General features: G+C 47.6%; 2 protein-coding genes and 1 pseudogene across 3 annotated transcripts; 1 reads left to right on the top strand and 2 right to left on the bottom strand.

The window, feature by feature from the left end:
* Positions 1-21,995: 21,995 nt before the first annotated feature.
* Positions 21,996-25,959, bottom strand: LOC119349063 (probable E3 ubiquitin ligase SUD1). Its single transcript, XM_037617073.1, has 7 exons — positions 25,735-25,959; positions 24,929-25,345; positions 24,051-24,557; positions 23,750-23,934; positions 23,513-23,645; positions 22,897-23,034; positions 21,996-22,431 (listed from the first exon to the last, which is right to left on the bottom strand). The coding sequence occupies exons 1-7, from the start codon at positions 25,957-25,959 to the stop codon at positions 22,051-22,053; spliced, it is 1,986 nt and encodes a 661-aa protein (XP_037472970.1). The 3' UTR covers positions 21,996-22,050.
* Positions 25,960-28,054: 2,095 nt separating this feature from the next.
* Positions 28,055-30,807, top strand: LOC119356829 (annotated as a pseudogene).
* A 6,998-nt stretch (positions 30,808-37,805) lies between these two features.
* Positions 37,806-43,401, bottom strand: LOC119294634 (trimethylguanosine synthase-like). 2 transcript variants are annotated; one of them, XM_037572864.1, is made up of 14 exons: positions 43,151-43,401; positions 42,912-43,055; positions 42,765-42,822; positions 41,991-42,042; positions 41,691-41,773; positions 40,755-41,619; positions 40,394-40,499; positions 40,198-40,312; positions 39,915-39,978; positions 39,747-39,804; positions 39,188-39,323; positions 38,559-38,653; positions 38,356-38,479; positions 37,806-38,268 (listed from the first exon to the last, which is right to left on the bottom strand). In XM_037572864.1, the coding sequence occupies exons 1-14, from the start codon at positions 43,210-43,212 to the stop codon at positions 38,167-38,169; spliced, it is 2,064 nt and encodes a 687-aa protein (XP_037428761.1). In that variant the 5' UTR covers positions 43,213-43,401; the 3' UTR covers positions 37,806-38,166. The 2 variants fall into 2 exon arrangements, with proteins under 2 accessions (XP_037428761.1, XP_037428753.1); XM_037572856.1 differs by having other exon boundaries at positions 39,747-39,978; positions 40,179-40,312; positions 43,151-43,400.
* Between the last annotated feature and the right edge of the window lie 12,341 nt (positions 43,402-55,742).

The raw sequence follows: 55,742 nt of genomic DNA, 5'->3' as shown, positions 1-55,742 counted from the left end.
TAATAGAACTAGTTTATTTAGTTGAATTAATAAAACTAGTAACTGTTTAATGTTTCACCTATATATGAACATATGTTAGATATTAATGTCAAATGTTAGATGAATTAGATATAAATAATATGTTAGATATATATTTAATTTAGTTATATGAGATTTCATTATCTAATTAACATTTTATTATATAGAACTAGCTACCTTATTTTTAGTAAGAAAATTAATAGAACTAGTTTAGTTGAATTAATTAGTTGAACTAGTCAGTTGAATTAGTTCAATTAATTAGGTATATTTTTCGTAAGTGCTTAGTTGAATTAGTTCAATTAATTAGTTGAACTAGTTGAATTAATAGAATTAGTTGAATTAATAGAACTAATAAGTGTGTAATGTTTCACCTATGAACATAAGAATGTCGTCTGACGACGAACACGATTTCATTATATGCGAATACTGTGAACACCAGCGCGGCCTGTGTGGCAGAAATTTTCTAGTTGATGATAGACGCTTCAGCATCAAGCTGGATGAGAGCTTCGAAGTGGATACTGTAAGTCACAATGACAAGTCTTTTTTCGTAATTAAGCATGACTTATGCTTCATTTGCTTCAATTTTTAATTTTAATTTTTCACTATTCTACTAGCGTATCCCCTGTTATGCAAGAATTTTTGTCTTGGATAAGATAGGTTTCAGTCCTAACGAAACTATGGAGGTAAAAAGAGTTTACTTGAAGACCGAGCATGGTTATACCTTCAACGTCAAATTATACAATGCAGACGCATACACCTATTTTGAATGCAAAACTTGACAAGCACTATGCAAGGCTTATGCATTTGAGCCTGATATGGTTATCACCTTTGATATTCGTCCGGAAGATGATATTGAAGGTAATAGAGACATCTGGGTCGATATGCAGACGCCTCCAGTTCTACCATTATGTGAGTTTTGAAGGAAATATGCCCTAGAGGCAATAATAAAGTTATTATTTATTTCCTTATATCATGATAAATGTTTATTATTCATGCTAGAATTGTATTAACCGGAAACATAATACATGTGTGAATACATAGACAAACAGAGTGTCACTAGTATGCCTCTACTTGACTAGCTCATTAATCAAAGATGGTTATGTTTCCTAACCATAGACAAAATAGTTGTTATTTGATTAATGGGATCACATCATTAGTTGAATGATCTCATTGACATGACCCATTCCATTAGCTTAGCACCCGATCGTTTAGTATGTTGCTATTGCTTTCTTCATGACTTATACATGTTTCTATGACTATGAGATTATGCAACTCCCGTTTACCGGAGGAACACTTTGGGTGCTACCAAACGTCACAACGTAACTGGGTGATTATAAAGGAGTACTACAGGTGTCTCCAAAGGTAGATGTTGGGTTGGCGTATTTCGAGATTAGGATTTGTCACTCCGATTGTCGGAGAGGTATCTCTGAGCCCTCTCGGTAATGCACATCACATAAGCCTTGCAAGCATTACAACTAATATGTTAGTTGTGAGATGATGTATTACGGAACGAGTAAAGAGACTTTCTGGTAACGAGATTGAACTAGGTATTGGATACCGACGATCGAATCTCGGGCAAGTAACATACCGATGACAAAGGGAACAACGTATGTTGTTATGCGGTCTGACCGATAAAGATCTTCGTAGAATATGTAGGAGCCAATATGGGCATCCAGGTCCCGCTATTGGTTATTGACCGGAGATGTGTCTCGGTCATGTCTACATTGTTCTCGAACCGTAGGGTCCGCACGCTTAAAGTTACGATGACAGTTATTATGAGTTTATGCATTTTTGATGTACCGAAGTCTGTTCGGAGTCCCGGATGTGATCACGGACATGACGAGGAGTCTCGAAATGGTCGAGACGTAAAGATTGATATATTGGAAGCCTATATTTGGACATCGGAATCGTTCCGGGTGAAATCGGCATTTTTCCGGAGTACCGGGGGGTTACCGGAACCCCCCGGGGGTTTATTGGGCCTACATGGGCCTTGAGGGAGAAGAAAGAAGGAGGCAAGAGGTGGCCGCGCCCCCCTCCCCTTCCTAGTCCGAATAGGACAAGGGAAGGGGGCGGCGCCCCCCCCCTTTCCTTCCTCTCTTCCACCTCTTTCCCCTCTCTCCTTGTCCAACTAGGAGTCCTACTCCCGGTGGGAGTAGGACTCCCCCTTGGCGCGCTCACCTTGGCCGACCGCCCCCTCTCCCTGGCTCCTTTATATACTGGGGCAAGGGGCACCCTAGTACACACAAGTTGATCCTCGTGATCGTTCCTTAGCCGTGTGCGGTGCCCCCTGCCACCATATTCCACCTCGGTCATATCATTGTAGTGCTTAGGCGAAGCCCTGCGTCGGTAGAACATCATCATCGTCACCACGCCGTTGTGCTGATGGAACTCACCCCCGAAGCTTTGCTGGATCGGAGCTCGGGGAGCGTCATCGAGTTGTACGTGTGCTAAGAACTCGGAGGTGCCAGAGTAACGGTGCTTGGATCGGTCGGATCGGGAAGAAGACGTACGACTACTTCCTCTACGTTGTGTCAACGCTTCCTTTGCGATCTACAAGGGTACGTAGATCATACTCTCCCCTCTCGTTGCTATGCATCACCATGATCTTGCGTGTGCGTAGGAAAATTTTGAAATTACTACGTTCCCCAACAGTGGCATCCGAGCCTAGGTTTAAGGTTTGATGTTATATGCACGAGTAGAACACAAGTGAGTTGTGGGCGATATAAGTCATACTGCCTACCAGCATGTCATACTTTGGTTCGGCGGTATTGTTGGACGAGACGACCTGGACCGACATTACGCGAGACCGGTTCTCCCGACGTGCTTTGCACATAGGTGGCTTGCGGGCGACAGTCTCTCCAACTTTAGTTGAACCGAGTGTGGCTACGCCCGGTCCTTGCGAAGGTTAAAACGAAGTCAAATTGACAAACTATCGTTGTGGTTTTGATGCGTAGGTGAGATTGGTTCTTACTTAAGCCCGTAGCAGCCACGTAAAACTTGCAACAACAAAGTAGAGGACGTCTAACTTGTTTTTGCAGGGCATGTTGTGATGTGATATGGTCAAGGCATGATGCTAAATTTTATTGTATGAGATGATCATGTTTTGTAACCGAGTTATCAGCAACTAGCAGGAGCCATATGGTTGTCGCTTTATTGTATGCAATGCAATCGCGATGTAATGCTTTACTTTATCACTAAGCGGTAGCGATAGTCGTGGAAGCATAAGATTGGCGAGACGACAACGATGCTACGATGGAGATCAAGGTGTCACGCCGGTGACGATGGTGATCATGACGGTGCTTCGGAGATGGAGATCACAGGCACAAGATGATGATGGCCATATCATATCACTTATGTTGATTGCATGTGATGTTTATCTTTTATGCATCTTATCTTGCTTTGATTGACGGTAGCATTATAAGATGATCTCTCATTAAATTATCAAGAAGTGTTCTCCCTGAGTATGCACCGTTGCCAAAGTTCGTCGTGCCCAGACACCACGTGATGATCGGGTGTGATAAGCTCTACGTCCATCTACAACGGGTGCAAGCCAGTTTTGCACACGCAGAATACTCGGGTTGTCGGGGAAACTGATCCACGAACACCTATGGGGATCAGCAGACCGAGCCCCTTTCGATTCGGTGAGGGCGGAGGTCGAGCAAAGAGCGGATCGAGGCGGTACACACGAGCAGTTTACCCAGGTTCGGGCCGCACGGATGCGTAAAACCCTACTCCTGCTTGCTAGATTGTATTGAATCCTTGCTCAGGAGCGATGGACGCTATCAGACTGAGCGTGGGAGTGTTTCTGATGTTTCGAATGAGCCGAACCCCCTCTACGTTGCGCTTGGGCCTCCTTTTATACTTTCAAGGGGTCACCGACAGGTGGCAACGTAGACTAGAAGGGTAAAAATGGAAAAAGATGCGGTAGGTGCAGCTACCGCTACTGTGGACACAGTGCACCCTACCTAACTCTGACGGCAGGGGACAAGGTCATTGAATGCCCGTCTGAGTTGCCTAAACAGTGCAAAAAGTGACCGTTAGGAGCGCCACCGTTCGCCACGATGGCCTCCTCTTCATCTCCGCTTGCCACCGCGTACCCCTGGCTGCACAGGTTCCCGCCACGCGCCCCTGAGAAAGCCTCATGGCGACACGCGGGCGGGTGCGCTGGAGCGCGGGTATGGAGTGGCAGCTGGCCCCCGGCAAGTACCTTGCCGGGGTCGTCGTCTTGTCGCGTCCGGAAGCTTGTCGCTCGCTGGATCTTGCCGGGACGTGTGGTGCGTCGCGGTAAGTTTCTTGTGGTGCCTTGGTTGGCCTTCCCGGCAAGCTCCTCTTGCCGGGGTCTTGTCTCTTCATCTTAAATACTTTGTTCTTGAAGGGGCTCCAAGGGAACCCACGGAGGACCCTGGCGGTCGTCCGGCAAGCCTTGCCGCGGGGCGCTGCAACTGCCCGTGCACGAGTTCGGGATACTAGGGTACCCCTACTCTAGTACACCGACAGGAGCCCCCGGGCCTGGGCCATACACGGTGCCGAGCGCTGTTGGGCCAGGCCCAAAACAGGGCACGGGCACGCGCGGGCCTGGGGCATGCCGAATCTAACTCCGTATCCACCGCACCCCCCGCAACGGCACGCGTCAATCACGGCGTCGTGGGGGAGATCGTGGGTGGTTCTTTATTCGGAAAGAGCGCAACATCCGCCCCCTCCTCCTTATAAGCAGGGGAAACAGGGGTATTTCCCCTATCTTCGTCATTCGCTGCTGCAATCTCAGAAACCTCCGCCGCCCTCCTCCGCTTCCAAAGTCGAAAGAGAGCAGCGCTCCGCTCCCGTCGCCGCCGCCACTACCAGCGCCGTCAATCTCCCCCACCGCCTCCGCCATGGCTCCGAAGCCCGGAAAGGGGAAGGCCGCGAAAGCTGTGAAGTCGACCGAAGCGCAGCGGCTTGAGGCGCTGCGGAAAGAGCGGGCCACCTTCCTCCCCGAGCTCTCCGCAAAGGATCTGAGGGAGTGGTACTATCTCTTCTGGTCGACGGAGACACGGGCGCATCCGCGCACAAAGGTACTCTCCGCCATTACCTCGCAAGAACTCCAGTTGGCGGGTACCCTTTCTTTGCCGTGTTCTTCTACTGTGGGCTCTGCCCGCCATTCTCTGATTTCTTCTGTGATATCATGAACACCTACGGGCTCCACCTCCTTGATTTTACCCCCAACGCCGATCTGACGCTGAAGCTGGCCACCTTGACGGAGACGTTGGACAGCGCCAGGAAACGGGAGGCAGACTTGAAGAAAGACATCAAGGCCAACGATGCGCTGCTGGTGAGGGCCGCCGAAACCCAGAATCTCCTCAGAGATACTGTGGCGCTCTGGACGGAGGGCCTCGTGAACATTGCTGCAGTCATCGAAGAGGAGCTGGTGCAATTGGGGGTGGAAGGCTTCGGGTACTCCTCCGACGAGAACCTCCAACCCAACGCCAAGCTCACTCTATTCTTCAAAGGCGTGGCGGCGGCGCTTCAGCAGCTCCGGGAATGGATCCCAAAGCAGTTGGCCGACGAGTCACGCTCGATTTGTGCCGGAGTTCTGGAGAAGGTGTTGGTGAAGGTGGCCTTCCGCAATCCGGGCCTCAACCTCACCAACGTCCTCAAGAGGCTGCCGGCGGACGCTGATCTTGACGCACTTAAGGCCCTCGTGGCACCCATTGTGGACAGGGTGAACGAGGTCAAAAGGGTTGACGGCGGTCGTGTAGATTAGGCCGTTCGTTTTCTTCTTTTCTTGTTGCTGCCAGTCATGTCATGGGAAAACTTTATAAGAGGCGCGACAAGTTATTTTTGTAATATGACTCTATCTTAAGCAAAAAATTGCTGTGTTACTTCCTTTACTCGACTCTTGGCTTTGTATGGTTCTGCCCTACGCTTTCTAGGAAAACTTGCCGGTGCAGGCGCCCTTGCCGCGAGCGCCGAGTGCGGAACTTCAGCAGCCTGCTGGCGGGGTCGCTACCGACAAGCAACCTTGTCGCAACTAGCTGCAGCTCACTTAAGTTGTTGAGCGGACTCGAAACAAAGTAAGGGCGCAGCTAGCTACGAGTTGGTTCCTCCGCGCACAGGTTTTCCATACAAAGCACGGTCGTTCAAGGAAAATAACTCAAAAACTTAAAAAACTGATTGCTCAAACTTTAGCAACTTAGCTTTTCTGTCGTCTGCTTCCCGGCAAGGAGAAACTTTCTTGAACGGCCTGGTCCACACCATTATCTTCTCCTCCCCCCCCGGTAAACCTTGTGGGCGAGGGAACCTTCCTTCTTTTGAGAAAGAAACAGAGAAATAAAGTAATGATATGGAGCCTTGGGCTCGTTACTGCTTACCGGATGTAAGTGCTGCACAAAGTGTCAGATAATCACATGCAAGAAAAGAACTAATGCATAAAATGGACAAGCTGTGCGGAGCACATGAAATTTTACTTATGCACGGGATTTGCGCCCGGCTTTGTACAAAGGATTACATGCAACAGCGGCAAGACTTGTACAAAAGGTGGTTGCCGGAACGGGGTTCCGGCAACCGCGCCTTACGGGAAAAACTTACGAAGATGTTCTATGTTCCAGGAGTTGCTCACCGGAACGCCATCTTCGGTCTCAAGGCGGACAGCGCCAGGCCTCGTGACTCGTCTTACCCGATAAGGGCCTTCCCACTTCGGCGTCAACTTGTTGGAATTCTTGGCGGATTGAACGCGCCGAAGAACAAGGTCGCCTTCCTCGAAGCTTCTGGCTTTAACTTTGCGGCTATGATAGCGGCGCAAAGCTTGCTGGTATCGAGCAGCTCGTACAACAGCCTGAAGACGATCTTCCTCAAGGAGCAGCGCGTCGTCTTGCCGCAGCTGCTCTTGCTCAAGCTCATCATAAGCGAGCACTCGAGGTGACCCGTATACGAGTTCCATGGGGAGAACTGCCTCTGCTCCATAGACTAGAGCGAAAGGTGTCTGGCCAGTGGCTCAATTTGGTGTCGTTCTGATCGACCAAAGAACCAGCGGCAGCTCCTCGATCCAGTTCTTTTCGCACTTGTGCAGCCTGTCGAAAGTTCTGGTCTTGAGCCCGCGCAGCACTTCAGCATTTGCCCTCTCTGCTTGACCATTGCTTCTCGGATGAGCAACAGAAGCGAAGCAGACCTTGGCGCCAAGGTCTTGGACGTACTGCATGAAGGTGCGGCTCGTGAATTGCGTGCCGTTGTCGGTGATGATCCTGTTAGGGATCCCGAAACGGCAAACAATCGACCTGAAGACTTGACTGCTGACTGTGCTGTCACCTTCCTCACTGGCTGCACTTCCGGCCACTTTGTGAACTTGTCGATTGCGACGTACAAGTACTCAAAGCCCCCGACAGCTCGGGGGAAGGGTCCGAGGATATCGATCCCCCAGACCGAAAATGGCTAGGATAAAGGGATCGTCTGGAGAGCTTGAGTTGGCTGGTGTATCTGTTTGGAGTGGAACTGGCACGCTTCACACTTGGTTACTTGTGCAGTTGCATCCTGGAGGGCTGTCGGTCAAAAGAAGCCTTGCCGAAAAGCCTTGCCGGCAAGTGCCCTTGCGCCTATGTGGTGGCCACATATGCCTCCATGTATCTCTGCCAACAGCTTTTGTCCCTCTTCCCGGCGAATACACTTCAATTTCACACCATTGAGTCTTCTTCTGTACAGTATGCTATCGACAAACTGGTACATACTTGACTGCCGGGCTACTCTTTCCGCTTCTTCTCGCTCTTCGGGAAGCTCTCCTGTCTGAAGGAAATGGACAATCTGCTGTGCCCATGCTGGAGCTTGTGGCTCGACAACAAGGACTAAAGGCGTATCTGCTGCTGCGGGAACATCCGCTTCTACGACAAGGACTTGCAGCCCTGCCGGAGCTTGATGTTCCCCGGCAAGCTCGCCGGAGCAAAACTTGTCGGGAGCGTCTGCTTCGACGGAACAAACCATAAGGTTTGCCGGAGCAGACTGCCCCTCAGCATCCTTGGCGGCTTCGGGGAGCTCTGCCGGAAAGTAGTCACCGGAAACCAACTTCCTCTTCTTGCTTTGTTCAGTTGATGGTGTTATGGATGGTTGAGTCAACTTGAGCACAAAGATCCCTGGTTCCACAGGTACTTTTAGTGCGGCGCACTTTGACAGGCCATCAGCAATGTCATTCTGAGCTCTTGGGATATGCTCCATTTGTAGGCCGTCAAAGTGCTCTTCTAGCTTCCTCACTTCATCAACATATGCTTCCATCAACGGACTCTGGTAATTCTTGTTCACTTGGCGGACGACAAGCTGTGAGTCACCCTTGACAATGAGCTTCTTGATCCCAAGGTCTGCTGCGATTCTGAGACCGGCAAGCAATCCTTCATACTCTGCAGTATTGTTGGTTGCTTGCTCTTTGGGAAAGTGCATCTGGACTACGTACTTGAGGTGCTCTCCGGTGGGTGCGACAAGCAGCACGCCTGCACCGGCGCCTTGCAGCGAGAAGGCACCATCAAAGTACATCAGCCACTGCTTGCTTGTCTCTTTGACGAGGATGCTTGTCTCTGGAATTTCTTCGTCTGGGGTTGGCGTCCACTCTGCTATGAACTCTGCCAATGCTCTGCTTTGGATAGTTGAAGTGCTCTCAAACTTGAGGCCAAAGCTTGACAGTTCCAGCGCCCACTCGACAATCCTGCCTGTTGCTTCTGGATTTTGCAGTATCCTTTTCAGCGGAAAGCGAGTGACGACTGTGATCTCATGTGCTTGGAAGTAATGGCGCAGCTTTCTCGAGGCCATGAGGAGGCCGAAAAGCAACTTCTGCACTCCAGAGTACCTTGATCTGGCTCCCTGCAGAAGGGAACTGACAAAGTAAACTGGGCGCTGCACCATTTTCTTCTGCATCTTGTTGTGTGTCTGCGCAGATCCATCTTTGTCGGGACAAGAGCTTGCCGGACCAGAGCTTGTCGGCGAAGCCCCCTGCTTGTCGCTGGATGGAACTGCCGTGGTTGCTGGCTCATCATCTGCCTCCCTCTCCGCCACTAACGCAGCACTAACCACTTGGTTGGTTGCCGCTATATACAACAGCAACTTCTCTTGCGGCTTAGGTGCGACAAGCGTTGGAGTGGAGGACAGGTATCTTTTCAAGTCCTGCAGCGCAGCCTCCGCTTCCGGAGTCCATTTCATTGGACCTGCCTTTTTCAAAATTTTGAAAAATGGCAGGGCACGCTCAGCAGATCTGGAGATAAACCTGCTGAGAGCAGCCACGCAACCGGCAAGCCTTCGTACATCCTTGACGCGCTTTGATGCTTCGATTTGCTCAATGGCCTTGATCTTGTCGGGATTGACTTCAATTCCCCGCTGAGACACGAAGAACCCGAGAAGCTTGCCGGAAGGGACTCCAAACACGCACTTCTCGGGGTTAAGCTTGAGGTTGATCTTGCGCAGATTTGCAAATGTCTCGTCTAAATCTTGAATCAGGGTCGCCCTGTTCTTGCTCTTGACCACTATGTCATCCATGTAGGCTTCCACATTTCTGTGCATTTGCGGCTCAAAAGCTTGGTGGACTACCCTTGCGAATGTTGAACCGGCATTCTTCAAACCGAAAGGCATCCGTACAAAGTAGTACGTGCCACACGGGGTGATGAATGCGGTTTTTTCTTCATCCTCTTCTGCCATGAAGATCTGATGGTATCCTGAGTATGCATCAAGAAATGAAAGCAAATCACATCCTGCTGTGGAGTCAACAATCTGGTCAATACGCGGCAAGGGAAATGGGTCTTTGGGACAAGCTTTATTTACATCGGTGAAGTCAATACAAAGCCTCCATTTCCCGTTAGCCTTGCGCACAACAACAGGATTGGCCAACCACGTGGGATGGAGCACTCCTCTGACAAGGCCTGCTGCTTCCAACTTCTTGATTTCTTCTGCTATGAATTCTTGGCGCTCCACTGCCTGCTTTCTGACTCTCTGCTTGACGGGCCGCGCATGAGGACAAACGGCAAGGTGGTGCTCGATTACTTTCCTGGGAACACCGGGGATATCAGACGGTTGCCATGCAAACACGTCGACATTCGCCCGCAGGAAAGCAACGAGCGCGCTTTCCCATTTGGGGTCAAGAGTGGCGCTGATGGTGAAGGTACCACCAGTGCCATCCTCCTTGGCGGACACCTTCTTAGTCTCAGGTGGAGCTTCCATTGCCTTCTTACACTTGCCGGTGGAGCTCGATGGTGCGTCCTCGACGGTAGTGCAGCACTCCGAAGAGGTGCGCTTGCCGGAGTGGGCATCAGAGCTCTTGCCGGACTTGGTCTTCTTCTTCCCCCCGGGAGCTTCAGCGGCAAGTGTCTTGCGTTCTGTTGCGGCTGCTGCTTCCCGGTAGATCTTGTCGGCACAGATAAGAGCATCCTTCTTGTCGCCATGGACAGAGATGACACTTATTGGGCCTGGCATCTTCAGTACGTTGTACGCATAGTGAGATGCTGCCATGAACTTGGCGAGTGCTGGACGGCCAAGGATTCCATTATAAGGTAATGGAAAGTCGGCAACGTCAAACGTGACCCTCTCAGTCCTGAAGTTCAGCTCACTGCCAAATGTTACCGGCAACGTGATTTTTCCCTTCGGCTTGCTCCTTCCCGGGTTGATTCCTTGAAAAGTACCGGTCTCTTCGAGTTCGCTGTCGGGGATCTGGAGTTTCTGGAGCACCGCGGAGGAGATCAGATTCAAGCCGGCCCCGCCGTCAACTAGCATCTTAGTGACCTTGAGGTTGCGGATTGTTGGTGAAACCAACATCGACAAACACCCGACCGCAGTTACGCGATCAGGGTGGTCCTCAATATCAAAGATGATAGGCGTGCTGGACCATTTCAGAGGCCTACGCGACTCGACGGGTGGTTCTGCTGCGTTAACTTCCCGCACCCACTGCTTGAGCTGACGGTGCGAGGTATGCAGAGAAGCACCACCGTCAACGCACAACACCTCTGTGGCTTTCTGGAACTCCTGCTCATCAGCCTCCTCATCATCCATGTCTTCTTCGTTGTCGTCATCTTCATCCTTGTCGCGGCCGCGGGGAGGTCTTTCTCCTTGCCGCTGCTTGGCCTTGCCGCGGCGTCCTCCTCGGCCGGGACGTTTCTTGCCGGATCCACCAGTTCCTTCCTGGGCCTTCTCCTTGTCGCGCCGCTCGTACTCAGCTTTCTGTTGCTCAACAAGCTGTTCGACTTTCTTGCAGTTCTGGAGATCGTGACCCTTGGTGCGGTGAATCTTACAATACTACTTGCCGGAGCTGTCCTGCTTGTCGGCGGCCGCCACAGGCTGGGCCTCCTTGTCGGAGCCACCAGCTTTAGCTTCCTTGGCGCCACCTCCGTTGCCGGTCTGCTCGACAGCTAGCACTTCCTTGCCCTTTTTCCTTCTGTTGTTCCGCCGCCGGCCTTTCCTTGTCGGGGCGGCATCCTCACTGTCGGATCCTCCTGCTCCTGTACTCTCTCCGAGGAGCCTCCTCCCCTCTTCAGCACGTGCACACTTGTCGGCCAGGGCGTAAAGCTCGCTGACGTCTCTGATCTTACACATCGCCATCTCCTCCCTCATCCTTCGGTTTCGCACGTTCTGATGGAACGCGCTGATGATCGCGGCGGGGTGGACGTCTGGGATGTTGTGCTGTACACGGCTGAATCTCTGAATGTACTTGCGCAGTGGCTCTCCTTCCTTCTGGGCGAGCAGATGAAGATCGCTCTCTTGGCCATGTGGCTTGTGGCCGCCTGTAAAGGCACCGACAAACTGATGGCATAAATCTGCCCAAGAGGAGATGGAATTATCCGGCAAGTGCATGAGCTAGGACCTGACGTTGGGCTTGAGTACCAGCGGGAAGTAGTTGGCAAGGATCTTGTCGTCCCGTCACCCGGCAGCCTGCACCGCGATGGTGTAGATGTTGAGAAACTCCGACGGATGCATCTTGCCGTCGTACTTCTCTGGTACGTCTGGTTTGAAATTCTTTGTGCTGGGCCACTGGACTTGCCGTAGCTCACGGGTGAACGCAGGACAACCTACCGCGTACGGCAGATCGCCTGGTTCCCCTGGCGCATGCATGTCAACAGAGGGCCAGGCGCGCTTGTCGGATTGACGTCGCGCTTCTCTTCGGCGCTCGATACGGGTTCGAGCGTCTTCTTGTTGTCGTTCATGGAGAACTTGACGCTGGTCGCGACGAGCTCGTGGGTCCGACGACGCGGTGGAGCCGCTGTCGGGGTGGACCCGGCGAGTCGGCGATTTTGGCCTTCGTAGTGGAGAGTGCATGGAAGTCGCACCTCCCCCGGTCTTGTTGCCATCGGCTCACGTCCGGCTGTCCTGCCGCGGCAGCGAGGTGCTTGGTTGCCGCGCAGTGTCGCCATTGGCGAAGCTGATGAGGCTCTGGATAGTGGCCCTCCATTCGTCGGTCTTGTCCGCCGTCGGAGGATAGTCTAGGAGCAGTTGAGCTCGCGCCAAGGCTTCTGCTGGAGTGGTGGGCGGCGGAGGTGAACGGTGCGAGGAGTGGGGCGTGCTCGGACTCCTAACCACGTTAGAAGGAGCAGTGCCCCGTCCAGGCGACCGTACTTCGCTCGAGCTAGCATGTTGACGTGCATGTTGGTCTTGAGCGCCACGAGAACCACCAGCTTGATCTTGGCCCAGCGGACGTATGGCGCTGCGAACGCCATGACGCTGCTGGTCCCGCGCCTCCTGAGAGGGGCACGGTGCGCGCATGGACGCCGAGGTCTGTGCCGCCTTGTCCTTGGACTTGGCCGCACTGAGGGCTCCTTCATCGACGCCCATTCTTCCGCCGGCGTCCACTCCACCACCCGTTTGCTCCGGAGGCGGTGAAAGCGACGCAGATGGAACAACTGCCTCCGAGTCCTTCTTCTTCGGTGGCATGTCGATGAAGACGATGAAGATTTAGCTCGCGTGCACGCCGGATCGGGTTCGCACAATCTCGACGCCCCCTACCTGGCGCGCCAAAGATGTCGGGGAAACTGATCCACGAACACCTATGGGGATCGGCGGACCGAGCCCCTTTCGATTCGGTGAGGGCGGAGGCCGCGCAAAGAGCGGATCGAGGCGGTACACGCGAGCAGTTTACCCAGGTTCGGGCCGCACGGATGCGTAAAACCCTACTCCTGCTTGCTAGATTGTATTGAATCCTTGCTCAGGAGCGATGGACGCTATCAGACTGAGCGTGGGAGTGTTTCTGATGTTTCGAATGAGCCGAACCCCCTCTACGTTGCACTTGGGCCTCCTTTTATACTTTCAAGGGGTCACCAATAGGTGGCAACGTAGACTAGAAGGGTAAAAATGGAAAAAGATGCGGTAGGTGCAGCTACCGCTACTGTGGACACAGTGCACCCTACCTAACTCTGACGGCAGGAGACAAGGTCATTGAATGCCGTCTGAGTTGCCTAAACAGTGCAAAAAGTGACCGTTAGGAGCGCCACCGTTCGCCACGATGGCCTCCTCTTCATCTCCGCTTGCCACCGCGTACCCCTGGCTGCACAGGTTCCCGCCACGCGCCCCTGAGAAAGCCTCATGGCGACACGCGGGCGGGTGCGCTGGAGCGCGGGTATGGAGTGGCAGCTGGCCCCCGGCAAGTACCTTGCCGGGGTCGTCGTCTTGTCGCGTCCGAAAGCTTGTCGCTCGCCGGATCTTGCCGGGACGTGTGGTGCGTCGCGGTAAGTTTCTTGTGGTGCCTTGGTTGGCCTTCCCAGCAAGCTCCTCTTGCCGGGGTCTTGTCTCTTCATCTTAAATACTTTGTTCTTGAAGGGGCTCCAAGGGAACCCACGGAGGACCCTGGCGGTCGTCCGGCAAGCCTTGCCGCGGGGCGCTGCAACTGCCCGTGCACGAGTTCGGGATACTAGGGTACCCCTACTCTAGTACACCGACACGGGTTATACTTGACGAGCCTAGCATATGCAGATATGGCCTCGGAACACGGAGACCGAAAGGTCGAGCGTGAATCATATAATAGATATGATCAACATAGCGATGTTCACCAATGAAACTACTCCATCTCACATGATGATCGGACATGGTTTAGTTGATTTGGATCACGTTATCACTCAGAGGATTAGAGGGATGTCTATCTAAGTGGGAGTTGTTAAGTAATATGATTAATTGAACTTAAATTTATCATGAACTTAGTCCCTGATAGTATCTTGCTTGTTTATGTTGATTGTAGATAGATGGCTCATGCTGTTGTTCCGTTGAATTTTAATGCGTTCCTTGAGAAAGCAAAGTTGAAAGATGATGGTAGCAATTACACGGACTGGGTCCGTAACTTGAGGATTATCCTCATTGCTGCACAGAAGAATTACGTCCTGGAAGCACCGCTGGGTGCCAGGCCTGCTGCTGGAGCAACACCAGATGTTATGAACGTCTGGCAGAGCAAAGCTGATGACTACTCGATAGTTCAGTGTGCCATGCTTTACGGCTTAGAATCGGGACTTCAACGACGTTTTGAACGTCATGGAGCATATGAGATGTTCCAGGAGTTGAAGTTAATATTTCAAGCAAATGCCCGGATTGAGAGATATGAAGTCTCCAATAAGTTCTACAGCTACAAGATGGAGGAGAACAGTTCTGTTAGTGAGCATATACTCAAAATGTCTGGGTATAATAATCACTTGATTCAATTGGGAGTTAATCTTCCAGATGATTGCGTCATTGACAGAATTCTCCAATCACTGCCACCAAGCTACAAGAGCTTCGTGATGAACTATAATATGCAAGGGATGAATAAGACTATTCCCGAGCTCTTCGCAATGCTGAAAGCTGCGGAGGTACAAATCAAAAAGGAGCATCAAGTGTTGATGGTCAACAAAACCACTAGTTTCAAGAAAAAGGGCAAAGGGAAGAAGAAGGGGAACTTAAAGAAGAACGGCAAACAAGTTGCTGCTCAAGAGAAGAAACCCAAGTCTGGACCTAAGCCTGAAACTGAGTGCTTCTACTGCAAGCAGACTGGTCACTGGAAGCGGAACTGCCCCAAGTATTTGGCGGATAAGAAGGATGGCAAGGTGAACATAGGTACATGTGATATACATGTTATTGATGTGTACCTTACTAGAGCTCGCAGTAGTACCTGTGTATTTGATACTGGTTCTGTTGCTAATATTTGCAACTCGAAACAGGGACTACGGATTAAGCGAAGATTGGCTAAGGACGAGGTGACGATGCGCGTGGGAAATGGTTCCAAAGTCGATGTGATCGCAGTCGGCACGCTACCTCTACATCTACCTTCGGGATTAGTATTAGACCTAAATAATTGTTATTTGGTGCCTGCGTTGAGCATGAACATTATATCTGAATCTTGTTTGATGCGAGACGGTTATTCATTTAAATCAGAGAATAATGGTTGTTCTATTTATATGAGTAATATCTTTTATGGTCATGCACCTTTGAAGAATGGTCTATTTTTGATGAATCTCGATAGTAGTGATACACATATTCATAATTTTGAAGCCAAAAGATGCAGAGTTGATAATGATAGTGCAACTTATTTGTGGCACTGCCGTTTAGGTCATATCGGTGTAAAATGCATGAAGAAACTCCATACTGATGGGCTTTTGGAACCACTTGATTATGAATCACTTGGTACTTGTGAACCGTGCCTCATGGGCAAGATGACTAAAACACCGTTCTCCGGTACTATGGAGAGAGCAACGAATTTGTTGAAAATCATACATACAGATGTATGTGGTCCGATGAATATTGAGGCTCGTGGCGGATATCGTTATTTTCTCACCTTCACAGATGATTTAAGCAGATATGGGTATATCTACTTAATGAAACATAAGTCTGAAACATTTGAAAAGTTCAAATAATTTTAGAGTGAAGTTGGAAATCATCATAACAAGAAAATAAAGTTTCTACGATCTGATCGTGGAGGAGAATATTTGAGTTACGAGTTTGGTGTACATTTGAAAAATTGTGGAATAGTTTCGCAACTCACGCCACCCGGAACACCACAGCGTAATGGTGTGTCCGAATGTCATAATCGTACTTTATTAGATATGGTACGATCTATGATGTCTCTTACAGATTTACCGCTATCGTTTTGGGGTTATGCCCTAGAGACGGCCACATTCACGTTAAATAGGGCACCATCAAAATCCATTGAGACGACGCCTTATGAACTATGGTTTGGCAAGAAACCAAAGTTGTCGTTTCTTAAAGTTTGGGGCTGCGATGCTTATGTGAAAAAGCTTCAACCTGATAAGCTCGAACCCAAATCGGAGAAATGTGTCTTCATAGGATACCCAAAGGAGACTGTTGGGTACACCTTCTATCACAGATCCGAAGGCAAGACATTCGTTGCTAAGAATGGATCCTTTCTAGAGAAGGAGTTTCTCTCGAAAGAAGTGAGTGGGAGGAAAGTAGAACTTGACGAGGTAACTGTACCTGCTCCCTTATTGGAAAGTAGTACATCACAGAAAACTGTTTCAGTGACACCTACACCAGTTAGTGAGGAAGCTAATGATGATGATCATGAAACTTTAGATCAAGATACTACTGAACCTCGTAGATCAACCAGAGTGAGATCCGCACCAGAGTGGTACGGTAATCCTGTTCTGGAAGTCATGCTACTAGATCATGATGAACCTACGAACTATGAAGAAGCGATGGTGAGCCCAGATTCCGCAAAATGGCTTGAAGCCATGAAATCTGAGATGGGATCCATGTATGAGAACAAAGTATGGACTTTGGTTGACTTGCCCGATGATCGGCAAGAAATTGAGAATAAATGGATCTTCAAGAAGAAGACTGACGCTGACGGTAATATTACTGTCTATAAAGCTCGACTTGTCGCAAAAGGTTTTCGACAAGTTCAAGGGATTGACTACGATGAGACCTTCTCACCCGTAGCGATGCTTAAGTCTGTCCGAATCATGGTAGCAATTGCCGCATTTTATGATTATGAAATTTGGCAGATGGATGTCAAAACTGCATTCCTGAATGGATTTCTGGAAGAAGAGTTGTATATGATGCAACCAGAAGGTTTTGTCGATCCGAAGGGAGCTAACAAAGTATGCAAGCTCCAGCGATCCATTTATGGACTGGTGCAAGCCTCTCGGAGTTGGAATAAACGCTTTGATAGTGTGATCAAAGCATTTGGTTTTATACAGACTTTTGGAGAAGCCTGTATTTACAAGAAAGTGAGTGGGAGCTCTGTAGCATTTCTGATATTATATGTAGATGACATATTACTAATTGGAAATGATATAAAATTTCTGGATAGCATAAAGGGATACTTGAATAAGAGTTTTTCAATGAAAGATCTCGGTGAAGCTGCTTATATATTAGGCATTAAGATCTATAGAGATAGATCAAGACGCCTAACTGGACTTTCACAAAGCACATACCTTGACAAAGTTTTGAAAAAGTTCAAAATGGATCAAGCAAAGAAAGGGTTCTTGCCTTTGTTACAAGGTGTGAAATTGAGTAAGACTCAAAGCCCGACCACTGCAGAAGATAGAGAGAAAATGAAAGATGTTCCCTATGCTTCAGCCATAGGTTCTATCATGTATGCAATGTTGTGTACCAGACCTGATGTGTGCCTTGCTATAAGTTTAGTAGGGAGGTACCAAAGTAATCCAGGAATGGATCACTAGACAGTGGTCAAGAACATCCTGAAATACCTGAAAAGGACTAAGGATATGTTTCTCATATATGGAGGTGACAAAGAGCTCATCGTAAAAGGTTACGTTGATGCAAGCTTTGACACTGATCCGGACGATTCTAAATCGCAAACCGGATACGTGTTTACATTAAACGGTGGAGCTGTCAGTTGGTGCAGTTCTAAACAAAGCGTCATAGCGGGATCTACATGTGAAGCGGAATACATAGCTGCTTCGAAAGCAGCAAATGAAGGAGTCTGGATGAAGGAGTTCATATCCGATCTAGGTGTCATACCTAGTGCATCGGGTCCAATGAAAATCTTTTGTGACAATACTGGTGCAATTGCCTTGGCAAAGGAATCCAGATTTCACAAGAGAACCAAGCACATCAAGAGACGCTTCAATTCCATCCGGGATCTAGTCCAGGTGGGAGACATAGAGATTTGCAAGATACATACGGATCTGAATATTGCAGACCCGTTGACTAAGCCTCTTCCACGAGAAAAACATGATCAGCACCAAGGCTCCATGGGTGTTAGAATCATTACTATGTAATCTAGATTATTGACTCTAGTGCAAGTGGGAGACTGAAGGAAATATGCCCTAGAGGCAATAATAAAGTTATTATTTATTTCCTTATATCATGATAAATGTTTATTATTCATGCTAGAATTGTATTAACCGGAAATATAATACATGTGTGAATACATAGACAAACAGAGTGTCACTAGTATGCCTCTACTTGACTAGCTCATTAATCAAAGATGGTTATGTTTCCTAACCATAGACAAAATAGTTGTTATTTGATTAATGGGATCACATCATTAGTTGAATGATCTGATTGACATGACCCATTCCATTAGCTTAGCACCCGATCGTTTAGTATGTTGCTATTGCTTTCTTCATGACTTATACATGTTCCTATGACTATGAGATTATGCAACTCCCGTTTATCGGAGGAACACTTTGGGTGCTACCAAACGTCAGAACATAACTGGGTGATTATAAAGGAGTACTACAGGTGTCTCCAAAGGTAGATGTTGGGTTGGCGTATTTCGAGATTAGGATTTGTCACTCCGATTGTCGGAGAGGTATCTCTGGGCCCTCTCGGTAATGCACATCACATAAGCCTTGCAAGCATTACAACTAATATGTTAGTTGTGATATGATGTATTACGGAACGAGTAAAGAGACTTCCGGTAACGAGATTGAACTAGGTATTGGATACCGACGATCGAATCTCGGGCAAGTAACATACCGATGACAAAGGGAACAACGTATGTTGTTATGCGGTCTGACCGATAAAGATCTTCGTAGAATATGTAGGAGCCAATATGGGCATCCAGGTCCCGCTATTGGTTATTGACCGGAGATGTGTCTCGGTCATGTCTACATTGTTCTCGAACCGTAGGGTCCGCACGCTTAAAGTTACGATGACAGTTATTATGAGTTTATGCATTTTTGATGTACCGAAGTCTGTTCGGAGTCTCGGATGTGATCACGGACATGACGAGGAGTCTCGAAATGGTCGAGACGTAAATATTGATATATTAGAAGCCTATATTTGGACATCGGAATCGTTCCGGGTGAAATCGGCATTTTTCCGGAGTACCGGGGGGTTACCGGAACCCCCCGGGGGTTTATTGGGCCTACATGGGCCTTGAGGGAGAAGAGAGAAGGAGGCAAGAGGTGGCCGCGCCCCCCTCCCCTTCCTAGTCCGAATAGGACAAGGGAAGGGGGGCGGCGCCCCCCCTTTCCTTCCTCTCTTCCACCTCTTTCCCCTCTCTCCTTGTCCAACTAGGAGTCCTACTCCCGATGGGAGTAGGACTCCCCCTTGGCGCGCCCACCTTGGCTGGCCGCCCCCTCTCCCTGGCTCCTTTATATACTGAGGCAAGGGGCACCCTAGGACACACAAGTTGATCCTCGTGATCGTTCCTTAGCCGTGTGCGGTGCCCCCTGCCACCATATTCCACCTCGGTCATATCGTTGTAGTGCTTAGGCGAAGCCCTGCGTCGGTAGAACATCATCATCGTCACCACGCCGTTGTGCTGACGGAACTCATCACCGAAGCTTTACTGGATCGGAGCCCGGGGAGCGTCATCGAGCTGTACGTGTGCTAAGAACTCGGAGGTGCCGGAGTAACGGTGCTTGGATCGGTCGGATCGGGAGGAAGACGTACGACTACTTCCTCTACGTTGTGTCAATGCTTCCGTTGCGATCTACAAGGATACATAGATCATACTCTCCCCTCTCGTTGCTATGCATCACCATGATCTTGCGTGTGCGTAGGAAAATTTTGAAATTACTACGTTCCCCAACAAGTTTCTCAACCATATTTATGTCTTCAATATGAGATTATTTGAACCAGTTGAATAATTAATAGATCTCAATTTATATTGACAGCTTACTTCCAATCAAGCAAACATGTCCGGCGCTTGGTAGACAGGACCGTCCACTGTCCCGGGGCTGAACTAAACTGCGAGGAGACAAGTCATTATGTTTCATGGCTTGAGGATCTTGATGCTGTCAAGACAAATTTCTTTCCTGCACTTAGAAATGTTACTACTCAAAACATGCGACCAATAGTGTTCGTACTGAACTACGGTCACATATATTTAGGAAACATGGTAAGATTTCTACTATTTCTCCTCAGTGCATCTTTTGCATACATTATTTTTTTAAGCTAAACTTCATTGCTAAGTATGTTACTATACGATGTTCTTTAACAGGGACTCCCGATGAATGTTGTGCCTGATTGGATCGAGACTAAATGTACCATGAATATTGTTAGCTTACGGCCAAGATATCCTACAATGCACTTTAGTGCATTCAGGATTTCTAATAGCGAGGAATGCTTAATAGTAAAAGACTGGAGCAAAATTATGAACGATCATAGAGAAGTACTAGGGGGCAGCAACCAGAAGCGCAACCCACAATTAGGAGACAGGTTCATCTGCATGCTCCAATATGATGAATCAGTAAGGCTATACATGTTCTATGCTATTTTACCTGAGAGAGAGCAGCAGGAGTGATTAATTAGCTAGTTCATGCTCTTAGTACTTGTCCTCTCATGTCCGTGTTCTTCGTCCTGAACTTAATCTCAAAGAGTGATTTGCTTTTGTGGTGTTATGAACGCTTATAATATCATTACCATGTTGAACTTGATGATATCTTTGCTATGAAAACCGTTGGTGGTGATATATATGATGCAAGAGTTTTTATATTAATTAATACGATGATGATGAGTTATTATATCATTTATGAAAGAAATTGCATATTAGTTTGAACTGGATGGATTCTAACTAAGTGATCAAGTATATGCCATATTCATATTACCTCGATCACTTAAGTAGGTGATCAAGTATATATAATATGGATATGACATATACTTGATGACTTAGCTAGGATCCACGCATCCAGTCAAACTAATCACCTAATGATTTAACAACTCATTATAATGTAAAACAATCACTAAATTAAATTAAAAACACAAAATTAAAGTAAAAATAAAAAATAAAACCAAAACACACCCAAACATTTAGTACCGGTTGGTGTTACCAACCGGTACTAATGTCCTACGCGCCCACGGAGCTAGCTCGTGCCACGTGGTTGCCCTTTAGCATCGGTTCGTGCTGAACCGATACTAAAGGGGGGGGCTTTAGTGCCTACAATTTAGTGCCGGTTACCGAACCGGCACTAAAGGGCCTTACGAGCCGGTGCTATTGCCCGGTTCTGCACTAGTGATACATACATACATACATACATACATACATACATACATACATACATGCATGTTTGTTTCGGCAGACTGGCCTAGTGCTTCAGCCAATCAGCCTAGAATTTCTCTGAGTTTAGGCAAGTTTATCTTGGAGCAAGGCATCGAGTTTGCCCATTCCAGGGCAAAACTTTTGTGCCAAGATTCACAAATTCTAGCAAGGAAATTTCTTTTGTGTGTGTGTGTGTGTGTTTTGTCGTCACTCTGGTATGTTTGGACTGTGACCAAAGTGTACCTTACATGATTTTTGGCAATAACCGAAAACTTGGTATTTGTTCGATAATTGACAACATTTTGTCATGTAACTCTTTTGTCAACTCTAGTTTGTTTTCTTTGCTAATGTTGGACAACTCATGCAACCAAAAATTCAACCAAATCATTTGCTAGTTAATGTTTTGTTAGGAAAACCTTCCCCGCTTTTTCTATAATGATAGCTGCACTTTCTAAAAATAATATGAATAGATAGATGCTTCCCTATGGTGCAGTTTGTATGGAGACATTCGGACAGACATGGTGCAAATTCATTATCATCCGTCCAAGCCAAATGCACCTCTAATTAGTAAATTCATTATTTCATTTATTATGTCTAAATTAATTATTAATATCACCATATCCATGTCCGTACAAAACTATTGGAAATAGAATTCTCCGGGAAGAGTCCGGCCTTCACCTATCATCGGGGACATCTTCCAACCTCTTCCCGATGACGTAGCGCTCATCCCTGATCGAATCATGGAGTTTGACACACAACACCTTGAAGAGATAGCAGAGCTCACAGGAGCCGAGGCTGCCCAGCCATGCGAAGCGATATACTGCTGAGTTCACAGCAGCGGAGTAGCCAAATCTTGGGAAGACAACCTTGGCGAGCACATAAGGAACGCCTAGAGCAGCGAGTAGCCTCGTGGCAATAGGCATGAAGATTTCTTGCAAGAACCAGCACATTGATATCTCCCAAGAAAGACAATCGGCCTTCCACCGAACAATCATCGGAACCCACCTTTCATCAATGCTATAGGCAAGGACAGGTCTGGCCCTTATCTGCTGAACCTTCAAGACAAAAATCCGGTGAGTCAAATATGTTTGCTATTGTTGACCTAAGTATAAGCTAATGAGAATAGTTTGGGAATTGGCTGCATGCTACCCAAAAACTGTGGCAAACAGAAACAGTGATAATTATGGAAATGCTTGGCGTCCCATAGGAGACAAGGAAATAGACGGATTATATGAGTTATTAATAATGGGAATAAAGAAGGAAACTGAACTTTGTCAGTGAGACCTGACTAACCTAAAATACGAAATGAGACACGACTTTGAGTGCCATGTAGCAAATCATTCCCGATTTAGATATGTTAAATTTGGTACATAAATGAGCAACATACACCCTCTGTCCCATAATATAAGATGTTTTTGCAAGTTAATGTTAGCTTGCAAAAACGTCTTATATTATGGGATGGAGGGTGGAGGGAGTACAATTTAAGAGAACAGAAAGCAATAAGAGAAGTTGCCACTCACCAGCTTTAGCCAGATTCTCATAAATAGAAACCCAAGGGCCCAAATGTAGGATAATGAAACGTCGTCAGCAGGCCCAACGATAGGTGATATTAGAAATAAATCAACCAGCAAGCCATTCAGGAAGGGAATGGCGATAGACTGAGAGAAAACAGCTTTTATGTTATTTAACTTCAGCACAGAATAGAGAAAATAGAAAGAAAACCACCGCAAGTTAAGTAGCTCACCCATAAGAACACAATCGTTGAGTACTTCAAAGCTAGATGGCATGGTCTCCCACAAGTCATGCAGGCAATTGAATCTCTAGTGGCAGCAATAATGGTTAATATGATGCCAATCCCAAAAACCAAAGCAAGCAGATCTAGGAGGGAATATCGACAAGTAATTAAGCCAAAACTTGATAAAAATATATTCGCTTTGCTTACGAAGGAAGTTCAGCAACCATCTAGTATGAATAATCATTACCATTGGATTCAAATCCACTTGCTACTGGCAGCTGGGTGATGGCAAGCAACAAGGGACGCCCAATTGAGATTGGAAAAATGAGCACAGCCGAACTGTATATCGCAACAGTCGACCATGCAAGCACCACATTAGTGCCATACGAATACCGAGTTACCTTCTTCACTAGCGACTCAAGGTATGTGACTGTAGAAGTGCCCTTAATGAGAAACCACACAATGAAAACACGAGAAATTGAATTGGCATAGTTTCGTGGCGCTTGCCATAACGATAAGCCTTCAGCAGCACAACTGAAATTAATAGCCACGAATCACAGACATTAAAACTAAAGTGTTCTAAAAAACCCGGACAGTACACATCAGATGAAACAAAAAAAGGAATTAATACAACTTACGTGATATCTAATGGGAACAGCTCCGGTGCCAATTGGCCAGCAATTTGAACAGGAGCAAAAATTACTACGGCCATAAAGATAACGTCATACAGAAGAGCACGCTTAAAATAAAATTTGTGGAATGGTTCCTGAATATGGTTACGGTGGATGTGGCAACAGGGACAGGCAACTCCCAGCCTCAATATCTAGCCACAAGATAAACAAATTACAACACTTATTATACCCATGAACTAGTATATACTGCATATACTATAATACTAGTAACATCACGAGGTCATATAGATAAAAATATGATAAATACCTTGTGAAGAGTTACGGATAACCAGAGACGTAGATTCAAAAAGATGTGTCCAATAAAACAATGATGAGAAGCTGAAGCAAAAGATGGAGCAAACAGAAGTTCCAACCTTTGAGACATTGTTGCACCAAACATTTTTGAAGTGAAGATATCAAGCAACCAGCCAAAGAACAACGGGTACATTATAAATGCGCTCAGGAGAATACTTGCAAGAGTGGTAAAACCTGCGGTCTCTCTGAGGAATCTAGCATGGAGCCGTCTAATGAAAATTGCAATCATAAGGCGCTCCCCCCTAAAGTATTGCCAGAGAGTGTTCAGCCCAGGAAAAGTGACACCGACAGAAATGATAAGTCCATATCCAATTAGAAGGGCAGAGCCTGTTGAAGTGTAGGAGTTGACTTCACCCACACTGGAAAAACTGGAACACGATATGCACCAGTGGATTATCCTTCCCAGCGAGAATGGGATAAAAATCAAAATACAAGCAAGAGCCATGTCAAATATTACCACCTGATTAGAAAAGCATGTTGTTATAATTTTCTGGAAATATATGAGTACAAAAGGTAAGCATAAGAAATGTGAGGTGGTCATTCATATCATATATTGTACTCCCTCCGTCCCATAATATAAGAACGTTTTTACACTAGTGTAGTGTTAAAAACGTTCTTATATTATGGGACAGAGGGAGTATATAACAACGAATATCAAATTAGAAGGATATTAATTAGTTCTTTACTGCAAATATAAGAACCTAATGATCTTATTAGAAGAAGCACACACAGAGAACATTGGTTGAGAAGCAGAGCATGTTGAGGACTGATCAACTTAGATAGAAACTAACTCATTAACCTGAACAAGATTATATTGCTAACAGAGCATACCATCAAGAATGCTTCAACGGCAAGTAGCGCAAGGACTTGCAAGCCATCAAATCCACGAAACCCCTGACGCCGAGTTTCTAGGCGCGCAACCCATTGTGCAAATGGAGCTACAGCAAATGGAGCAAACCGGCACGCGAATGCAATGCAGAGCGCAAATAAAGCGAGGGCGGAGGCGGTAGAAAGACGGAGGGAGAGCAAACAGCACGCTTGAGCAAAGGATCTGGCAAGCGCGAGGCGCCAAGCCCAGAGCGCGGCGAGGTGAACGGAAAACTCCGGCACGACGCATACGGCGAAGACGAGCAGCAGCAGCAGACCCGTGAGCTTGTCGGACGCCCCCACCATGAACTCGGAAACGGGCAGCCTCGCGGGGGCGTCCGCGGCGTAGAGAAGCCGGGTGGTGATGCCGCGGTTGCATACCTGAAATGGTTCAAAATGACCGAGTGCGTCAATGTTGGCATCACATCAGATCACACTAAATGAAATATGAAAAGGAATTGAACGCAACCACATCACCACTGTGACAAGAACATACTACATTGCAACAATATTGACAAGAACGTGTTAATTGATTATACTCCACAAGGGGACATTTTTCACCGATCTCCTTTTTCAGTAAGTCTGACATTGCAAACAGCATGACAAGAATGCATTGATATTTGAGTATTTGATCACATTACAAAATGGTAAATTTTGCACTTCACTAGGGAATTAATCACACGATCCAGCCAGCTTGACATGACACCTACAGCGGCATGGAAGGATCATGGAGGGGAAACCCTAGGTCGGAGGGATCGAGAGACAAATACCTCGCATAGGGGTTTTCCGCGGGCGGCGATCCACCGGAGCTGGCACTCGTCGTGGACGAACCTGATGCTGCCGCGGCAGGCGCATGGACTCCGCAGGGGGCGCTCCGCCTCGGCGGGGAGACGGCAGATGCGGCACAGCTGCTCCTCCGCCTCCTCCTCTCCTTGGCCTCCCTTCGGGGAGATCCTCGCCCCATCTTCTCCTCCTGTGGCGTCGGCGACCACCATTGATCGGCCTTCCCGTCGTCTCTAGCGCGGCGACAGTGAGTTTTTTTTTTAGATCAGCGCGGCGAGAGCGAGTGAGAGATCGTGTAGGAGAAGCGGCAGCACGGGAGATGTTGGGCCGCTCTTGCTCTCTTCTCGTCTAGCTAGGGTCGCCGGCCCAAGGAGAATCCGTGCCATTATTTTTGTTCTTCCGTTTTTCTTCTGCTAATCCCCTTACCTTTTCGCTTTTGCTTTTTTGTACCCCTTTTCAGTTCTATTTATTTTGTTGAATTATTTACCTTTATTTCAACTATTTTTTCTGCTTTCTTTCATATTTTTTTGGCTGTTAGTGTGTACCATCAGTCATCGGCGAATATTTTTAAATTATTACATGTTGCTACAAATATTTATATGTTCAAGGCCAGACAATTTTTGCTTTGACATTTAGGTCCTATTGTTTCATAAAAATATTAGCATTGATGAACCCATCGTTTTAATCAAAGTTCTATGATTTTTTTAATTAACACGCCAATTTTTTAAAATTGGTGATTTCTTAAAATACATGAATGCTTACATGCATAACAGCATAAAATTATTATCCGTGTTTAAGAAGCCAAGTCAAAAATTACCTGACTACCTTCTCAAAAATACACCCTCCGTCCCATAATATAAAAGAACGTTTTTGACACTACATTAGTGTCAAAAACATTCTTATATTATGGGACGGAGGGAGTACATATTACCTGACTAGAAAGAATAGTTAATATAGGTGATGGTGATCTACATCTGCAGGTATCATGTGATGTTTTGAGACCAAGAGTTACTTATTGGTGTAGACCCGAATCTCAAACTTGTAAATCGTGCTTTCATCGTGTAAAATCTTGTGCTTTCTATCTATATCGATGGTTGCAGGCCTAGTGGAGGTGTCGGAGTCCTACGTGACAGAGGCCTAGGCGCCCAAAAATGTCCCTCCAGTTTGCGTTCGGTTTGGGAAAATTCAGACAAGCAAATGCGACAACGAACAAATACGGTCTATGTTGGATGGATAGCTACGTCTGGACAACTCGATCCGCACGTATACTAGTGTTTTAAGAGTCGGAGTTGGAGATCCCTAAGATATTATTTTCACCTCACCGAACGACTTTACCACATGCGAATGACGTTCTTTCTCCTCATTAACAAAGTGTGGTAATCTGTCGCCGACTCCAAGAACCATCTCAAGGCATGGAACCCCTCTCCACTTCAACGTCACACTCAATCCTTGTGGCGCTGGCGCACTTGGTTGAACTTTTTGTAGCCAACAGTCAACAATGTTGTCCTCATGCTCACCAAGAGAGGCGCTCCGCTTGAACACCAAAAAATAGTGTCGACAATTTTGCCCATGGGTATACAATCTTGCCAAGTATCACCCATGCCTGTATTCATAAGAAAAACCACCGTTTAAAGAAAGTTGGGTAAAAAAAAAGCTCTCCAACAGCCTCGTAAACGCGAAAAAAAAATCACGAAATCCCATAAATCCTTCAAAATTACCCCTCCATCTATTGGAAGATGGCCTTTTCGTAAAAGTGCCACATCAGCTAACCGCCATTGGAGTCCGCCGCGCCATCACTGTTGACCACTGCACACCGCAACCAACCGTTGTTGCGCCGCTCGCCTGCCCGCCACCGCCTCCGCTTGCAGCCGCCGTCGCCATTGCGCCAGTGCCAAAAACCACTTTTAGAGAAAAAAATTACGGGAACTAAGAAAAGACCTAACCTGAGAACTTCTAAATTATATGGACACCCCCGTTAAACTACTATGATGTTTTTTTTTACATAAATTCTAGGATATGCTCTAAGAACAAACATGAAAACGGAAGTAGCATCATTATTATTTGATAAATAGATAAATAAAACTATAAAATAAATAAAAGAGAAAAGGGAAAGGGAAAGAAAAAGAAAAACGAAGAGAAGAGGTAAAAAATAACCCGGAGTCTTCCTGGGCCGGCCTTAGCTGTCAAAGGATAGTCCAGGTGTGACCGTGTGAGTGAAGAAGAAAGCCACACCTGGTGAATCGCAAGGACGGCCCAGTATCACTCTTCCTCACTCACTCTCGCCGTCGAGACGAGACACCAACGGCAATGGCGGCCACCGGAGGCGAGGACGAGGCGATGTTCTCCGCGGAAGAAGACTTCCGAGACGAGGAAGAGGAGTTGGTGGATCAGTGCCGCATCTGCCGCCTCCCCGCCGGGCCGGGCCGCCCCCTGCGCCGCCCCTGCGCCTGCCGCGGCAGCATCAGGTTCGTCCACGACGACTGCCAGCTCCGGTGGATCGCCACCCGCGGAAAACCCCGCTGCGAGGTACCGCCTCACGCCTCCTCCTCCGCCTAGGGTTTCCCCCGTCTCTCTGCATCCATGGTCCTCCCATGTTGCTGCTAATTTCAGTCCCATTTATCAGATCACTACATGTCTATGCCCATGTCTATGTGATGTGATTCCTTAGGGAAGTGAAAAGTGTACCCCTTTTGCAGTGTGATTAACAGTACATTCCTGCCATATTGTTGCATTGTAACGAGTTATCGGCATCATATCCGCCGCGAATGATCGATCCCCTTCACCCTGTCGCGGTGCTTGGAGCGCGCTTACTTTCCTTTCTTTCAGTTTTGTTTAGACACATCTTGTTTACAACTAATTTTAACCCCTCATACTGCGTGCCGAGCGTCGCACATTACTACGACCATGATTCCTCACTGACAATCAGCCCCCCCTCCCCCATTGTGATGTGATTAGTATGTTCTTGTCATATTGTTGGTGTGTTTTGTGCTTAATCCTTTTTGTGTTCCATTTTGATGTTGCTAAAGTTGATGCACTCCATCGTTTCGAACCATTTCAGGTGTGCAACCACGGCATCTCCGCCCGACTTCTGTACGCCACGGACGCACCTGCGAGGCTGCCCATTTCTGAGTTCATAGTGGGCTTTCCGGACAGGCTCACTGGTCTGCTGCTCCCACTCATGTTCGCTGTCTGTGTCGTGCCGGAATTCACCATTCACATCGGGACCCTCTGGTCATGGCGCCTCGCGCTTGCTAGGTCCTTTGATGAAGCACACTATCTGCTCTCACTCCGCCTCTCTACCGCCTCCGTCCTCGGTTTGTTCGCGCTCTGGGTTGCATTTGCATATGAGTATGTGCCGTTTGCTGTAGCTCCATTTTTCCACTGGGTTGCACGCCTGGAAGCTCGGGTCAGGGGTTTGGAGGATTTGATGGCTCGCAAATCCTTGCGCTATTTGCCGTTGAAGCGTTCTTGGTGGTATGCTCGGTGCTTCTCAACCAATGTCCTCTATCGATCTGCTGCCTTTTTTATGCTATGGCGAATGATAAGATCATTATAGGTTCTTATATTGTAGTAAAGCACCAATTAATGCCCTTCTGTTTTGGGGATTGGAGCAGCATTTAGCACACATTGTCATGGTTTCTTGTTTGTTCAGAGTTGGTTACGGTTCAATATGGCTCCAATTCAAAGTTTATCATCCTAGAGGTGTCCAGATAATTAGATGAAATAGTAGCAAAACTAAAATTAAGGTCACATGAGAAAACTACTGTGCCATGTTATATGAAATAATACGAACGAACACATCAAATTTCGTATGATTGGTTTTCTACTTGTTTGCAAAAGTTGTAACAGTATTCTTGTCTAACCAGGTGGTGATGTTCGACCTGGCCCTTGCTTGTGTTTTGGTGTTTCTTCCGTTCTCTTTGGGAAGGATCGTCTTATGGTGCATATTGTGTTCCAATTCTTGCAATGTGGGTGAAGTCAACTCCTACACTTCGACAGCTTCTGTCCTTCTAATTGGATACGGGTTTATCATTTCTGTGGGTGTAATTTATGCTGGGCTGTACATTTTTGGCCAATACTTGAGGGGGAAGCGCCTTGCGATCGCAGCTTTCATTAGAAGTCTGTCTGGTATATTCCTCACAGGGATCACATGTTTTACCAGTGTTGCCAGTTTTTGTCTTAATACCCTGCACGGACTTATAATATACCCGCTCTTCTTTGGCTGGTCGCTTGATATCTGCACTTCAAAAATGTTCGGTGCAACAATGTCTCAAAGGTTGGAACTTATGTTTGCTGCATCTTTTGCTTCAACTGCTCTTCATTGTCTTATTGGATTCGAATTTTTGTATCTACACGGCTTATGGTCCACACTTCTTCACAAGGTATTTGTCATACTATATATGTGGCCTCATCATGTCAATAGTATATGGAGTATATGATTCAGGGGGTATAATGGGTGTTGTATTTTGTTATGAGTAGATATTCAGGCCAGGAGTTGCCGTTCCCACTTTCGACTATGATATTAACATTGACGAACCATTCTACAAATTTTATTTCAACAAGCCTCATCATCTTCTGCATGGCATTCTCTATATGGCTGCGGTTATTTTTGTTCCTGTTCAAATTGCTGATCGTCTGGCACCGGAGTTGTTCCCATTAAATATCACGTAAGCATTCAATTTAGTTTCATCTGATGTATTGGCCAGTCAACACCTTATTTTAATGTGTGTGATCGTTGCTACTCCAGTTGGCCTGCTGAGAGCTTATCGTTTTGGCAAGCACCTCGAAAAGTTGGCGATTCACTTTCTCGTGTTCTTCTTCTGAGGCTTCTCATTGACGAAACTTATATGCCAAATTATACTGTGTTGCTAGTGAAGAAGATAACTCGGTATTCGGTTGCCACTAATGTGGTGCTTGCATGGTTGACTGCTGTGATATTCTATTCGGCTGTGCTTATTTTTCCAATATCAATTGGGCGTGCCTTGTTTGCCATCACCCGGCTGCCAGTAGCAGGTGGATTGAAATCCAATGGTAATGATTGTTCAGAGATGGTTATTTGACTGTTAGGCCTGGCTGTAAACAAAGCAAATATTTTCTTTTTATCATGTTTGGCTTACTTGTTGATGATGTTTTCTCTTAGATCTGCTTGCTTTGGTTGTTGGATTCGGCGTCGTAGTAACTACTATTGGTGCCTCTAGAGATGCATTTGCCTACATGACTAAAGGGAGAACGCACCTTCGAAATTTGAGCCAAGCTCTGATTGTGTTCTTATCGGTGAGCAACTTTAATTGCGGTGGTTTCCTTTGTATTTTTCTTTAATCTATTTCATGCTATGGCCAAAGAACTTTGTGTTTTCTGCTCTCAGTCGGCCATCGTTCCTTTCTTGATCGGGTCGCTGGTTGATTTATTGCTAATACCATCACCCACTGGGCCTGATGATGAAGTTTCGGTTTTCTACACTTGGTTCCTGGGATTTCGATCTTTGAGAATCTGGGTGAAGCTGGTGAGTTGCAACTTCTCTTGTTGCTTTCCGTCCTCTCATAGTTTATCCATGTATGTATGTAAGACAATAGGCTTTGGGGGGAACCGGCACAACCCTCTAGGGGTGGCCTATCACATATATATATAATGAGGTGGTATACAACGTTACAATATACACATGTAAATACAGTCTAACACCCTCCCTCAATCTTAGCCACTTTCTAATGAATCTAGAAGGGTAAGATTGCGCCTGCAAGTCTCAAACTGTGGCAAAGGCAATGGCTTGGTGAAGATGTCAGCAAGTTGATCCTTGGAAGGAAGAAACTTGATCTGTAGTTGCTTCTGAGAGACACGTTCACGCACAAAATGATAGTCAACTTCAATGTGTTTCGTTCGGGCATGGAATACCGGATTTGCAGAAAGGTATGTAGCACCGATGTTATCACACCAAAGAACAGGAGGCTGTGATTGGGGTATACTTAACTCCTGAAGCAAGGACTGTACCCAGATGATCTCTGATGTGGCATTGGCCACAGCCTTATACTCAGCCTCAGTACTGCTACGTGAGACAGTAGCCTGTTTCCGAGCACTCCAGGCAATCAGGTTAGAGCCAAAGAAGACAGCATAACCCCCCGTGGATCGCCTGTCATCCGGATTGCCAGCCCAGTCTGCATCAGAATATGCTGAAAGACAACCAGAGTCAGACGGCCGAATATGCAAACCATGAGCTACCGTGAAACGAATATAGCGCAAAATCCGCTTAACAGCAGACCAATGAGTGTCACGGGGTGACTGCAGATACTGGCAGACTCGGTTAACAGCATAGGAAATGTCTGGTCGCGTGATCGTCAAGTACTGGAGCCCACCAACAATACTCTTGTACTCTGTCGCATCAGAAGAAGAAAGAAGCACACCATCAACAGCATTGAGCTTATCAGTGGTAGACATGGGTGTAGTCGTCGGTTTGCACTTAAGCATCCCAGCTCGCTGCAACAAATCCAGAGAGTACTTCTTCTGCGTCATAACAAGGCCAGCAGCACGAGAAGTAACCTCCACACCAAGAAAGTAATGAAGCTTCCCAAGGTCCTTGACCGCAAAATCAGCACCAAGTGAGCGAACAAGCGCAGTAGCAGCCGACTGAGAGGAGCTGACCAAAATGATATCATCTACATAGACCAACAAGTACATAGTAACCTCAGGCCTTTGAAGAAGAAACAATGAGGAGTCAGCAGTTGATGATGCAAAACCATGAGCACGAAGAGCCATGGCAAGACGAGCATGCCAAGCACGAGGAGCCTGCTTCAGACCATAAATTGCCTTGGACAGACGACAGAGATGATCAGGGCGATCCGGATCAGAGAAACCCGGAGGCTGGCGCATGTAAACCTCCTCCGCCAAGACACCATGAAGAAAAGCATTTTGAACATCAAGCTGACGAAGAAACCAACCTCGAGTAACAGCCAGAGAGAGAAGAAGTCTGATGGTAGTAGGCTTGACCACTGGACTGAAGGTGTCTTCATAGTCAAGTCCAAAACGCTGTCGAAAACCACGAGCAACCAGACGAGCCTTATAGCGCTCAATGGACCCATCAGAATGCCTCTTCACTTTGAAAACCCATTTGGAATCAATGACATTTACCCGTGATTGTGGAGGAACAAGAGTCCATGTCTGATTGCGAAGAAGCGCTTGATACTCCTGCTCCATGGCCTCTCTCCAATGAGGAATGCGCATAGCAGCTTGATACGTGCGTGGCTCAGAGGATGGATCTGCGAGAGCAGCAGACATGCACGCCGCTAACCAAGCAACTGTGCCATCGTGACGTTGCTTAGGCTGAAAAATGCCACTCCGACTGCGCGTATGTGGACGTAGAGCAACAGCAGGAGCCGGCGGAGGCGAAGGTGACGGAGACGTGACAGTCGCCGGAGATGCAGGAATCACCTCAGGCGAGCTCGGGACAGACGACTCCGGGCTGCATGGCGAAGACTGGCCCGACGACAGGGGCTCAGAGGCCATGGGCGAACCGAGAGTGGGCGAGGCCAGCTCTGGTGACACCGGCCCAGACGGCCTTGGCGAGGCGAGAGCAGGCGAGGCCGGCCCTGGTGAGAAGGGCCCAGACACCCTGGGCGAGGCAGGGGCGGGCGAGGCCAGGCCTGGTGATGACTGCCCCGACGCCCTGGGCGAGACGGGGACCGAGGAGGCCGGCCCAGTCGGCGGGGTTGCAGGGCGCGACGATGGCGAAGGCAGCCCAGAAGCCAGAGGCGACCGGGCCAGGACGTCGATCGGCCGTGCATGAGCACGGAAACCGAGGCCATGCAGGGGCGCCATGTGCTCCTCATGCACAACAGAAGGTGCCGAGGATGAAGGCGATGTCGACGAAGAGGAAGATGGCACTTCCAGAATCTCCAAACGAGCCCCACGACCAGTGTCTGCACCATGGTTAGGCAACAATAGAGGAGAATATGCAACATCATCAAATTGGTCAGAAGCAACAGAGGATGAATGCATGACAGGTGGCTCGGTAGTGGACACAGGGAGTTTGGCAAAGGGAAAAACATGCTCATCAAACACAACACCCCGAGAGATGTAGACACGATTAGTGGGCACATGAAGACATTTGTATCCTTTATGAAGAGAGCTATAACCAAGAAAAACACACTTCTTGGAACGAAACTCGAGCTTACGCTTGTTATATGGACGGAGATGGGGCCAGCAAGCACACCCAAACACCTTGAGAAAGGTGTAGTCCGGTTGTTCATTAAGGAGAACTTCAATGGGAGTCTTCATATTCAAAACACGAGTGGGAGTACGATTGATGAGAAAACATGCAGTGGTGAAAGCATCACTCCAAAAACGAAACGGAACAGATGCATGGGCCAAAAGAGTCAGACCAGCTTCAACAATGTGACGATGCTTACGTTCTACTGAACCATTCTGCTGATGTGTATGTGGACATGCTAAACGGTGAGTGATCCCAAGAGACTGAAAGAAGGAGTTGAGGTTGCGATACTCGCCACCCCAGTCCGACTGAACATGAACAATTTTGTGCTTGAGAAGGCGTTCAACATGTTTTTGAAACTGAACAAAAATGTCAAACACATCAGATTTATGTTTGATAAGATAAAGCCAGGTAAAGCGGCTGTAAGCATCAACAAAACTGATATAGTAATTATGACCACTAACAGAAGTCTGAGCAGGACCCCATACATCTGAAAACACAAGTTCTAAAGGATGTTTCACCTCACGACTGGACTCCGAAAAAGGAAGTTGATGACTCTTCCCCTACTGACAAGCATCACACACTGCTACATCTTTATTACTAGACACACTAGGAAGCTCATGACGACGCAAAACATGCCGGACAATAGGTGTGGCCGGGTGACCAAGACGAGCATGCCACTATGACGGAGATACCCGAACTCCACTGAAGACGCGAGCGACGCCAGGATGCTCCAGACGATAGAGACCTTGGCAGAGCCGCCCACTAAGAAGAATGTCCCTCGTGCCCCGATCCTTAATAAAAAGATCAAAATGATGAAATTCACAAAGCACATTATTATCACGAGTGAGTTTAGGAACTGAAAGAAGATTACGTGTCACAGATGGAACTCGAAGAACATTGCGAAGTTGAAGACTCCTATTGGCATGTCTAGTGAGAAGTGATGCTTGACCAATATGAGAGATGTGCATACCTGCTCCATTGGCGGTGTGGATCTTGTCGGAGCCATGGTAGGGTTCACGAGTGTGAAGCTTCCCCATCTCACTGGTCAGGTGCTCTGTCGCCCCAGAGTCCATGTACCAGTGGGGATCAATGGAGTAGGACTGAGTGTGTCCCTGTGGCTTCTGCGGCGGCGGACGATCAGCCATGGCGACCTGACAAGCAAAGTTGCGTGTATCCTTCCCGTCATTGCCGAGACCAAGAAAACCCCGCTGGAAGCGCTTGTGACACTTCGAGGCCCAGTGCCCATCGCGACCACAAAGCTGGCACACACGTGGACCGCCAGCCCCTGGTAGCGTCGCAGTAGGAGGAGGGGCCGAGGCGGGTGGTGGTGACTGCCCCGAAGGAGCCCTGGATGAAGCAGAGGAGTGACCACCCTTGGTGGCGGCGTTTGCCGAGAGGGCGCCGTTGCCCCTGGATCGGCGCGTCTCGACTCGTTGCTCAGTAAGCAGGAGGCGTGAAAAGACCTCGTGTGCTGGCATGGGCGTGGAGTTGCCCCTCTCATTGATGATCTCGACTAGGGCGTCATACTCCTCATCAAGACCATTGACAATAAACGAGTTGAACTCGGAGTCGTTGAGGGGCTGTCCAATGGAGGCCAGCGTGTCGGCGAGACTCTTGACTTTGTTGTAGAACTCAGTGGCGGTGGAGTCAAGCTTCTGACACTCCCCAAGTTGGCGACGGAGCCCAGATACACGAGCCTGCGACTGTGCCGCAAACGAGCGCTCAAGAATAGTCCATGCCTCGTGGGACGTCTTGGCGAAGACAACAAGCCCAGCAACGGCCGGAGAGAGCGACCCCTGGATGGAGGAGAGGTTCGCCTGATCCTGCCCTGTCCAGACACGGTGAGTCGGATTATAGACCGGACCGTGCACGCTGTCAACCAGCGCAGGAGGGCAAGGGAGAGAGCCGTCGACATAGCCAAGCAGATAGTGACTCCCAAGAAGCGGAAGAACCTGCGCGCGCCTGAAGATGTAATTGTCCGACGACAACTTGATGGTGATGAGATGACCGAAGTGAAACGGCGGCGGCGGCTGCGATCCCATCGAGGAGACTGGCTGAGGTGAGACCACCGTGGAGACAGTCAGAGGGGCAGCCGGCGCGGTGACAGAGGGCGCGATGGCCGCGGTTGACGCCGCGAAGTCTGCCAGCGCGACGTCCTCCGCCACCAGCGGCGCAGTGGCCGAGGGCGCGACAGCCGCGGTTGACGGGGCGGCGGCGGTGTGGGCCACAAGCGCCTGCCCGGGCGAAGTAGCAGCCGGCGGGAGCGCGAAGAGGGAGCCGACGCTCCGTGTCCCGATCGGCGCCTGAAGGGAGGCGGCATCCAGCGGCCTCGAGAGAAGTGCCGCGAGGGAGGCCGGCAGAAAACCGGTGGCGGTGGAGCCGGACGCAGCGGCGGACGTCATAGCAGTCGGGCGACGGCGACGGCGGCGGCGGTGGCGGCGGTTTAGGGTTTTTAGGCGGAAGCGGACGTAACCTAGCGTGATACCATGTAAAACAATAGGCTTTGGGAGGAACCGGCACAACCCTCTAGGGGTGGCCTATCACATATATATATAATGAGGTGGTATACAATGTTACAATATACACATGTAAATACAGTCTAACAATGTACCATTATACCAAACTTAACATAAAAAGAAATTGAGATTTTATAATATAATCAGATAGGGACTAATTTGGTACATTGCACTCAAATTGCACTGGTTGTGAAAACCACACTGCTAAAGCGAGTACCAAAAAGAACACTTCCAAATTTTTATGTTAAAAAAGTCACATCTCATCCCCAAGTCCAGTTTTTATACATTATATGCCCATTATTAAACTCATGCACTCGCACAATTAATTATCGCTATTTCTATTTGGCACACTTTTGGGTAGCATGCAGCTAATTCCCAAACTATTGTCAGTAGCTTATAGTTAGGTCGAAAATGGCAAACTTTTTCAAGTGGCCTGGTTTTTATCTTGCAGGCCCATGAGACAAGGGACACACCTTTCCTTGCCTATTTCATCGATGAAAGGTGGAGTCCAAAGATCGTTCGGTTCGCTGCGGGTTCTCGTTCAGGGAAGGTACGGCTGTGCGCTCTGCTATATCTCCAAGCTGCTGTGCACGAAACTCCATGATTCGATCAGGGATGAGCGCTACGTCATCGGGCAGAGGCTGGAAGACGTCGCCGAAGGTAGCTGAAGACCCCTATATTCCCTGAGAACAAGGATCCGGCGATATTAACGGTTAGCGCGCAAACATGAAGGAATTGTTGATGAAGTTTCCCGTGGAGAACCGTGTCGTTTTGATGGTGTTGCTCCCGACGAACGGCTCTTGTGTATGGCTGCCCCTTTTTTGTGAATGTCTGCCCCTTTTCTGGACAGCATTCTCATGGAGGAGTATGTATATATATGTGAATAAGAATACTGGTACTGTCGAAACCTGGTGGAGTTTGTTGCCTGTATTAGGCTTCAATTGCAGTACCTATTCATGTCTGGCTGATTTGATACTTCTCTTTTTAATCAAATAGGAATACTGGTACTGTCGAAAGACGAATAATAGCAGGATGTGTTTCCAAATTATTAATGTAAATACAATGTTTTCAGCTGCTTTTCGTAAACTATGTCAATGAATTCCAACGAGCCGAGAATTGCCCGTTCGGAGGCGCGGCTATGAAGGGTAGGGAACAAGAGCGAGATCATGGAGAGCAAGCCTTGAAATGCCTTTGTGAAATAATGAAGTCACTAATTAGTGGCACATTTGTTTGGATGATCTCAAAATTTATGTTCTAAAGGAATTTTTCTTTTTTACCCAGCTTGTTCCGTAAAAAAAATACAATCCCAGCCTTCCTCTGTCATCTAACTACCATAAAAAAATCAAAAAAAAAATTAGCAGTTGATGGTGAAACCATGTAGATATAAGCGGTGGAAAATACTGCCCATGATTCAGGGCTACCCAATGTTGCACCGGTACAAACTAAACCACATACACACGATCCAGATGTACACGCACTCAGCGCAAATGGGCCACATCAACAGAGACTTCTTCAGCATGACAGTATCGTCGTCATCCAAAGCTCCGCACAGCAGAGGCATTAAGATCCAAGATACCAAGTTTCTTGGCGAATCGACCACCCATCCATTGACCCTAGTGGCACGCTCTGCTGCCCAAGGGTACCCAACACTGGCACAGGATCTTCCATCCAGCAGAATACTTGGATTTCGGATGCATGGAGTATCATCGGTGTTCACGAAGAGTGCAGTTTTCGTCTGCGCTGCCCTGTTCCTCAAAGTATGCCGTTATGGCTTTCAGCTTCCCATTGAGGTAATTCTTCTCCACCTGCCAGAACAAAAGGGCTCACTATGACATCGGTCTAGAGGCATCGCCATCGCTACACTGCGGTGATGTCAAGCCAACATGACATACCTCAACCGCCCATGGAGGATCGATCGACAAGCACATGTCCGCCAGCTGGTCTAGGTCACTGTTGCGAGGAAGGAACATGACTACTCTCGAAGCGATCGCCGTGGCAACTTTGAAGAGATGGTACCTGAAGCGTTCGACTAGGGCATGTGAACATATGCGAGCACAGCAAGGAAACAAACAATATTCTGAACCAAGGAGCTCACCCATCACAAGGCTTAAGCATGGTTTTGATGTCATACACATCTACTTTTGCATAGTCCGGTCCACCCCATGGAGGTGACATGAAGACAGTTTCCCCCTGCACACAACAACTTCTCACGAAAGCATACAGACCAACTTGTAGACCGATTAGAGTGGCATAGCAATAAGAAGGTAACTTTTTTAGCTTAGCGGTAGTGCAAAGCTTCCTGATCTTAGCCCCTTCTGTCCCATCTCTTCGCACTGCTGCTAGCTAATTTCTCTCACCTTAACGTCTGGTTAACAACTAGGCATGTAGATGTTAAAACTTGTTTACATTAAGAAGGAAGTTATCATTATGGCAGTCATCTATGATTACGTTCTGGGACTGAACTTGAATGCTTACAATTGGTGCATTTTCTAATAAACTGAAACTGAGGCTATGCCCTATGATTCCAAAAACGGTTAGAACAAAAACTTCCTCTTGTTGGACTTCCAATGGCAAAAGATCGGTACCCTACCTAATAGTTACAGTGAACGAAAATGGTCAAATAAATGTGTTCTCACTGGCAGCTATGAAAGATATGCAGCTGTACGGAATGACATGTGCAGAAACCTAAAGGCGTGATAATTTCAAGGTATAAGGCATACATACCTTCAGATGAGGTGCTATACGGATAAAATCTCCTATAATGAAGTCTATATGATCATTGACTCCATAAACAGTTGCATTATGCTGTGCACAATCAATCTTCTGTGGGTCAATGTCAACAGAAACAACATGCTTACACCTGAAAAAGAAAAGATGATGTCAGAGACGTGGAAATCTACAGTTTGGGTACTGTAGAAGAAACTTGAAAGTTCACCTCATATCATCTTCAACCATTATGCATGCTAATTAAGAAAGTCAGCTATAGCTCTAAATACTGATAAAGCAACTTAGAAGCCATTCTTTTCATATGATGTGTCATTTTACAAGACACAAATACCTCGGTATAAACTAGATGAGTGCACAAACGCGTTTTCTACTGTCATTCATTCTCGACCAAGTATGCCCTTGACGCACACAAGACACATTATACTGAAGGTTGTTAGTGACCACTATTATCAAGCAAAGCAAGAAAAAAGGTACCTATGGAAAAGTAAGGTTTCATGCTAACATATCGTTCATCATCATTAACAGAAGATATAATAACACAATAGCAGTGACTTACTTTGTGGCAAACTGGATGGTATTTCCACCTACTCCCGTGAAACAGTCAATCAATATGCCTGCACCAACACGAGATGCATGATGCTTTGCAATGGGCTCTGGCGTTACTGAAAACCACCCCTCTTCATCCATCTTTATACCACTATCAAAAAGGGAGAAAAGCGAGTACCGCTGATTCCAATACTTGGCGATGTCATTGGAAATGTTTTCTGCCAAGTCCTGACATGAATGAGCTGTAGAATTAGAATGAAATAAAAAGTTAGTTACCTTATATACATAAATAGAAAAAGTACAAAAGATGTAGGTCCAGCAACAAGCTGCATATTGACACCACCCTCACACAAAAAGAAGAAATCTGCCAGTCAACGATATCATGTGAAAAAAATAACACAAACAACTCCTAGGAAGCTCTAACTGAGTAATATGGTCTTACACGATTGAGATCTCCTTACTCTCTTTTTCTTTTTGGTGGTGGTAGCTTCCTGGCTCACTTCTAACACTTCAGCCACTGAACTATCATTCTGCATATTTTCACCATCTTGTACTTCATCGATGGTAGCTATCACACTACATAGAGATGAGATGTTAATGAAAACCATACATATGTCAAGGAAGCAAGGAAACAACATTTAGTATAATCAGGCACACCTTGGATATATCGACTCTTTATCAGGAATGTCTGATAAACTTTGTGCTTCATTGTAATAAAGATCATGCCTCTGCTCATCTAGATGGCTGTTGTCACCAGCCTGATCTGCCAGATAAGAATGCTTGATATCACTAAACAAACTATTAATTATTGGTAAGGATAGAATATAACAGCTATGAGAAAGAAATCTCTAGATAAAAATAATTAATGCCACGGATAAGGATATTAATAACTGAGTTGATTTTGTGAAGTGTCAGCATCAAGACTTGTACTGTATCAACACAGTAAGCAATGTCCTCTGGGATCAATGCAAAATAACAAATCTCTTGCGGATCACATAAAATGGAATTCACATCTTACCAAATGTTGTTTCTCCATTGTCACATGGGCTCGCGTTAGCTCCATATTGTACAACATCTTCATCAGGTTGTGAGATATAATGCTTGACACAGGATAAAACTCCAGATGATTTGTCAAGCTTTGCATTGATTTGATTGTGTTCTTCCACGAGTGTGCTTGTCAGTTGTGATACTTGTTCATCCAACCCTTGAGATGAATATGTGCTACAATATGATACAAAATCCTCCAATCCTTGAGGGGGATCCCATGTAGATTCCTGTGTCAGGATGTTGTAATAGTAATACCGACTATAGAACTGATCCCAAAGAACCTGCCAATCTCCGCATTCATAGTAAAAATCAGAGCCAGAGTTTTCAACATGATTATTAACAGGAGATGGTTCTGCTGGACATGGATCATCATTATCATGGGACGTGGGTGGAGTCTCCCCAGATATTGTATCTTCTCTTTCAGACGATTTTTCTTCATGACAAAGTTCAGCACAGGACATTATAGATTCATTATCAACAGAATTTCGCCCCAGCATCACTTTGTTCAACTGCATAAAACTGTCCGCAGCTTCATTTTGTTGAACAGGAGAGCCTGATTTTACTGGACTGCTCATGTTACCATTTGGTTCACACTGATTAACACTGACTTCACCAAGCGTCTTTTCAACATCACCATGGTAGGCTTCACTGTAACCCGCAGTAGTCCTAGATGAAACGCATGAGTTTGTTTGCTCCATGCAATCCATCGACTCCTGAACGTGTTCCAGTTCTTCAGAATCTGTGCATGTCCTTACATTATCATCCATTGGAGTACTTGCCGCTTCATATGGTGCTTGTCGTCCCTGATGCTTACCCTTGGCAGGTGTCTTCTTTTTCTGTAACAGGTAAGGGCTTAGGGTACAGATTAACCAGCAGCAGAACTCTACATGCTGTTTTGGGCACTTACCTCTTTCCTTGTGCTGAATGAAACAGGAAGCCCCAAAGAACCCATGAGACTAGCCAATTCCATATCTTCAACAAATGAATGGTCTGTTGATAACAAGAAACAACAGACAGTATATCAGAAGAAATTGGTGGATACTTGCAGCAAAAGAAGAATAACAATCTGTAATGATTTGTTCGTATTATTTTTTATGTGCTGTCTGTGCGGGGACAGTGAGTTATGATATGAGCCAATGCTGCAAGTAGGGTGTTTACGAACGTCAGAAGAAATAAACTCATTGGATTACAGGAAAGCAAATCGCACCTTCATCTGTCTGCTTGGCTGCTTTGTTGCGGGTTTTGGCTGTTTGAGATCCCTGCAAAGTTGAAGGTTTTCAAATTGCTGGTACGGAAGGCTGAAACACAGAATGGAGAATGAAGACCATGAAATAAAAAACAACATCAACTAAACATACTCTCCAAGTAAAACAAATATTTAACTTGCCGCATTTACCCCCTCCCCCCTAGCCCTAAAACCCCCCAAAAAGGAGACAAAACGTTAGCGACATTTCGAGTCAATGTATCGTGTAACGTGTATTCACCATTCAATTTTTGAAGTGATCTCAATAAAATGATGTTGGCATATGTAGTATACTGATTTGATGGTCTTGCTCAGGAAGTAAAATCGTAAACCATGACGTAGCTAGTTCAACCGCACGAGCTATTCTTTTGAAACATGATGCTAGTGCAATAAAACATGCTGGTAGAAGGAAATGATTGTTCCTTGGCTGTTCTGTTCTTTCACAACAGAACTCTGAATGAAGATCATGCCACCAAGAACAATTCGCATGCCTACCGGGCAAAATTGGGACTATTATCTCTAAAAAGAAGTTAAGGTATAAATCACATTTTCTTTTGTGAATTAGTCTTTGGAAAACTAATCGGCTGGTCTGCTGCTCGTCCTGCTCAACGGGCTACAGAAGAAGCAACATTTTCCATCTTGATATAACGAAATTGTCAATTGAACTGACGACCAAGCACAAGACTCAGAATCATTCATGAGCTAAATCATAGATGAAAGAGGCTGGAGTCTTCTTACCGTGCAACCAACCGTCTCAGTGGCACGCCAATCGTGAGGCTTCACATAAAAATCATCCCTGCAGCGAAGAAACGAGCTGTGTAAGGGGAAAAACACTGAGCTGAACGAGGAGGTTCGGAGAGGGACGAGGACGAGGGGATCGAATACCAGAGGTGCACTTCGGTGAGCCTGAAGAGCCGCCCAAGCTTTCTCATCGACGAGGACTCCGCCTCCGCCGCCGCCGGCATCTCCGTGGGCACCGGTTCGCGGGCGGGCGCCGCTTCACACGACCCGGGGCCGGGGTCGAGTCCGCTGGGTGGGGAACGAGGCGGAGAGTGAGAACTAGAGATATGGAAGTAGGGAGGGAGGGGCATATGGGGGGAGGGGGGGAAGCAGGGAACACCCACCTCAGCTCGCCGTCGACGCCCCGTCGGGGCTCCTGCGGCTCCTCGGCCGCCGTGGCCGCCATGTGACTCCTTTCCTCGTTGTCCGCACTGCGCTGGATTCGCTTTAGGATTAGGATAGGATGAGAGGAGGATTCGCCGTGGCCATGGGAGAGCTCGCGGCAGAGTACAGAAGTGGCGGCTCCGGCGTGGAGCAGCAATGGAGTCGACGGAATAGCGGCGGCGGCGTGGGGAGATAAGGGCTAATGGGCTTCCGAAAGAAAGGCTGGCCGATTATTCCCGAGCGATGATAAGCCTTAAGCCTGGCATCAAGTACTGCGGCCCATAAAAATAGGTATACTGGTTTTTGTTCTTAAAAAAAGCATTTTATTTTATTAAATAAATAAATAAGTCAAATATATATACTCAGGTATCTAAGGGACATCCAGGGAAGGACGCCGGAGGCGCGTGTCGCCACCATGGCTACCATGGAAGAACGCAACATACCATATATAGGAGATTGAAAAGATGGGACGCAGGGACACGGAGGGTAGAGGACACGGACGTCAATGCACATCTGCAGTAGCAGTTCGCAACTGGGAGGTAGGATGACGGCCGCGACTGGGCTCGCTAATTAGGGATGGAATTTTTCGGGGGGAGACGGAAGAGGCGTTTTTAGGAAAGGAATTAGAGATATGGAAGACGCTGAGTTTGTGCACTTTTGAGTGGGCCTCTGTGGACCATCGACTGGAAAGGCCCGATTAATGACAGCAAGTCCAACACGTTCTGCGGAGCAGCTGCCCAATCATTATGGGCCAAGTGGGCTGCGCCTGGGAGAAGGAAATAATTTCCACAGATTACAGTTGGATGGCTGAGCTAATCCAGGACGTTAGTGAAGAAGATCCCACGGCTCAGGGGTTCAAATCGCTGTAGAGGGGTGTAGGTGGCTGAGTTATACTGTTTTTAGTAATACGGGATGGAATCCAAGTTTCTTTTTGTGCGGAGAAACTCGCTTCACCAATGAGAGGCTACCTTGTCTTTTTTGCAGAAAAAAACTGGCTGGATGGGTTGGTTCTTGCATCAGGCTATTACCTCGCCATCACAGTTCAAGCCCGCTCGCTGTTTTTCTTTTTCTTTTTGAGACTATATACTACTGAGGGGTAGAACTAAACTTTACTCATCAAACTCCACAACATGTGGGATACGGTTAAGATCATGGGATTGGCCAAATCAGAAGTGGCGTCCCGGATCCAAAGACAAATAAAATTTAGCTAAGCTATGTGCTTCTACATTCACTTCCCTACGTTCAAAAGTAAAAAACATTGAAAAAGTTCTGCTTGACTACGGATCTCACTAATAATAGCACCGTATCTTCCCCGAGCGTCCTTGTTGATGTCTGAGATAACTTGTTTCGAGTCCGAGGCCACGATAAAGCTTTGCAGATGCATATCCTCGGCGAGTGCAAGGGCCTCGCGGCATGCGATCACTTCAAGGGTGGCTGGATCGTCGAGACCTGGGATCACCAAAGATGAACTTGCTATGAAGTTCCCTTGTCTATCCCTACACACTGCTGCAGCTGACCCTCTTCTGCCCGGACGAACTCCCGCGTCCACATGAATCTTTGCGAAACCCGGTGGTGGGATCTTTGGTAGTCGTCTAGGTTCTCTCGGGGGCGCAACAGAATCTGATGGGCGGCTTTCCTTGCACATGTCAAGCTCAGATATGAATCTTCTGATATATAAATGAGTCGCTTGAGGGGAATGAAAAATGCCCTCGTGTATCGCTTGGCGCCTAGATGACCATATTGCCCATAAGGTTACCGCGATGAGAACGAACTGATGATGCTGCAGGGATTCCATAAGAGTAAAAAGCCATTGCTTTGCATTCGGTTCCGTCGTGCTGACCAGCTGCTGCGCTAGCTCCTCATCCACCAATGCCCAGGTACATCTCGCGACGGTGCAGTTGATGAGAGAGTGTCTCCACGAGTCCTCCGCCCCGCAAAGACGGCAGCAAGAAGAGTCCGTCATTTTTCTGTGAGAACGCACATCCTCCGTTGGGAGGGAATGCTTCGACAGGCGCCAGAGAAACATACTTATCTTGGAAGGAACAGGTGTCTTCCATAAAGTTTTCCAAGAACTTTCTTCAGCCGACGTACTTGAGGATCCAGGACGTTCTTCAAGCTATGCTTCCCTGCGCTGGATTGTTGAGACTAACATCCGGTAGGCTGATCGGACCGAAAAGTTTCCTTTGTTTTCAAAATGCCACGACCAGAAATCGCCGATATTTTGGGTGCAAATAGGGATCTGAATAATTGCCTGGATGTCCATCGGCATGAAAACCTGCTGCAGCTTTTGCATGTCCCATGATGCATTTGTGGAGTTGATCAGCTCCGAGACATGCACCGGAGGATTAGGAATCAGACTTACATGAAACGGCGACGTCGATGGACACGTGCGAAGGCCCAACTACATTGGCTTTTGTATTATACAAACCCAGTGAGCGACGGACGCGGCGATGCATGCCCAGGCTAAGGCCCAGTCAAGCTACAAGCACAATAGACGACCCAAATGAAAGACTATGGGTTGATTCCTAAATCGTCAGGGGCTTTTTCACAAGATCTCATGATGGGCCAAGAATATTACCTTCCTTTTGTAGGGTAACGTAGTAATTTCAAAAAATTCCCTACGCACACGCAAGATCATGGTGATGCATAGCAACGAGAGGGAAGAGTGTTGTCTACGTACCCTTGTAGACCGAAGCGGAAGCGTTGACGCAACGTAGAGGAAGTAGTCGTACGTCTTCCCGGTCCGACCGATCCAAGCACCGTTACTCCGGCACCTCCGAGTTCTTAGCACACGTACAGCTCGATGACGCTCCCCGGGCTTCGATCTAGCAAAGCTTCGGGGATGAGTTCCGTCAGCACGACGGCGTGGTGACGATGATGATGTTCTACCGACGCAGGGCTTCGCCTAAGCACTGCAACGATATGATCGAGGTGGAATATGGTGGAGGGGGGCACCGCACACGGCTAAGGAACGATCACGAAGATCAACTTGTGTGTTCTAGGGTGCCCCCTGCCCCCGTATATAAAGGAGGGAGGGGGAGGTGCGGCCGGCCCCCAAGGGGTGCGCCTGGAGGAGTCCTACTCCCACCGGCAGTAGGACTCCCCTCCCCTTGCCTTGTTGGAGAAGGAAAGGGGGAAGGGGAAGAGGAAAGGCCCCCCTTCCTTGTCCTATTCGGACTAGGAGGGGAGGGGGGCGCGGCCTGCCCTGGCCGGCCCTCCTCTTCTCCCTTATGGCCCATGTAGGCCCAATAACCCCCCCCCCGGGGGGGGGGGGAGGTTCCGGTAACCCCCCGGTACTCCGGTAAAGTCCCGATTTCACCCGGAATGATTCCGATGTCCAAATATAGGCTTCCAATATATCGATCTTTATGTCTCAATCATTTCGAGACTCCTCGTCATGTCCGTGATCACATCCGGGACTCCGAACAACCTTCGGTACATCAAAATGCATAAACTCATAATAACTGTCATCGTAACGTTAAGCGTGCGGACCCTACGGTTCGAGAACAATGTAGACATGACTGAGACAAATCTCCGGTCAATAACCAATAGCGGGACCTGGATGCCCATATTGGCTCCTACATATTCTACGAAGATCTTTATCGGTCAGACCGCATAACAACATACGTTGTTCCCTTTGTCATCGGTATGTTACTTGCCTGAGATTCGATCGTCGGTATCCAACACCTAGTTCAATCTCGTCACTGACAAGTCTCTTTACTCGTTCCGTAATACATCATCTCACAACTAACACATTAGTCGCAATGCTTGCAAGGCTTATGTGATGTGCGTCACCGAGAGGGCCCAGAGATACCTCTCCGACAATCGGAGTGACAAATCCTAGTCTCGAAATATGCCAACCCAACATGTACCTTTGGAGACACCTGTAGAGCTCCTTTATAATCACCCAGTTACGTTGTGACGTTTGGTAGCACACAAAGTGTTCCTCCGGTAAACGGGAGTTGCATAATCTCATAGTCAAAGGAACATGTATAAGTCATGAAGAAAGCAATAGCAACATACTAAACGATCGGGTGCTAAGCTAATGGAATGGGTCATGTCAATCAGATCATTCAACTAATGATGTGATCCCGTTAATCAAATAACAACTCTTTGTCTATGGTTAGGAAACATAACCATCTTTGATTAACGAGCTAGTCAAGTAGAGGCATACTAGTGACACTCTGTTTGTCTATGTATTCACACATGTATTATGTTTCCGGTTAATACAATTCTAGCATGAATAATAAACATTTATCATGATATAAGGAAATAAATAATAACTTTATTATTGCCTCTAGGGCATATTTCCTTCAGTCTCCCACTTGCACTAGAGTCAATAATCTAGATTACACAGTAATGATTCTAACACCCATGGAGCCTTGGTGTTGATCATGTTTTGCTCGTGGAAGAGGCTTAGTCAACGGGTCTGCAACATTCAGATCCGTATGTATCTTGCAAATCTCTATGTCTCCCACCTGGACTAGATCCCGGATGGAATTGAAGCATCTCTTGATGTGCTTGGTTCTCTTGTGAAATCTGGATTCCTTTGCCAAGGCAATTGCACCAGTATTGTCACAAAAGATTTTCATTGGACCCGATGCACTAGGTATGACACCTAGATCGGATATGAACTCCTTCATTTGCTGCTTCCGAAGCAGCTATGTACTCCGCTTCACATGTAGATCCTGCTACGACGCTTTGTTCAGAACTGCACCAACTGACAGCTCCACCGTTTAATGTAAACACGTATCCGGTTTGCGATTTAGAATCGTCCGGATCAGTGTCAAAGCTTGCATCAACGTAACCTTTTATGATGAGCTCTTCGTTACCTCCATATACGAGAAACATATCCTTAATCCTTTTCAGGTATTTCAGGATGTTCTTGACTGCTGTCCAGTGATCCACTCCTGGATTACTTTGGTACCTCCCTGCTAGACTTATGGCAAGGCACACATCAGGTCTGGTACACAGCATTGCATACATGATAGAGCCTATGGCTGAAGCATAGGGAACATCTTTCATTTTCTCTCTATCTTCTGCAGTGGTCGGGCATTGAGTCTTACTCAATTTCACACCTTGTAACAAAGGCAAGAACCCTTTCTTTGCTTGATCCATTTTGAACTTCTTCAAAACTTTGTCAAGGTATGTGCTTTGTGAAAGTCCAATTAAGCGTCTTGATCTATCTCTATAGATCTTAATGCCTAATATGTAATCAGCTTCACCGAGGTCTTTCATTGAAAAACTCTTATTCAACTATCCCTTTATGCTATCCAGAAATTCTATATCATTTCCAATTAGTAATATGTCATCTACATATAATATCAGAAATGCTACAGAGCTCCCACTCACTTTCTTGTAAATACAGGCTTCTCCAAAAGTCTGTATAAAACCAAATGCTTTGATCACACTATCAAAGCATTTATTCCAACTCCGAGAGGCTTGCACCAGTCCATAAATGGATCGCTGGAGCTTGCACACTTTGTTAGCTCCCTTTGGATTGACAAAACCTTCTGGTTGCATCATATACAACTCTTCTTCTAGAAATCCATTCAGGAATGCAGTTTTTACATCCATCTGCCAAATTTCATAATCATAAAATGCGGCAATTGCTAACATGATTCGGACAGACTTAAGCATCGCTACGGGTGAGAAGGTCTCATCGTAGTCAATCCCTTGAACTTGCCAAAAACCTTTTGCGACAAGTCGAGCTTTGTAGACAGTAATATTACCATCAGTGTCAGTCTTCTTCTTGAAGATCCATTTATTCTCAATTGCTTGCCGATCATCGGGCAAGTCAACCAAAGTCCATACTTTGTTCTCATACATGGATCCCATCTCAGATTTCATGGCTTCAAGCCACTTTGCGGAATCTGGGCTCACCATCGCTTCTTCATAGTTCGTAGGTTCATCATGATCTAGTAGCATGACTTCCAGAACAGGATTACCGTACCACTCTGGCGCGGATCTTACTCTGGTTGATCTACGAGGTTCAGTAGTATCTTGTTCTGAAGTTTCATGATCATCATCATTAGCTTCCTCACTAACTGGTGTAGGTGTCACTGAAACAGTTTTCTGTGATGCACTACTTTCCAATAAGGGAGCAGGTACAGTTACCTCATCAAGTTCTACTTTCCTCCCACTCACTTCTTTCGAGAGAAACTCCTTCTCCAGAAAGTTTCCGAATTTAGCAACAAAAGTCTTGCCTTCGGATCTGTGATAGAAGGTGTATCCAATAGTTTCCTTTGGATATCCTATGAAGACACATTTCTCCGATTTGGGTTCAAGCTTATCAGGTTGAAGCTTTTTCACATAAGCATCGCAGCCCCAAACTTTCAGAAACGAAAACTTTGGTTTCTTGCCAAACCACAGTTCATAAGGCGTCGTCTCAACGGATTTTGATGGTGCCCTATTTAACGTGAATGCGGCTGTCTCTAGAGCATATCCCCAAAACGATAGCGGTAAATCAGTAAGAGACATCATAGATCGCACCATATCTAGTAAAGTACGATTACGACGTTCAAACACACCATTACGCTGTGGTGTTCCGGGTGGCATGAGTTGCGAAACTATTCCACAATTTTTCAAATGTACACCAAACTCGTAACTCAAATATTCTCCTCCACGATCAGATCGTAGGAATTTTATTTTCTTGTTACGATGATTTTCTACTTCACTCTGAAATTCTTTTAACTTTTCAAATGTTTCAGACTTGTGTTTCATTAAGTAGATATACCCATATCTGCTTAAGTCATCTGTGAAGGTGAGAAAATAACGATATCCGCCACGAGCCTCAATATTCATCGGACCACATACATCTGTATGTATGATTTCCAACAAATCTGTTGCTCTCTCCATAGTACTGGAGAACGGTGTTTTAGTCATCTTGCCCATGAGGCACGGTTCGCAAGTACCAAGTGATTCATAATCAAGTGGTTTCAAAAGTCCATCAGTGTGGAGTTTCTTCATGCGCTTTACACCGATATGACCTAAACGGCAGTGCCACAAATAAGTTGCACTATCATTATTAACTCTGCATCTTTTGGCTTCAGCACTATGAATATGTGTGTCACTACTATCGAGATTCATAAAAAATAGACCACTCTTCAAGGGTGCATGACCATAAAAGATATTACTCATATAAATAGAACAACCATTATTCTCAGATTTAAATGAATAACCGTCTCGCATCAAACAAGATCCAGATATAATGTTCATGCTTAACGCTGGCACCAAATAACAATTATTTAGGTCTAATATTAATTCTGAAGGTAGATGTAGAGGTAGCGTGCCGACCGCGATCACATCGACTTTGGAACCGTTTCCCACGCGCATCGTCTGTTGTGGATCTAAGTCTGACAGTAGAGTGGGGGGTAGGTATGGAGAGGCAAGGTCCTAGCTATGGAGAGGTTGTAAACACAAGAGATGTACGAGTTCAGGCCCTTCTCGGAGGAAGTAAAAGCCCTACGTCTCGGAGCCCGGAGGCGGTCGAGTGGATTATGTGTATATGGATTACAGGGTGCCGAACCCTTCTGCCTGTGGAGGGGGGTGGCTTATATAGAGTGCGCCAGGACCCCAGCCAACCCACGTAATGAAGGGTTTAAGGTACATTAAGTCTGGGGCGTTACTGGTAACACCCCACATAAAGTGTCTTTACTATCATAAAGTCTACTTAATTACAGACCGTTGCAGTGCAGAGTGCCTCTTGACCTTCTGGTGGTCGAGTGAGTCTTCGTGGTCGAGTCCTTCAAGTTAGTCGAGTGAGTCCCTCGTAGGTCGACTGGAAGGTGATCTCTTCTAAGGGTGTCCTTGGGCAGGGTACTTAGATCAGGTCTGTGACCCTACCCTAGGTACATGACTCCATCATTAGCCCCCGAATGGATTGAGGCTTGAGTGATGAAGGAGTTGATGCTATTTCCGGTTAGCCTTCGCATACTGGTCGTGCGTTGTTTTTGAACCAAAAAATCTCTTTGTTGATAGTGAACAACTTTTCTTCGGTCGACTCGATCCATTCTTTTCCTTCGTCAAGTGATCTTTTGGACTTCGCCGATTTCCGAGCAACGGATCGCAGGAAATCCCGCGTCTGGCAGACCGATCTGCCGTTCGCGGATTCCGCGGGATACGAAATTTGGGGAAGCGCGCGAAGCGGAGTGGACCGCGGCGCTCGGATGGGACAGGGCATAGACGCCTCGATCCCCGCGCCGCTTTTTTCGCCATGTATCACGCCCGCGCAACTGTTCCAGGATATGATTAGATCAACCGGGCCCACCTGTCATCCACTCGGAAGGGATCTTATAAATGCGCCCGGCGAGGGTTTTTTGAGCAGTGCCTCAGCATTCTCTCTCTGCTCCCTTCGTCTCCGCCCAACGCGCTCGCTCTCGCCTCCGCACAACTTCTCCTCGCGCGTCTCGCCGGCAGCCATGGTCAAGGAGAAGACGGCGACGCTGGAACGCGCGAAGAAGGCGTCGGCGACGGAGAAGGCGAAGGGGAGATCCACCAGTCGTGGCGGGTCTTCGTCTAGATCTCGCCTGCCGAAAGGCTGGGTCCAGGGAGATTGGATCCAATCGACCATCACGGAGACGGATCTCCTCGACATGGCCAACGAGGGCCTGATCCCTCATGGAGCTGCAAGGCTTCCGGGGAAAGAGTGGCAGCCCCAGCCGGAAGAGGGTGAGTGCGTGCTTCTGGCTACCCATGTCGACCGCGGATTTTCTTTGCCGCCGAGCATTTTCTTCCGTGGTTTCTTGAACTTCTTTGGAGCGCAACTCCACCACTTTACCCCGAATTCTATCGCCTATCTTGCCGCGTTTGTGTCCATGTGCGAGAGTTTCCTGGGTTGTCGACCGCATTGGGGTTTGTTCAAGCACATATTCACGTGTCGCTCTCAGACCGTGAAGAAGGCGAGCCCAGGCGACGAAAAAACCCGAGTTGTCCAAATGTGTGGGGGTCTGGGGATCCAGGTGAGGAACAAGAGTACCTTCCCAGCCATGACATTTCCCGAGTCAGTCAGAGGCTGGCAGTCGACCTGGTTCTACTGCCAGGATCAGTCGACGCCGGGGCAGTCGAGTGGACTCCCTCAGTTCACCATGGGCCGAGTGAGCAAGCCCTCCTCTCTGAAGGTGATTCCGGAGGAGAAAGCTGACGTGAAGATGCTGATGGAGCGTGTAGTTCAGTTGGTTCGGGAGGGAGTGACGGGTATGGATCTCCTGGAGGTTTTTCTTAGGCGTCGTATCCAGCCTCTTCAGTTCCGGAGCCATTGCATGTGGTTGTACTGCGGGACTGAGGATGTGACTCGGGTCAATCCAGAAGCAGTCGACGATGCCACTCTGGAAAGGTGGATGGCCGCTGTTACTGGGAACAAGGATAACCCTCGCGGAGCCAGAAGGATTCCTCCGCTTGACCACCACAGTGATCCAAACAAGGTATGTCTGCTCCACTTCCCATTGTATTCTTGTCACATTTATTTCTGTTTTCTCTGCCGATCGGTCGACTGATCTTTGTCTTGATGTCTATCAGGCCCTCACTGAGCTGTACTCGATGCCCAATGGAGCACAGGCTCCGACTGAGGAGGGAGAAGCGAGCGGGGGCGAGAGCCAGGAGGAGGAGTGGGACTCGGACGCTGCTGAGGATGATGATGATGACGATGACGATGACGATGATGATGATGATGATGATGATGATGATGAGGACGAAGAAGAGTAGGAGGAGGAGGTCGCACCACCGCGCTCGGAAAGGCGGTCGAAACTTGTCCATGACCCTGCGACTGAACGTGGCAAGGGGGTTGCGACTGTTACACAGTCGACCAAGCGCCCTCGGACCACCTCTCCGGCGCCGACTAAAAAGGCGTCGAAGCAGCCCAGGGCGGCCCCGTCAAAGCCGACCAAGCTCCTGCCGAAGATGAAGGTGTCCATCCCCACCATATCAGGGTAATCATGCTGCTTGAGTCTTCTTGTTTTGTGCGAACATTATCTCTGGTTGGCGCTGGAGTTAGTCGACTGATTCTTTGGAGTTGCAGTGCTGCTACTTCTGAGACCTCAGCCCGGGCTGACGACCATGAGATGGAGGACGCAGCAACCTCAAAACCTGGTACTATACTCTTAACACCGTTTCTAGTCGACTGACTCATGATCTCTAATTCTGATTCTTTTCTGTAGCTCCATCCAATGTTGTTATCACTCTCCCTGATGATGATGAAGATGAGGAACCGCTGAAGCATAGAAGGAGTAGGAAAGCGTCTGCCAGCAGGGTGCCCCAGGATGTGACGGTGCCTGAGACTCTGGTCGTGGAGGAAGAGAACACCACTCGACACACTGTGTCCTTCGCAGATCCACTGACGAGTGCTCTGCAGCCCTCCCTCTTCACGACGCACCACGTCCCAGAGGACCAAGCTGGCGCCATGAAGGAGGCGATACGCCAGGCAGGGATCATGATGGAGCAGTTGAAGACCATCCGGGATGCGAGCCAGGCAGCTTACGATGCCAGTTCCGCCCTTCAAAGCAATGTTCAGGTCAGTCGACCACTGCTTGTTTTCTTTCCAGAATTTATAGTAATCACCCACTGGGTGTGTCGATTTAAACTCCGTGATAGCGGGGGCACGCTGAGTGCACCCGCTGGGTGTAGTCCCCAAGGCTAAGGTCGACTGCTGGCAGTCGGCCTTAGGCTTTATAAGTTCAGTCTTTCCGTCATTCGACTATGGCGACTGGATTTTGCAAACCGGTGGGGGCACGCTAAGTGCACCCACTGGGTGTAGTCCCCAAGGCTAAGGTTGACTGCTGGTAGTCGGCCTTAGGCTTTATAAGTTCAGTCTTTCCGTCATTCGACTATGGCGACTGGATTTCGCAAACCGGTGGGGGCACGCTGAGTGCACCCACTGGGTGTAGTCCCCGAGACTGTGGTCGACTGCTTGCAGTCGATTACAGTCTTAAAGAATACATCTTGTTTTTTTTTGAGATCGACTGGTCGACTCTGTCTTCAACAGGATTAGTGGGGGCACGCTGAGTGCACCCACTGGGTGTAGTCCCCGAGACTACGGTCGAATGCTTGTATTCGGCTGTAGTCTTAGAAACGCATGATTTTTCCTGTTCCACTCGGAAGTGAATTATCTTTGACATTTAGTCGATTGATTCTTCCCAGAGATCCTGTGACCTTGCGGCTCGCTACACTGAGCTGGAAAACAAGCACATTCAGCTCGAGCTGGATTTGAAGCTGGCTCAGGAGAATCTGACGAAGGCAAAGGAGGAGACCAAAGGTATGTTTGGTGAGACCTCGACGACTGCTTTTTCCCTTTATTTGTTTCAAAATCTGATCTTGCTGTAACTTGCAGGTAAGGTGAAGGAGGCCCAACAGAAAAAAGACCTTGAACTAGCTGAGAGGATCAAGCTTGCTGACGAGAAGTTAGCTTCAGTCACCAAGCTTGAACAAGAAAATACCAATCTGAAAGCTGCTCTTGGGAAGAAAAATGATCTGGAGGCCTTCCTGAATGGTCTTGCCAAGAAGCTGTTCCTTATGCTTGAAGGTAAACCTTTATGCTCAACAATCATTTTCAACTATGATTTTTCCATTCGACCATTGCCTTGACTCGGTGATCGCCCTTGCAGAATTTTGTCAAGACTTTGAAGAAGAGACTAGCCGGCTGGAACCAAACCTTGACCCCGTCAATTCTCCGGTGAACGACGAAGTTGCCATGAATGGTTTCCGACTGGAGTCTCGTGTCGCAGCTGTCGTGGACTATCTCGCAAGGTTGAAGGTCGCCACATCTCGCATCGACTCAATGCTCTGGCCCAGGGAGACACTCCAGCACGACCTCGAGTCGCTGATGGCTCGCTTGAACACAGTCCCTGGTCAAGTGCAGGAGTGGAAAAAGTCCTCGGCTCGGTGCGGTGCAGATGTGGCTCTGTGTCTGGCCCGAGTCCACTGCAAAGATGCGCGAGAAGACAAGCTGGCGGCCCTCCGGGTGGCCAACACCAAGAAACACGACTTCAGGTCCTTTATGGAAACTTTCATTGCTGCTGCCACTCGGATCGCAGATGGAATCGATCTTGATGAGTTTGTTGCACCTTCCAGCCCTCCACAGGAGGGGTAAAAAACTTCTTTTAAGCTCGACGCTTTAAATTTGCCTCGGTATGCCGAGTGGAGTTGTAACCGATAAACTTTAACAGGCTCAGCGCCTGAGCACTTTCGGTTCCTTTAGGTATCGTTCCGAACTTGAATTTGGTGTTTGAATATGATTGCTTTTGGCTTGAAATGTCTTTTGTGGGTTCAAGCAAGACGCTCACCGCAGTCGACTTATTCCTTAATCCACTTAGGCGAGCACTGGGCTGCAGCTAAGCCTCCGAGTGAGAGGTTTACTCTTCACTCAGTAGGATTTTTATATCTTAGGCGAGCACTGGGCTGCAGCTAAGCCCCTGAGTGAGAGGTTTGCTCTTCACTCGGTAGGATTTTTATATCTGAGGCGAGCACTGGGCTGCAGCTAAGCCCCCGAGTGAGAGGTTTGCTCTTCACTCGGTAGGATTTTTATATCTTAGGCGAGCACTGGGCTGCAGCTAAGCCCCC

The sequence above is a fragment of the Triticum dicoccoides genome, chromosome 1A (assembly GCF_002162155.2).
Source record: "Triticum dicoccoides isolate Atlit2015 ecotype Zavitan chromosome 1A, WEW_v2.0, whole genome shotgun sequence".
NCBI classification, from domain to species: Eukaryota; Viridiplantae; Streptophyta; class Magnoliopsida; order Poales; family Poaceae; genus Triticum; species Triticum dicoccoides.
The sequence above is the reverse complement of the archived record's forward strand: the minus strand, read 5'-3'. Positions and strand labels throughout refer to the sequence as shown.

What these genes read in the sequence shown, in the direction of transcription:
- LOC119349063 (XM_037617073.1), bottom strand. Translation starts at nt 25,959, where the DNA reads ATGGTGGTCGCCGACGCCACAGGAGGAGAAGATGGGGCGAGGATCTCC. An exon ending in CCGTTGAAGCATTCTTGATG is followed by an intron (nt 24,558 to 24,928) that starts GTATGCTCTGTT and finishes TTTTCTAATCAG; the next exon opens with GTGGTAATATTTGACATGGC. An exon ending in TATCCGTAACTCTTCACAAG is followed by an intron (nt 23,935 to 24,050) that starts GTATTTATCATA and finishes TCTTGTGGCTAG; the next exon opens with ATATTGAGGCTGGGAGTTGC.
- LOC119294634 (XM_037572856.1), bottom strand. Translation starts at nt 43,212, where the DNA reads ATGGCGGCCACGGCGGCCGAGGAGCCGCAGGAGCCCCGACGGGGCGTC. An exon ending in AGCCAAGCAGACAGATGAAG is followed by an intron (nt 41,774 to 41,990) that starts GTGCGATTTGCT and finishes TGTTATCAACAG; the next exon opens with ACCATTCATTTGTTGAAGAT. An exon ending in AAAGAGTCGATATATCCAAG is followed by an intron (nt 40,313 to 40,393) that starts GTGTGCCTGATT and finishes ATCTCTATGTAG; the next exon opens with TGTGATAGCTACCATCGATG.